The sequence below is a fragment of the Helianthus annuus genome, chromosome 11, assembly GCF_002127325.2.
Source record: "Helianthus annuus cultivar XRQ/B chromosome 11, HanXRQr2.0-SUNRISE, whole genome shotgun sequence".
In the NCBI taxonomy this organism is placed as follows: domain Eukaryota; kingdom Viridiplantae; phylum Streptophyta; class Magnoliopsida; order Asterales; family Asteraceae; genus Helianthus; species Helianthus annuus.
In genome coordinates this window covers 14,081,985-14,154,073 of record NC_035443.2, presented here as the reverse complement: position 1 = coordinate 14,154,073, position 72,089 = coordinate 14,081,985, and the positions used below count along the sequence as shown (strand labels likewise).

Below are 72,089 nucleotides of genomic sequence, written 5' to 3'. Positions count from 1 at the left end.
CAAACCAACCAATATATAAACTTATCATCTATAATTCGAGTGCATATCATACGTAACTTATCTACTTATAAATTCGATTAAATACATATAAAACATAACAAGGTTTAATAATTCTAACAGATAAAGTCTATCCAACATTAAGTAAATCCAAGCAAAAACCAAACTTTAATCTTGGCAACACCTTAATGAATATATTTGCCCCAATATTCTCTATAGTCTCAACCTCTTCAATCACAACTTCCTTTGATTTAACAATATCTCCGATGAAATGTGACTTCAGATTGATGTGCTTAGTTCTCTCATGATAAATAGGGCCAGCTTCGTAAGCTTCCTAGCCTAGGCACGGGCCTAGAGCCACCAGAAAATAAGGGCCTCGATCCAAATATTTAGAAAGTTTTTATATAGTATATGTATTAGGCCCAAATAAATACATATTTCAAAACTAAACTAGTTTTCATTGAATGAGCCCAAATAAATATTGTTCAGCAAAAGAAAAAGGTCAAGTTTCAAAGCACATTTCGCATTAATTTCCAGCTATTCAGCAAAAGAAAAAGGTCCAGTTTCAAAGCACATTTCGCATTAATTTCCAGCTATTACAAAACAACAACAACCATCGACCTAATCATTATTATTCAACGGCCTAAGGCCGGCCCCTAAAATACAACCGCAATCATCGTTCCCACTTCCCATCACAACCTGCTTTCAATTTCTAGGCTATCCGCTATTACCAGACGAAAAAAGTAACCATAATCACCCATGGCGACGGGTCCACCGAGATTGGAGGAGAGTTTATGGGCGAAATTAAGGCCCCCACTTCGTAGTTCGCTTAGGGTCTTCAAAAACGTTGGAATAGCCCTGATGATAAACTTGATTCTTAGTTAGTGGAACTTCACTTTGATCGTCACACATCACCACAGCCCTTTCTACTTGATTCCCAGAACAGTCACAAACCCTTTAAACAACAAACAATCCTTAACTGCTTTTGTGAGTGGCACATACTCAGCTTCTGTTGTAGATAACGTTATTATGTGCTGTAGTGATGCTTTCCAACTAACGCTTTCCAACTAACAAGTGAACCTAAAACCTTGAAAGCATAACCTGTCATAGACTTAGTCTTGTCAAGATCCATTGCAACACACAATGAAGCTTATCAAAACTCTTAAATAAGCCTCTGTTTGAAATATGAATAACCAGTAAAGTTTTTATATGCTTGTCAAGAAAAAAAAAACTCATAAACTAATTGGGAAAAAAAATGGAAATTATCACGTTTTCATTTAAACATAAATAATAAAAAAAAAGTTTAGTAATCCTATCACGACATAAACTAATCCACATTTAAAATTTTCAATAATTACAAAAAGAAATAAAATATACAGAAAATTAGGGGGTGTATCTTGTCTTATCTTCAGCACCCCCATATATTAATACACATTTAAAATTTCACCATAGTTATAGAATTAAACGACACTACACGGCACGCCATCAACTACTACACATTTAATAATAACTCCACAAAATTTTGGGATATCTGATCATCCAAAGAAGATGAACGTTATGGATTCCCTTCTATCCTTGACTGTAATTGAACAGTCCCAAGTGTCGCCACCACCGGCCACCATTGGCCGCAAGTCGCTGCCACTAACTTTCTCTGATATCGTATGGTTAACTTTCGCTGATCCTGTACACACACTCTTTTTTTATGAGCTCCCAATCACTAAAACACAGTTCACTGAAACTATTGTCCCCGATCTTAAACAATCTTTATCTATCACCCTTAAACATTTTTTCCCTTTTGTTGGTAAGTTGACTGTATTCCCTACTAGTACTAGAAAACCCGAAATTTGTTATGTCGAAGGTGATTCTATCGCGGTTACATTTGCAGAGTGCAATCTTGATTTCAACGATCTCACCGGGAATCATCCTAGAGACTGTGAAAAGTTCTATCATCTTATACCTCTTCTTGGACGCTCTATAAAAGTGTCCGATTACATTACAATCCCAGTTTTCGCGGTTCAAGTGACGCTTTTTCCCACCTGTGGGATTTCCATCGGAATGACAAATCATCACAGCCTTGGTGATGCTAGCACCACGTTTTGTTTCCTCAAGGCATGGACGTCAGTTGCTCAATCTAATGGTTCTGATGAGAACTTTTTGGCTAATGGAACTTTACCAATTTATGATAGGTTGGTGAACTACCCGAAACTAGATGAGATTAATCTAACGAAAGCCAAGGTTGAAGCGTTTAATGAAGAATATAAACTTCCAAGACTTTACGGACCAACAGATAAGGTTCGAGCCACGTTTATCTTGTCTCGAACCATGATCAATGGTTTGAAAAAACTGGTTTCAACCCAAATTCCGACATTAGCTTATCTATCATCGTTTACCATAGCATGTGCGTATATTTGGAACTGTGTAGCGAGTTTACACAACGATGAGATAGTACTATTTGGCTTCGCCATTGATTGTAGGTCACGAATGGATCCACCTATCCCGGCCGCTTACTTTGGCAACTTTCTGGGGCGGTGTATCAATGTAGCAAGAACGTCTATTTTAACAGGAAAGGATGGATTTTTAGCAGCTGCTGAATTGATTGGAGAGAATCTGAATAAGATTTTGACCGATAAGGATGGACTCGTGAAAGGTTTAGTGCCGATGGAGAATTTGTTTGCGGATGGGTGGCCAACAAGGATAATGGGTGTTGCTGGATCACCAAAACACAAACTTTATGATCTAGATTTCGGATTTGGGAAGCCCAAAAAGCATGAATGGGTCTCGATCGATTATAATGTTGGATCAATATCTATTAGTACCAGCAGAGAATCCAATGAAGATTTAGAGATTGGTTTGTGCCTTTCTGCTGAAATGGATCTTTTTGTCAGTAACTTCAATTCTGGTCTAAAATCATACATCTAGATTCATCGTCTTATTTTGTTGTCTTGTTAATTGAATGGTTGGTTTACTTCCTTCTAATTGGTTTTTTTTTTCCATTTTTTTACCCTCTTGCTTTCAGCTTATGCGTTTATGTTAAACTTTGTAAACCAAATCTGTTACAACTTATCTGTTACAACTTACCAAACCGTTACAAATAAGCAAATTCCAACTGGGTTCGTCGGGCGTACGTGCCTAAGTTTCCAAGAAGATCTTTTAGTAGGCGTTCGTCCTCGTACAATCCCCATATACCGTACATATCTATCCCACGTAAAGCCGAAGGTAGATACCTGAACACATACTTAAAAATAGTTTTTATCAACATAATATTGGTGTGTTCGTGAGTTTAGTTAGGTGCACCTAATAAAACATTTCGTATGGTTATAAAATATTTTGTACAAGCCACATACTCAAACCTACACCCCAGGTCAAACACTACTATGAAATTGTCGAATTGGTGACAACCAAATTTGTAGCAAATTTGTTGGAATTTAATCTTACCCATAGATTTGCTAAAAAAATCTGTGTGAAATATACTTATCGGTAGCCGGATTAGCTACAAAAACACGACAAAAATGCTGTTTTCTAGTAAACAAATGCTTCCAGTTTTCTAGTAGTGAAGTTATATACTACTAGTATAGATTCACTTGCAAAATATACGCCGCAGTCATCCGCAATCTTAGTGGACAGTTTCGCAGGCCCCTAGTCCCGAGTCCACTGTAAGTTAGTACAACTGACTGGGTGGACTCATTTCCACATGGTGCTTCAACTACATCAATAACATCACCTTCCATGAACTCATTTGGTCTTTGGTGACTACCCTAGTTTGATGAGCTTCTGATAAGCATCTCTGAACGACTGAACCTATATACATAACAAAGTCAAAGTGCATTCTCAAGATGGTAAAACTTTGTTTGTGTCGAAATGACACTCGTCACAAGTTATTAACAGTTAAAAAAAAAAAAAAAAAGCAATCCTAGGAATGTCGCTTTGTCCAAATAAACTTATAAATAAATATCAAGAGTGAAAAGAAGTATATTTATGGGCTTGTGATTATCTTCCCCTATAGGTTAGAAAAGTTTTAGGTTTGCATTACTTTAGCTGAGGCCCACTCCTATGTTACACTTTGTTGTTCAGAGAAAAGGCTCATGTCGTCTTTATAATGTATTGAATACTAATTAGTTAATCATACATCGGCAATGAGCAATCTGAACTTCGGCCAGATTTGCCAAATTTTATAAGCGTGTTATTGAAAGCTTTTGCAAGATAATTGGAGTCCCAGGTAGAGGTGTACAAAAAAACCGGTTTTAGAATCGAAACCGGAAAAAAAACGGAAATCGGTTTTTTTTTTAACCGGTTTTTTTATAACCGGTCCGGTTTTATAACCGAACCGCCGGTTGGTGACCGGTTACTATTATTGATCCCAAAAACCGGTTACTAACCGAAACCGGTTTGAAAAAAACCGTTTTTAAAAAAAAAAACCGGTTAATAACCGGTCCCAACCGGTTACACCGGTTAGTGTTTTGGACTTGAAAAACCGGTTAGTAACCGAAACTGGTTATTAAAAAAACCGGTTTTTGTTTTGAACGAAAAAAACCGGTCCGGTTAATAACCGTAACCGGTTTTCCAAAAAAACCGATTTGTACACCTCTAGTCCCAGGATCTACACTTGTTAGCATATTTTCACGTTAATGCAATTTGCTCATATATGGCGGCCCTCTGGGTGGGCGGGGAGGACTGCCAGCTAGGGTTCGATATTTCGAAGGACGCATTATTTAAAAGAAAACCCGATATATATATATGTAAAAAAAATTAATAGAGTATACCCATACAAACACCAACATAGGCCCACTTATAAAACTATTCTTATGGTTAAGATTAGTTATTAACTCATTGGCATTAGGTTTAGACCTTTAGGGAGCCTAATATCCAATTTCATTAAGGCCTAAGGGCACGTTTTTTTTTCGAGCTCGAACAGGGTACATGAATTCTCAGGGTCGGCCCTGTATAAGAACATAATTATGTAAAAGTTAACGAATGCTAGTAGAAAAAAAAATTTAATAATAAATGAAATATTATTAGAAAATATTGTATGTACAAACTACCATGTATATAAAAATTTAAGTTACTATCCATCATAGTATAGTTTTAACAATGAAAACGAATATCGATGTCGGTTTCAATAAAACCAATTAAAAAAGGGTTTTCCCTTTGTGCTACGTGGCGGGAGTTTGATCGTTTTCCCCCGTGATGCGCGGCATAACTTTGGCCGTTAGCGTCTCGACTCATCAGAAACCATAAAACCAATATCGATATGGCGGCAATATGATCGATTTCCCTCGTGTTACGCGGCGTGATTTTGATACTTATCGGCTCGACTGGTTTTTCTCACCACGTTACATGGCGAGAATTTGTTGGTTCCGATAATGCCAATGAAAAAAATACAAAAATACCACTAAAAGTCTAAACCCAAAAAAAAATACAAAACAAAATAAAAGCACTATTCATAGAGGTTGCCCAATTATATATATCTATACTATATTATAATGCATGAGAGATGGGCATTTTAAGATACCCAAAAAATAAGAACTTTTCCCCCTCTTTATTTATAGAAAGACCCCTAAAATGAGGGTAGTTTGGTCTTTTAAACATTATTTATTTTTTAGCCCCTAAAATTATTACACTTAAATCCATAAGGTTTTAACAAAATTATAGATAATTAGTTACAATTCACGCCTCCATAACAAACTTATAATTTTTTTACGTATCTTGACATATCTTATAAACTATACTGTTTAAAAAAAAAATCCAAAGATAGCATGACGACCTACACATTTTTGTCGACGTTTCGGTAGTTATCTTGTTCAATATCGACGCACGGATTAAAAGGTACAAGTTGATTATGCGTTAATATACAAGTAATTAATACTTGTGATCTAAAGTGCCTAATCTACAAAAACGGGCTCCATCTATGCAAACGAAAAACAAAAGAAATTAAAAGAACCATAACATAAAATGAAGATATTATGTGTCACATTTTATTTTATTATATCTTATAAAAACTTAAAACGAACCACAACAAACTTCCTAAATAAAGGGGTGGCAATCTAAAATTAAACCTTAATTCACTTCTATAGTTACTACTATAAATATAGCAGGAGACTCCTATATCTATTGCTAAACAAAGTTAAAAAAATGAATCCAGTTCTGAATTCAATTGTTGCAAAATGTCAGTTTTGTTATATCGCAGCAGTGAATATTTTTTTTCTTTTATTTACTTTTATGTGAATGTTAACTTATTTGATTTTTCAGATTCAGTTGCATGATGAACATGCCAATTTAAACAACACATTTGTCGAACAAGCTTCTAAGGTATTGATTTTGTTGGTTTTAAGTATTATTTTTGCGTTTATCTTTCATATTAACATATTCGTTATGTTATTATATGTGTGTTTTATTGCAGGATGATGGTGATAAAAGTATTGATATTATTTTTTTATGGTGCAATGTTTAGTTCATACAAGTCTAATCTTCAATGTGAATTTAGTGAAGATGTAATTTTAAGATTTATTTAATCTTTTTTTAACTTTTGTATTCAATTTTTGTCATTTATGGGGATCGGAAGTTTGAGACTCAAAGTAAGAGATCCAAGAGACTCTCTTAATGGAAATGGAGTGAGGTTATTAATTTAGACGATTCTGAGGACAATGACAAAGAAGAGGAATTAGAAGATACTGTCGATTCAAGCACAAACCAGAAAACCCGATTAAAAATACGTCGAGTGTCAATTCAGAAACGGACAGATTTCATGCAGTCTAATATGAAATCTATCAAGTGCTTTTATATATATTTTTTCATTTTCAGTTGTTATGTTTGACCTAGACGTATGAATAAAGTTTATTTTATATTTGAACTTTATCTTTGGTGTTAATATAATGCAGTTATTAACCATATTAATAAAGTTCAAAATAAAGTTAATATCCTAAATTTATAAGTCAACTAAACTTATATAAGTTAATATCTTAATGTTGCAATAAATAGATATTGTAGTTAGATATAGTAAAGCTGAAACTATAAAATATTGTAGTTATTCTTGGATATTAATCTAATAATTTGCATTTTTTAATAATAAACTTTAAAGCTAAACTAAAAAACTGAACTTACTACGATATAAAGTTAATAAAAAATAAATTATTTTATAAACATTTTTATAAAAAGTAATATAAATAAAATACTCCAGAATTTTACAATCTTTACTAGATAAATTCTAAACTGGGTTGCAAATTTTTAGGAATTATAAGTTCAACTATATTGTTATAGATAATATTAGTTAGTTCTAAAATAATTATTTACCAACTTGACTAGATACATAGTAGTAGATTGTGTTGCATATATGTAGGGATTATTAGTTAAAAGTAGACTCATATAGATAAGATTAGTTAGGAACTAAAAATTTAAACTTAGTATGATATAAAGTTAATAAAGATATAAACTCTTATCATCCTATTTTTTATAAAAGCAATTATTGAAATCTTATAAAAATATAAATTTTTTATATTTGTACAAAAACCAAAATTTAACAATTTAAGTTAAAGCTCTAAAACGTACTTACGAGTCAAATACTATTTTTTATTTTTATAAAAACGAAAATTTTAAACTTAAAGTTTATTAGATGGGTACTATGTGGATATTTAGAAAAAGTTATGAACTTTAAAAAATAAAATTATACTTTATAATTTAATCAATAAAATAAACAAACTTTACAGTTATAACAACTTATCTTTTATTTTTTATCTTTTGATTATTAATTTTTATACAAAAAAAAACTATAATTTGTCTTTTAATTATTAATTTTTATAAAAGAACAAAACTTTTACATATGTGTAAACTTATGACATATATTCACCACAATAATGTTATCATAAAAATTATACGAATAAGAAAACTACCAGAAACGAGTGTCGCAATGCAAAGTGCCGCCCCCACCGCATCACGCGGGCACCCTGCTAGTATATATATATATATATATATATATATATATATATATATATATATATATATATATATATATATATATATATATATATATATATATATATATATATATATATATATATATATATATATAATTATTTACCAACTTGACTAGATACATAGTAGTAGATTGTGTTGCATATATGTAGGGATTATTAGTTAAAAGTAGACTCATATAGATAAGATTAGTTAGGAACTAAAAATTTAAACTTAGTATGATATAAAGTTAATAAAGATATAAACTCTTATCATCCTATTTTTTATAAAAGCAGTTATTGAAATCTTATAAAAATATAAATTTTTTATATTTGTACAAAAACCAAAATTTAACAATTTAAGTTAAAGCTCTAAAACGTACTTACGAGTCAAATACTATTTTTTATTTTTATAAAAACGAAAATTTTAAACTTAAAGTTTATTAGATGGGTACTATGTGGATATTTAGAAAAAGTTATGAACTTTAAAAAATAAAATTATACTTTATAATTTAATCAATAAAATAAACAAACTTTACAGTTATAACAACTTATCTTTTATTTTTTATCTTTTGATTATTAATTTTTATACAAAAAAAAAACTATAATTTGTCTTTTAATTATTAATTTTTATAAAAGAACAAAACTTTTACATATGTGTAAACTTATGACATATATTCACCACAATAATGTTATCATAAAGAAAACTACCAGAAACGAGTGTCGCAATGCAAAGTGCCGCCCCCGCCGCATCGCGCGGGCACCCTGCTAGTATATATATATATATATACATATATATATATATAACAAAATGTGGTGTAAATATCTTTACCAAATGAGCACGATAAAAGTTAATAATGAATAACAAAATTATAGACGAGTACATGAACGAAGAATATAAATACACAAATATGAAACTTAAGTTTGTCTTTTAACATTTTTTTTTGTTTTTCTCTTATAATTTATTAAATTTTGAATATATCGTTACGACATACCTATTTTAATCTATGTCTCGATTTTTTTTTTCCAAACTGAGTTATGTGTAGTCTTGCACAAGTAATCAAAGCACAAACGTATATGTTATTAAATTTACCTCCACATTTTTTTTTATTTAAAGTGACGTCGTTCACCCTCTTCGTTATCCTAATAATATAATGCAATGCTTTATTAAAATTCTGAATATACTGTTGGTACGTTTTTATTTTTATCCATGTTTCGATTGAAATATTAAATGGTCAAATATAATTGTTTTTTTTTTGTTTTTTACCGTGGCTAACTAAACTGATGTCATTAGAGCAACTTCAAAACGGAACTAGATCAAGTTTAATGAAAATGGAGTTTTACTCGCTATACGCTATCTTTTTATATCGTAAACAACAACGAGGGCCAGCACGCTATACTATGTAGGATTGTTGTACGACCTAAACGAGTCAATCAGAAGAGTTTTAATCCATATCAAAGGCGGAATTCGATGATACGAACTTGATTGCAGCTTGATTCACGCTTATATTTACTTGTTTATTGATTTCAAAGCTTTACAGATCAGTTGACAATTTGGCAGCACCTCGGCTCTGAAATCCGCAACGTTACAAATGAGAAACCATGCTCTGCTATTTATAGAAGAGGCCATTTCGCACGAACCTGACACTGCCCATTTCGTGCGAATTGGGTTTGTCCCATTTCGTACGAAATGGCTTTGTCGATTTTGTGCGAACTGGTTATACATCACTAAAAAACTGATTTCTAGCCTATCAAGCACTGGTTTATCCTATCTAGTTACAAGACTCGATACAAGACAAAGTTGACAGACATTTATGCACCAAGAGACTCCCCCTTGGATGTTAACGAAGTCTTCGGCATCGAGTCTTCAGTCTTGATCAGTCTTCTCTCTCTTTCCAAAATATTTGACATTGTAAGCATCCTCAATCTCTTTGTCTTCTAATCCTCTTGATCAAATCTCTTGATTTCTTAAATTTAACAGCATCAGCATCTAGCACTCGAACCTGGCTTTTACAATCTTCCAAACTCTCCCTTGAATGATGATCCAGAATCTGTATCTGATTCTTACGTCTTCAGACTCCCCCTTTCAATAATCTAGGATCACAGTCTTGAATAGCTCTCGTTCTTGAATCGGATTCTGGTTCAAACTTTGCTCAGATTTAGCCATGGGAATCTCGCTTTGCTGCTTTCACATGTTTAAAACTGTTTCCTGCTTCTCAAAAATTTGACATTATAGCCTATTGACTTTTTGACTTCTTTTATTGTTTTTATCAGTTTTTAATAAACCACTTAAGTATCCAGATCCAAATTAATGACCATGGGTACTTAATTTGCCTACCAAGTCCAACTTAATGACCTTGGTTGACCCGAGACAAAACAAAAAAACTGACTATTGTTCAACATTTTTCAAAACATTATACTGAAAATTACAAGTTTCAACTTAATGAACTTGTGTTGACATTTCATTTTTTTTAGATTTTAACATAATAAGCTCCCAACTCATCTTCCAGTTCAGAAACTTCCTGCATCTGCTACAAACTGCGAATCTGAAGATCAGCTTTCCACTTTGGTTTATCGAAAAAATAAAGCAGAAATGTAAAATCTTTTTGGATTTTGAATAAAGTTTCTAGACTAGAATGTTATAAAATCTTTTTGGGTTTTGAATGTTAAACAGGAATGAAATGTGATGTGCTGTCGTAGGTACACGCAAATTTAATCCAAATAACAACTATAGATAGTGGTAAATGGGTATCGAACTCAGGGAGTATGTGGAAAATATGTTGATTTTATAGCTTTGCACTTTAACTAAATTAACCTAATTTGCAGAAAGTAAATATCAATAATTTGGATTAATCTAGGGTTGCCGGTGCATCAATTGGGGTTAATCTAGGGCGTTCAAATTCTCACATTGTTTTGCTTGACTTAAAAATTTTTCAAAATCTTCAAAAATTTCCCCCATCCCCACACTTGGGATACATTGACCCCAATGTATGGTTTTAGGAGGATTTGATCACTAAACCTCTTTCACATCACCCAAAAGCTCAATACTCAAACCACAAATTTCTTTTTGGTATTTTTCATTTTATATTTTTTTTATAATTTTTTTTTTAAAAAAACATCACACCGCCAACTAGCACCAACCCAAACATAACATCACAAACTAACACCACCCAACCACCCGACCATAAACAAAACAAGCAAACAAATATTCACAAAATATACAAGGAAGGAACACGGCCTGACTAGTAATAGCGTGGCTGTGGAGGCCCAAAAATGGAAGATATCATGTCGTTCCATTCTCCAAATGCAAATGAACCGCTACTACTCTCACCTTGTTGCGGAGCTCCTTCTTGTTGGTGCGGGTCGATCCATTATGAATGATGAAGCTGCGGGGTCGGATACGACACACTACCATCGTAAGGTGGTAGAGACGCATAATCCACATGTTGTGGATCCACAACCACCGGCCGCCCGGCGTGCCAATCTGCATGCAGTCTTCTTGCTTGATCATCATGGTATCGGTTGTTCATTTCCAATTCATGGGAATACGCCTGTGTGCGATTCTACGCCTCTTGACGATCAAAGTTGTGCTTCAAAGACCGCTCCATGCTTGCACTCATCATTGTTCGTTGATCAAATAATGTGCGCTCCGACCCCGACCATGATTCAAAAATAGGTGTCGGAGGACGTTGGTTCTTGATAACCTCTTGCATAGTGCCCTCATAAGCCCACCCGGGCTCATAAGAACGCTCCGTGTAATCATAGAAAGAACCACCATAACCTCCACCCGGGCCCCCTTGGCATACATTAACATTCTCACCACCATGTGGCTCGTCCGCATAATCATCATCACCACTCGGTACTTCCGCATCACTTTCGGATTCGTCCTCTTCACCCGGTAGAAGATCTCTTGCACCCACCTTTAATGCTCTCCATCTCTGCCCCTCCGACTTGAGCTTATAGTACCGTTCCGATTGCGTGTAAGTCCAACCGTGAATGATACCGTTCTGATTGCGTGTAAGTCCCTCCGACTTGAGCTTATGGTACCCCTCCGACTTGAGCTTATGGTACCGTTCGTCCTCTTCACCAGGTAGAGTGGCTGGGGTTAAGTCACGTGAATGATTATTGTTATTATTTTTTTTTATAAAAACCGCTGCCCAGGAACGACCCTTTGTCTCGCCAGGTCCACCGTAAATTACGGTGTGGACCGTAAATTACGGTGGATGCTGGCCAACAATTCCTACCATAACTCAGTAGGGTTACACCGTAAGTCCCAAAATTTTTCACCGGCCACCGTAACTTACGGTGCCACCGTAAATTACGGTGGATATTGGGCATCTCTGGTTTGCTGAAAATTGTTATTTTAAGTGTCATTTTTTATATAAAAATCACCCTACCCCCTCGAAAGTCCCGTGTTGTCCTCAACACAATGTTAGAGTAATTCGTGACCCGAATATCCCCACACTTGTTTCAAACACGGATTTCAAGGAAATACGGTAATTGTGCAAACTATACAAAACAAAACAAAATGAAAAGCTACTATTTACACTACCAAACCTGGGCCTCTCATGGTTGTTCCTCATCGACCGGGCGTAGAATGTAGCCCACTTTGTCGAGTTCCAAGTTGTTAATGTCGTTCCCTTCCAAGTACGGCTTCAACCGATGACCGTTCACCGTTTGTTGTTTGTTTGTTTGCTCATCTTGGATGTCTACATCACCAAACCTTCCAACTCGCCGAACGACATATGGGCCCATCCATTTACTTTTGAGCTTGCCCGCGAACATCTTAAGTCTTGAGTTGTACAACCAAACTTTTTGACCCACTTCAAATATTTTCTTCCTCAATTTTGCATCATGTACCTTCTTAAGTTTATCTTTATACGCCGATGCATATTCATACGTCTCGTCTCTAAGCTCTTCAATTTCGCACAATTGTAACTTCCTCATCTTTCCTGCTTCATTGTAGTCCGCATTGACCGTAGTGATCGCCCAATATGCCCGATGCGCTAACTCCATTGGCAAATGACAACCCTTCCCATAAACCATCCGGTAAGGGGTTGTGCCAATAGGAGTCTTGTAGGCCGTTCGGTATGCTCACAACGCATCATCCAATTTACTCGACCAATCCTTCCTATCCGTTCTTACCGTCTTCATGAGAATTTCCTTGATTTGACGGTTGGACACCTCGACTTGTCCACTCGTTTGCGGATGGTAAGGTGTGGCAATCCGGTGATTCACGCTATACCTCTTCAACAATTTCCCAAAATTAAAGTTCTTGAAGTGCGAACCACCGTCGCTTATGATAACCCTCGGAATGCCGAAACGGGCAAAGATATTGGATTGAACAAACTTACAAACAACCAAATGGTCGTTTGTTCTTCTTGCAATAGCTTCAATCCACTTTGAGACGTAATCCACCGCTACAAAAATATATAGGAAGCCATTCGAATTTGGGAAAGGACCCATAAAGTCAATACCCGCATACATCAAATATCTCTACTACCAAGATCGGTTGTAATGGCATCTCATCCATCTTCGAGATGCTTCCCATCTTTTGACAATTTATACAATTCCTTGCAAACTCGCACGCGTCTTTGAAAATTGTGGGCCAATAAAACCCACATGAGAGAACCCGATAGCCCGTTTTATGCCCACTAAAATGACCTCCACATGCGGATGAATGAGCATGGGTCAAAATTTCCAACACTTCTGTTTCGGGCACACACCTCCGAATAACTTGATCCGGCCCGATCTTGAAAAGATCCGGTTCATCCCAAATGTATTGCTTCACTTGGACCATAAATTGTTGTCTTCATTTCTTGGTCCAATGACTTGGAATGGCACCCGTGGCTAAGTAATTTACGTAATGAGCATACCACGGTGCAACAAAGGTGGAAACGGCTAAAAGTTGCTCGTCGGGAAAACTTTCATTTATTTCACTAACATCGTCAAGCCCTTCAACCGGAATCCGAGACAAATGATCCGCCACTACATTCTCACTTCCCTTTTTATCTCGGATCTCTAAATTGAACTCTTGTAGCAATAATACCCATCGAATCAAACGAGGCTCCGCGTCCTTTTTTTCCAACAAGTACCGAACCGCACTATGATCCGAATAGACTACAACTTTACTCCCCCAAATATACGAGCGAAACTTATCCAAAGCATACACCATCGCTAATAATTCCTTCTCGGTTGTGGTGTAATTCAGTTGCGCGTCGGATAAAGTTTTACTCGCATAATAAATCACCACCGGCTTCTTATCAACCCATTGACCCAAAACTGCTCCAATAGTAGTGTCGCTTGCGTCACACATAATCTCGAATGGCTTTGACCAATCCGGCGGTTGCAAGATGGGAGCTTTGACTAAGTGTTCCTTCAAAACAGTAAAAGCTTGCATACACTCATTAGTAAACTCAAAGGGGACATCTTTTAATAACAAGTTGCATAAAGGTTTGGTGATAACACTAAAACCTTTTATGAAACGTCTATAAAACCCCGCGTGTCCCAAAAATGATCTTACACCCTTAACATTTTTCGGAGGTGGCAAAGATGATATTACCCGTATTTTTGCCTTGTCCACCTCCATGCCCCTTTCCGATATCACATGACCAAGCACAATGCCCTCTTGCACCATGAAGTGACTTTTTTCCCAACTTAGCACTAAATTTTTCTCAACACACCTTTTTAAAACTTTTTGTAATTCGTTGAGACATGATTCAAAACTAGTGCCAAAGATTGAAAAGTCATCCATGAACACCTCAAGCGACTCTCCAACCATGTCCGAGAAGATACTCATCATACATCCTTGGAAAGTTGCCGGTGCGTTGCACAAGCCAAATGGCATTCGCCGAAAAGCGAAAGTGCCATATGGACAAGTGAAGGTGGTCTTGTGTTGGTCATCCGGGTGTATTGCTATTTGATTGTAACCTGAATACCCGTCCAAAAAGCAATAAAATTTTTGACCCGATAATTTTTCAATAATTTGGTCAATGAAAGGAAGCGGGAAGTGGTCCTTAGAAGTGGCGGCATTCAATTTCCGGTAGTCAATACATACACGCCACCCGGTGACCGGTCGGGTGGTAATTTGTTCACCGTTCTCATCTTTGACTACTTGAATACCGGCCTTCTTAGGCACAACTTGGGTGGGACTCACCCAAGCGCTATCCGAAATCGGGTAGATCTGTTGTATTCCTCTATTGCCATTAGCTTGGGCGGTTTGTTGTAGGTTCCATAGGCGTTATCAACACTCAAAGAATCAGCATTGGTTTTCCTATGGTTCGGGTTTGGTGCTGAAGTGTTCGTGTTGTCTGATGTATTCTCTCCTGTGTTGCTAGTATATGCAAAAACATCACTAAACAGATTCAGAAAATCATCACCCATCTTTAAGTACCTGAAACAATTAACAAACACTTAGACAAATTTTTGTGATTTTAAAAACAAACTTCACACTGGTACTAGTTCACTTCGTGCGAACTGAAACGAATCAACTCCTGCGAACTGATGTAGTTTCAAAGTTTCAAACGATCTAGAACACTTCTCACTTCGTGCGAACTAATTGATCCTTAAACAACCGGACTTGATGCGAATTGAACTGGTGCGAAATGACTTGGTGCGAATTGGCCACTTGATATTTAATTCGTGCGAATTGGGTCCAACAATGTCCAATTCATGCGAATTGGATGAATATCTCAAGAGAAATGACACCTTTCAGGCGAAATGAACAGATTTCAAGCGAACTGGGTCCAATCCGTGCGAAATGGAGAATTATTTCAAGCGAAATGGCAACTTTTAAGCGAACTGGGTCCAATCCGTGCGAAATGAGGTTCAAACTAATCAATCTGTGCGAAATGGGGTTCAATCTACTCAATTCGTGCGAAATGGACTGTTTCTTTCAAACGAAATGATGCTGACGTCATCCAATCGGCCATGATTTTGTCAAATTGATCACGTTTTAGGTCGAATTAAGGTCTGATTCTTTCAAGGATTGATTAATACAATGTTTTTCGCTTATTATATGTGAAAATCAAGCCATTTTAACCGTGAAATCTTAGTTAATTTTGAAAAATGTGAAGAAGAATGAGTAGAAATCAGAAATTTCGGTGAAAACAAGCTGAATCGGTAAGAACTCTTCCTCCTGAGCTCTGATACCACTTGTAGGATCGTTATATGACCTAAACGAGTCGATCAGAAGAGTTTTAATCCATATCAAAGGCGGAATTCGATGATACGAACTTGATTACAGCTTGATTCACGCTTATATTTACTTGTTTATTGATTTCAAAGCTTTACAGATCAGTTAACAATTTGGCAGCACCTCGGCTCTGAAATCCGCAACGTTACAAATGAGAAACCATGCTCTGCTATTTATATAAGAGGCCATTTCGCACGAACCTGACACTGCCCATTTCGTGCGAATTGGGTTTGTCCCATTTCGTACGAAATGGCTTTGTCCATTTCGTGCGAACTGGTCACACATCACTAAAAACCTGATTTCTAGCCTATCAAGCACTGGTTTATCCTATTTAGTTACAAGACTCGATACAAGACAAAGTTGACAGACATTTATGCACCAACAAACTACTACTACTACTACTACCATGAACGGTAGAACTTATATCGTCCAAACAATATCGGTACCAATATTCGTTTTATCTTTTTTAGTTGTTATACTGAATACCGATAATGTACTAACACCGTAATAAACCAAACTGGTACCAAACGAATTCCTGCCTTTTGTCCTCATGGTTTTGAAAAGTCTTTTTCAACCTCCCTTTGGGATGAATTACCGGCCACCACCAGGACCATACATCTCCATCTTCTTGGTGACGAAAAAGATATTAACACCATAAATTTTTGTGTAAGGACCTTCAAAAATGTCCCTAAACAACCCATAAATGAAAACCCGGACCCCTGAAACCTTAATCCATATTAAAAATCAAGAAAAATCAATTTTCTGGTTTCAGGCGGGCCGCGTAAGTCACAAGAGAAGCTTACGCGGGCCGCGTCAACTTGAAATTTGACCGGATAAGCATCCGGGACCACGTGTTGACTATCTGGTGACCCTACTCGTGACCAATCAAACCTACGCGTAGACTAGCCGGCCACGCGGGCCGCGTAAGGGTCAAGCTAAGGTTCACGCGGGCCGCGTGAACCCCATTTTTCACCTATAAATAGATTCGACCATGGCCTGTTCACTGGTGTTGAAACCAACTTTCAAAAACGAAGTTATACTGTCCAAACTCGAAATTCACTTTCATAATAGCGAGGTACTGCTATGATACCGGGTATTAACTCGATCGCTGCTACGATTCAATGTCCGATCGATTAAAACTATCCGATGAATGTTTAAGTGCTGCTCAAATTGGGTTTATACTTTGTCATTCATCGTCAATTCGATGGATGGTTAAGTATTGCACTTTGTCATTCGTCGTGAGGGTTGAATCTCGTGAGTTATCATAAATGCGGTATTAGTTACTGACCTAGTTCGTGTGCATTGTTATTTAAATTAGGTTATCAGGCTATTCAGTAGGCTAAACTCTGCCCGCATAAATCTGCAATATGAGTCATTCTCTTTTTATCAAATCATATTTTACAATACTCCATATTTTCAAAAGTTATAATTACAGGGATTAAGTCGTGGTTATCTTAAATCACTAGCTAGTGGGGTATTGTGCACATTACTAATTTCTCACGGTTAGGCTAATAAATCCTAACAGTGATAAACGTCACTACTTGGGGAAAGACCCAATAGTGGTATGACCATCGTCACTAGGTGACACGGCGCTAGATAAAAATAAGATAGAAGCCATTGTAATCGCTCTTGTGCTGTAAATTATAACTATGTGTCATTTTATCAAAATGAATGATTCACCAGTATTTCCCCGCTGACAAAAATATTTTTAAAATATGTTTCAAGCAACCTGCTGTAAATCAAAGTCAACGTGCTACGGAGCACTAACCATCTTGCAGAGGTGGCCCAGTTAAAATAAATAAACATGTTTTAATAAATCAGGGAATTTCCTAGTGAAATTCCTCTATTGTAAATTACGGGGTTTATCCCGAATTATGAAATAAAATAATCGGGCATTTCAAGTTTTAAAAAGATCTTGTTAAAATCTTCCGCTGTCGCATCAATTAAATACCACGGTTCCTGTCCCGCGGCTCCTGACCGGGTCAAACCGGGACTGGGGCCGTGACAGGAAAAGGTGGTATCAGAGCCACTGCTTTAAGCCAATTAAGTATTTAGAAAATACTTAATTTTACTGATTGCCATTTTTGTGCTTATATGTTTTATTATTTGAATATTTGTTTACAGTATGGGTAAGCAAAGACTTTCAGATATCTATCGTCAATTAGATAGTGCACCAAAAGATAAGGGATCATCATCCTCAAACCACCCAGTAAATACTGAGGAAGGAATATTTGTTCGTAAAGCACAGTTTGAAAAACCACTTTCTCCTAATAGAAGAAGTTTGATTATTAAGAAAAGTCAAGAGAAAATAAAGAAGCCATAACCAAAAGAAGTAAGGATGCCTAAGGAGACACAGGAAATAGGCAATAACCCACCATGGGAAGATGAGTTAGATGAAAAATGGGCAGATCTCTATATGTTAGCCACTGTAGCAGAAAATGCAAAATTTTAAATACCCTGACACCAGTATTAGCACCCATATCATCTACAATCCAGAAACTCTAAATTTTACCCAGTAAATAAATAAGTTTACAATAAACCCTAGTATGTTTTAATTTTTAGTTGTCCTTTGTATTAAATTAGTCACACGATATGCAATAATACTTGAATGTTTATCTATGAAATTTTATTATAAAAATTTTAACTTAGCATTTTGTGTGCATTTTGCATATATGCTAAACAACATGAATGAGCTATCTGAAGCCCTTTAGAATCTCAATCTCTATCCCGTAAAAGTAGAAGTTTCCAAAGACTTTACTAGCTACATCGCCGAGGTAGAGGAACTTATGGAATTTCGAGCTCCACCTCCGGAGAAACCAAAGCCTAAGAAAAGGAGAAGATTTGTAGGTTGGAGGAAAGTACGTAGGAGGAAACCAGCAACTAGAAAAGTTCCCAAAATTGAAAATCTCATTGATAAAGGAAAAGGAATCGAGATTAAGGAAAATGCTAAGCAAGTAGAAATGGAAATTGGGGAAAGTTCTAGGCAAGTCGAGGAATTACCACTACAGGAGGAATTAGATCGCGTACTGGCAAGCTGCGATATTCTCAGGCCTATCAATAATAACCTCTTTCCTTATCCTGCTGAAACCCAACTTCCAATCAATTTGGAACCAGCCATCCCTGAACCTTTGATCCACACCCAACCTTTAGGAGAAATGGACGAGTGGTGGACTAACGACTGGCAATTTCAAAACCTCCTCAATAACCCTTATACCTTTTTCCCTCAGTTTGATCCAGAACCTATACCAAACCCACCGATGAGTAATGAAAACTTAGCTGAACTCTGCCATTTTGGCGAGGAGCTGGTGAATGCAGGGAATAGGATCTAGGAGGTGGGAGAGCAAATCTCCTGGAAGTACGACGAGAGGGAACGTCGCTTCTAAAATGCCAGCTGACAAGGGATAGTGTGGTTGGGAGGCTGTGTTTGTATAATAACAATAGTAATAAAAATATAAATCTTGTAAAAATAACTAAAAATAAAACTTATGTAAGATAACAGCATGTACGGATGCCTAATATAATATAAAAGAAATGGAAGTCGAGAAATCGACAATTTTGGCTATACATGTGTTGTAAATTTTTGTGATTATGTGCAATTATTCTTGTTATATTTGGTTATCAATTATTTTATGCTAATAAGTTATATATATTAATTATCAGATGGAACCTGCTAATAATAAACCAGTTAATGAAGTGAACCAATCTGAGCAAAATCCGGAAAATCAATTTATGACTAGGCAAGATATCAAGAATATCGTTGCTCAAGGAATAGCCAATGCTATTCTAGCAATCCTGGCTGCTGCCCAAAAACCTGTTGAACCTCAACAAATTATTCCTAGTAAACGTACTCAAGAAGATAACTTCAGTAATAGCGTAAACGGAGGCGGCAACCATACTAATCACGATAATGATCCACGGCAGGCCCCACTCCCTAAGAAAATGAAAGTTGCAACGCCTGGTTGCACTTACAAAGAATTTCTTGCTTGTAAACCAGTTGAATTTGCAGGCAATGAAGGGGCGACTACGAAACTGCGTTGGTTGAAGAAAACTGAAGCAGTAATTATGATAAGTAAATGTGCTGATAAAGACAAGGTCATGTATGCGTCGCATCTTTTTAAAGAAGGGGCGCTAGAATGGTGGAATATGGTACTTCAAGCCAAAGGAAGAAATATGGCCTATGCCATGAATTGGGAAGAATTTAAGCAGCTAATGGAAAGAAAATACTGTCCTGAATATGAAAAGGAACAAATGGCAAATAAATTCCTGAACCATCGGATGATAGGTGTAGATTGTCGAGGGTATACTTCGACATTCTTCGAGTATGCAAGAGTGGTACCAACGCTGGCTTCGCCAGAACCGGTGCTTATTTCCCGCTATATTTGGGGATTGATTGGCGAAATCCGTAATATCGTTAAAGCTGCGAGACCTAGCACTATTGATGATGCGGTCGAATTAGCTAACACCTTAACTGACGAACTGGTACGCACAAGTGAAGAAAACCGGAAAAAGGAAGTAGCCCAAAAGATTACCCAAGGATTCCGTGTGGGTAACCGTAATAATTTTCGGAAAAAGGTAACTTGGCAATCTTCCACTGTTCCATTTTGCAATGCCTGTAAAAGAGAGCATTTTGGAAGATGCAAGGGGTATTGCAATTTCTGTAAAATTCCAGGGCATCAAGAAGAAGATTGCAGGAAGAAGAAAGCCATGGTCTACTATAATTGTGGAGAGGCTGGACATCTTAGGCCAGACTGCCCAAAGTTGGTCAAACCAGCAGACAACAAAGCCAAGACGGCCGACGGAGTTACTAAGAAGAATGCCAGAGCATTCCAGCTAACCACTCAAGAAGCAGAACTCATTCCAGATGTGATAGCTGGTACGTTCCTAGTGCACAATGTGTATGCAAAAGTATTATTTGACTCTGGTGCAAACCAAAGTTTTATAAATACTTCATTCTGTCAAGCTCTTAATCTACCCTTAACCAACCTTAGGCAGATTTTTACAGTTGAAACGGTAGATGGAAATTCTGTTAACATAGATAAGATTTTGCGAAAAGGAAAGATAGAACTCTTAGGCCATAAATTTTCTGCAAACCTGTTACCTATGAATTTAGCCGGATTCGATGTAGTATTAGGAATGGATTGGTTAGTAGCCAACCATGCTCGAATTCTCTGTGATAAAAATTCTATAGAAATCCATACACCTACAGGAGAAGTAATTTCAATTACAGGAGATAAACCTCGAAAGCCACTGAAATTCATTTCAGTAATGAAGTTGGCCAGTTATTCAAGAAAACAAGAAGTAATGTATATGATTTCAGTAATCATTAACACGAAAAGTAAGGAACTTAAGGAAATTCCAGTAGTCTCAGAATACCCCGATGTATTCCCAGAAGAACTACCTGGATTACCACCCGACAGGGAAGTAGAATTTAGGATTCATCTAATTCCTGGAATTACACCGATAGCCAAGGCACCTTATCGGTTAGCACCCACAGAAATGCTAGAACTGAAAAAGCAATTAGATGAATTACTAAGTAAAGGTTTTACACAACCTAGTTCATCCCCGTGGGGAGCACCAGTATTGTTTGTGAAAAAGAAAGATGGGTCAATGAGAATGTGTATTGATTATAGAGAATTGAATAAGGTTACAATTAAGAATCAATACCCATTACCTAGGATTGATGATCTTTTTGATCAACTCCAGGGAGCTAGGTATTTTTCTAAGATAGACTTACGCTCCGGATACCATCAGTTAAAAGTACAAGAAGAAGACATACCTAAAACTGCTTTCAGAACTAGGTATGGTCATTACGAGTTTACAGTCATGCCCTTCGGACTAACAAATGCACCTGTGGCATTCATGGACATGATGAATAGAATCTGTAAACCGTATTTGGATAAATTTGTAATTGTTTTCATCGATGATATACTTATTTATTCCAAAAGTCAGAACGAGCATTGTCAGCATCTGCATGCACTCTTAACTTTGTTAAGAAGGGAGAAGCTTTACGCCAAATTCTTGAAGTGTGAATTTTGGCTACAGGAGGTGCAATTTTTAGGACACATGGTGAACCACGAAGGTATTCACATAGATCCCGCCAAAATAGAAGCAATCACCAAATGGAAGGCCCCGCAATCAGCTACGGAAGTTAGAAGTTTTCTATGATTAGCCGGATATTATAGGCGATTCATTAAAGATTTTTCTAAGATAGCCGTGCCATTAACTAAGCTAACCTGTAAAGCAGTTAAGTTTGAATGGGGACCTAAGCAAGAAGAGGCTTTTAGGATTTTAAAGCAAAAGTTAACAAATGCCCCAATCCTAGCCTTACCAGAAGGGACTGAAGATTTTGAAGTATACTGTGATGCTTCAAAACTGGGGTTAGGATGTGTGCTAATGCAACGCAAAAAGGTAATTGCGTACGCCTCAAGACAATTGAAAAAGCACGAAGAAAATTATACGACTCATGACTTAGAATTAGGAGCCATAATTTTTGCCCTTAAGATTTGGAGACATTATCTGTATGGAAGTAAGTTTACTGTCTATACGGATCATAAAAGTTTAAGGTACATATTTGGGCAAAAAGAATTAAACATGAGACAAAGGAGATGGATCGAAATCCTAAGTGACTACGACTGTGATATTCAATATCATGAAGGAAAAGCAAATGTAGTCGCGGATGCTTTAAGTCGTAAGTATCATGAGAAACAACGACGAATTCGTGCTCTTAGATTAAATCTGCAATTGGATTTAATGGAACAATTAAAGAAAGTTCAAGAAACAGCAATCAAAGACGATGCTGAAGGAATGAAAGGACGAATAAAAGAGTTAGAGCAAGGAAAGGATGCAATTTGGAGATTCCATAAGAAAAGAATTTGGGTACCTAAGCAGGGAGAGTTAAGAAATAAGATTTTAGAAGAAGCTCATAAATCTAGGTATACCATGCATCCAGGAAATACTAAGATGTACCAAGATTTAAGAAATAATTTCTGGTGGATAGGAATGAAAAAGGATATAGCTAAATATGTATCTAAGTGTCTTACTTGTTCGCAAGTAAAGGCAGAACATCAGAAACCTTCGGGACTACTACAACAATTAGAAATGCCTATATGGAAATGGGAACTCATAACAATGGACTTTGTTACTAAGTTACCCAAAACCAGAAAAGGTAATAATGCGATTTGGGTAATTGTGGATCGATTAACCAAATCAGCTCATTTTCTACCCATGAAAGAAAACTTTAGTATGGAAAAGCTAGCCAAGTTGTATGTAGACGAAGTAGTATCCTTGCATGGAGTTCCACTCTCCATTGTATCGGATAGAGATAGTCGTTTCACTTCCCATTTCTGGACTAGTTTCCAAGAAGCAATGGGAACCCGACTAAATTTAGGTACGGCATATCATCCTCAAACAGACGGGCAAAGTGAAAGGACGATCCAAACTCTAGAAGACATGCTCCGAGCATGTGTGATCGATTTTGGTGGAAACTGGGATAATCACCTACCTTTAATCGAATTCTCCTATAACAATAGTTATCATTCAAGCATTGAAGCTGCCCCATTTGAAGAACTGTACGGACGTAAGTGTAGAACTCTAGTTTGTTGGGCAGAAATAGGAGAAAGTCAATTATCAGGTCCTGAAATCGTGCAAGAAACCACCGACAAGATCACTTAGATCAAGGAAAGACTAAAGACTGCTTGAGATCGCCAAAAGAGCTATGCTGACAATCGACGCAAGCCACTAGAATTTCAAGTTGGAGACAAGGTACTCTTGAAAGTTTCTCCTTGTAAAGGAGTAGTACGGTTCGGTAAGAAAGGAAAGCTGAGTCCAAGGTACATAGGACCATTTCCAGTGATTCAACGTATAGGACCAGTTGCCTATCGTTTACAACTACCAGAAGAGTTAGCCAGAGTACATGATGTATTTCATGTATCCAACCTTAAGAAATGTCTATCTGACGAATCATTGGTAATACCTCTTCAAGATGTAGAGGTAAATGAAAAGCTGAAATTCGTGGAGAAACCATTGCAGATAGAAGATAGAAAGATTAAGTTTCTCAAACACAAATGACTCGTGCTAGTCAAAGTCAAGTGGGATTCGAAAAGAGGACCCGAATACACCTGGGAGCTGGAATCGGAGATGAAGCGAAAATATCCTCACTTATTTCAATAAATCTCGAGGACGAGATTTTTATTAAGGTGGGGAGGATGTAAGGACCTTCAAAAATGTCCCTAAACAACCCATAAATGAAAACCCGGACCCCTGAAACCTTAATCCATATTAAAAATCAAGAAAAATCAATTTTCTGGTTTCAGGCGGGCCGCGTAAGTCACAAGAGAAGCTTATGCGGGTCGCGTAAACTTGAAATTTGACCGGATAAGCATCCGGGACCACGTGTTGACTATCTGGTGACCCTACTCGTGACCAATCAAACCTACGCATAGACTAGGCGGCCACGCGGGCCGCGTAAAGGTCAAGCTAAGGTTCACGCGGGCCGCGTGAACCCCATTTTTCACCTATAAATAGATTCGACCATGGCCTGTTCACTGGTGTCGAAACCAACTTTCAAAAACGAAGTTATACTGTCCAAACTCGAAATTCACTTTCATAATAGCGGGGTACTGCTACGATACCGGGTATTAACTCGATCGCTGCTACGATTCAATGTTCGATCAATTAAAACTATCCGATGAATGTTTAAGTGCTGCTCAAATTGGGTTTATACTTTGTCATTCGTCGTCAATTCGATGGATGTTTAAGTATTGCACTTTGTCATTCGTCGTGAGGGTTTAATCTCGTGAGTTATCATAAATGCGGTATTAGTTACTGACCTCGTTCATGTGCATTGTTATTTAAATTAGGTTATCAGGCTATTCAGTAGGCTAAACTCTGCCCGCATAAATCTGCAATGTGAGTCATTCTCTTTTTATCAAATCATATTTTACAATACTCCATATTTTCAAAAGTTATAATTACAGGGATTAAGTCGTGGTTATCTTAAATCACTGGCTAGTGGGGTATTGTGCACATTACTAATTTCTCACGGTTAGGCTAATAAATCCTAACAGTGATAAAAGTCACTACTTGGGGAAAGACCCAATAGTGGTATGACCATCGTCACCAGGTGACACGGCGCCAAATAAAAATAAGATAGAAGCCATTGTAATCGCTCTTGTGCTGTAAATTATAACTATGTGTCATTTTATCAAAATGAATGATTCACCAGTATTTCCCCGCTGATAAAAATATTTTTAAAACATGTTTCAGGCGACCTGCTGTAAATCAAAGTCAACGTGCTACGGAGCACTAACCAGCTTGAAGAGGTGGCTCAGTTAAAATAAATAAACATGTTTTAATAAATCAGGGAACTTCCTAGTGAAATTCCTCTATTGTAAATTACGGGGTTTATCCCGAATTATGAAATAAAATAATCGGGCATTTCAAGTTTTAAAAAGATCTTGTTAAAATCTTCCGATGTCGCATCAATTAAATACCACGGGTTCCTGTCCCGCGGCTCCTGACCGGGTCAAACCGGGGCTGGGGCCGTGACATTTTGGGACATCCAAAAAATATTGATCCTCTAAGGCTTGGTGTTGTGGTCCCGTAAAGGGTGCCCGCGGGAGGGTTGGTGGAGCGGGGTACACCGCACTGCCTCCTCTTCTCGTGGATTTTCGGAAGAACCGTGGGCACGGACCCCGACCTTCCCAAGCTCTCTTCCTCTCTAACTCTCTTTCTTTCTCCTCTTTAATTAATTTTTAAATAACATGGAAAAAGGTGGGTGAGGGGTAGGGGTGTGCACGGCTGGGTTCGGTTCGGTTTTTGGGCAAAATCAAAACCGAATGTCGGTTTTCGGTTTTTCAAATCCGTTCGGTTTCTGTTTTTTTGGTTTTTACACCGGTTCGATTCGTTTTCGGTTTTTTCGGTTTTTACACCGGTTCGATTCCGTTTTCGGTTATTTCGGTTTTTGAAACAAAAGTAAGTAAGATTCAAAAATAAAAAAAGTATAATTCAAAATTTAAGAATCTTTCTTATATGGTTACAGTTAAGTTATTATACTTAATCTTTTTAACTGAAAATGTTTATATAAACCTAACCTTCTAATCTATTTTTATGTTTCTTCAAGGTTTTTATTAGGACTTCTTCTTTTATAATACTTTGAAGATTGTTTAATTTTTAGGGAAAATGTCGTACTTAATATTCAAGAATAAAATTAATAATTTCTAATAGCATGGGTTAAACACTTAAAATTAAACATAAAAATATATGTTTTTTTTCGTTTCGGTTTTTTTCGGTTATTGAAAATGGTTATCCGAAAACCGAACCGAAATTTTCGGTTATTAAAAATTCGAAAACCGAACCATCAGTTTTTGTTTCGGTTCGTTTTTTTCGGTTCGATTTTGTCGGTTATTTCGGTTTTCTGCTCATCCCTAGTGAGGGATGGGAAAAGATAATGAGGCGGTAATCAGGGACCAGCGAAGGCCGTAGGGTATAGCCCATAGTCAAACCAAGTTTAAATGATTATTTAAATAGAGTTAAATGCCCGGATAGTCCCTGTGGTTTGCCTTTTTTCAACTTTAGTCCCTAACATTCTAAAATTACAACTATGGTCCCCAACTTTTCAATTTTCGTTCCCGGATAGTCCATGGGCCTAACATCAGTTAGTTATCTCAGTTAAGAGAATGTGAAATGACAAAAGTACCCTTACTATAAAAATAAAATAACAACCCCACCCCCACCTTCCTCTCTCTTTCTTCTCTCTTCCCCTACAACTCCTTCATCCCATTTTTTCCGACAACACCCTTTAACAACTGGTATCCATAAATCAAGTTCGTTCTGCAATACCTTAAATTGAATTAATTTTTTTTTAATCATCGATCAATAATAAACAAATTTCAATCATCAATCACTAATAAACAAATTTTCAATCATCGATCAATAATAAACAAATATTGTCGGTTACCTTGGGGGAAACCCGAAAGGGTCCAAACTATCTCTTCGTCTGTGCAAACCATCGGGACGCCGACCCATTCATCGCTTATCCACACATACACACTTTGAAGAGTGTTAGGCGGCAGTTTGAAAGCGTTATCGCCACTAATCCAACAGAGTTAGTGGCAGCGGGGATGGTGACCCTTAGGGATTGAGACCAACCATGAAAGTGGAGATGTCACGACATGTGTTAAAATAGTAAACTTGGGCCTTTATCATTCATGTGGGTTTAGTTGTTTTTTCTGTTGGGCTAGTTGGCCTAGTTGTTAACGGGTTGTTAAGTTGTTATTACAGGTTGTACATTTGTGAGAAGTAAAGGGGTGGAAAGTGCAATAAGTGAAGGGCTGCGATCATCAGTCATTAAAGATTTGGGCTTATGTGTAATATTGAAAGTGCAGGAATATATAAGCGCTCATCTTCAGTCATTCGTTCTTGGATTAGCCCCAATTTCTCTTCATCTTTCTCTCTGCGTAAACTAGGGTTTGAGCGATTTGTATTGTGCAGTTCAGCGTGTTGTTTGTATTCTCTCATCAGTGAAGAGAGATTGTAATAGCTGCTTGGTAGATAATCATTAGTTAATGATTATCCAGATTTGTTCCAGATTCATCTTGTATTTCTATATTGGTGGGATCTTACTTTTTAAGATCGATTGGGATCTTGGGGGTAAACGTTTTTGGTTTGGGTTAATAAGATTTTAGTCACCTTTGTTTTGTCGCTATATCTTGTTCTGTAGTTCTTATTTTGTGTTGTTTGTTTCGATTGGTCATCATACCATATATTTCAACATGGTATCAGAGCCACTGTGCTCATACTGATGATCAATTGTTCTTCCGATGTATGTTAGAGGTTGTTGACTGACTGTTCTTGTTGTTCATTGTTCTAGGGTTTCTGTGCTCGAAAATCCGTGGTGGCCAAATCTGCTTAGATCTGTTCTTGTTGGTGTTCCTTGCTTCGTGGATTGAAACCCTAACTTAGGGTTTCTGTGTATCTTCTTCTTCTGCACTCTATGTTAGTCTCTGACACCTTAGACGGTTCAGGGCAAACTAACCAGTGTTGCTATCTGAGGTTATTTTCTTCTGCATCAGATTTAGTAGTTCTTGAAGTGTGAGTTTTAGTCATGATTATAGCTGGGTTGTAGATTCAGGTGCTAATCAACACATGATTAAAAGTGATAAAAATATGTTTAACTGTGTGGATGTTTCTGAATGTGGATTAAAAGTTGGTCACCCTAATGGAACTAGTGTCAGTGTATTAAAAATTGGGGAGTTAAGGTTAATAAACAATTTTGTGTTAAAAGATGTGTTTTATGTTCCTGAATATAGTGTGAACCTGTTGTCTGTGCATAAGTTAGCCAAAGATAATGCAATAACTATCTTGTTTAATGAAAATAATTGTATGTTACAGGATTTGCAATCAAAGAAAATTCTGATGATTGGTAGGCAAGATAATGGGTTGTACTTTGTAGGTGGAGATAGTAATTTTGTTAATATGTTCTTTAATAGTGTTGTTAAGTCAAATTTATGGCACAGTAGGTTAGGCCATCCTTCGGATCAAGTTCTGGCTATTTTAAAAGACAGTCTAGGAGTTATTTCAGTTGAACATGGTCCGTGTGAAATTTGTCATAGGTCTAAACAGGTTCGTGTTCCTTTTCCTTTAAGTGAACATAAATCTAAAGAAGTAGGAGATCTAATTCATTTAGATTTATGGGGTCCTTATAAGGTGTCTAGCTATGAAGGTTACAAATATTTTTTAACTGTTGTTGATGATTTCTCTAGGTCTGTTTGGTGTTATCTTCTTAAAAATAAAATGGAAGTGTTTAAAAATCTTAAGGTTTTTTATGAAATAATCCTAACTCGGTTTAAAAGGAAGGTAAAAGTGTTTAGGAGTGACAACGGAACTGAATTTGTGAATAATCAAATGAGTCTATTTTGTAAAACAAAAGGTATTATTCATCAAACGACCTGTTCATATACCCCACAACAAAATGGGGTTGTTGAGCGGAAACATAGACGTCTTTTAAACATAGCCAGAGCATTGATGTTTCAAGGTGGTCTACCACTGAGGTTTTGGAGTGATTGTGTGCTAACTGCTGTTTATATTATTAACAGGCTACCGTCTTCTATTTTAGTTGGAAAGAGTCCGTATGAACTTGTTTTTGGTTTTAAGCCCTCTTTGCCCTTTAAGAAATTTTGGGTGTCTTTGTTTTAGTACTATTTTAAATGATCCTGACAAGTTTACTTATCTTGCTGATAAGTGTGTTTTGTTAGGATATTCAAATGTGAAAAAAGGGTATAAACTTTGGAGTTTAGATGAAAAGAAGGTTTTCTTTTCTAGAGATATAAAATTTTATGAACATGTATACCCTTTTAAGTCTGAACATATTAAAGATAATGTGGTTTTTGATAAAAACTTAAATTTACTAAATTTTTGGATCAATATGAGACAAATACACCTGAATTTTCTTCAACTCCCGATGATGAAGAGGGTATAACTGGATCTCATGACACTGTCAGTGATGATCAGCAGCCAGTTCCCTTTACATCTGCCACTCCTGGACCAAGTAATTCTGAGTCTAGTGTAGAAAGTAGTGTTAGGGAGGAGTCTGGCAGGGCAGAGGACACTGTTGTGTCAGATGCTGAGATCAGCCCATCTGAGGGAAACCTTGTTGATCTTAGAAGATCGTTAAGGAATGTTTCTATTCCAAAACAGTTTCAAGATTATGTTTTGTCTAGTAGTGTAAAATATAACATAAACAAAGTTGTTAGTTATGCTTGTCTAAATGTTGATGCTATGTGTTTTATAAGTAGTTTGAATAAAACTGTTGTGCCAAGTAGTTATAGTGAAGCATCAAAAGATCCTAAGTAGGTCGAAGCAATGAATGTTGAAATGGAAGCTTTGCTTCGAAATAAAACCTGGGAACTTGTTGATTTACCTGTTAATAGAAAACCCATAGGATGTAAATGGATTCATAAGGTTAAATATAAAGCAAATGGTGAAATAGAAAGGTATAAAGCAAGGTTGGTTGCTAAAGGGTATAATCAGCGGGAAGGGTTAGATTTTGGTGAAACATTTTCACCGGTGGTGAAAATGGTAACTGTTAGGTGTGTGTTAAGTCTAGCCATTAAAAGTGGATGGACTTTGTTTCAACTTGATGTGAATAATGCGTTCTTATATGGTTCAATTTCTGAGGATGTGTACATGTCTCTTCCTGAAGGTTATTATTCTAAAAATGAAACCAAGGTTTGCAAACTTGTTAAGTCGTTATATGGGTTAAAACAAGCGCCTATGAAATGGAATGAAAAGCTAACTGATGTTCTTGTTAATGTTGGTTTTGTGCAAAGTTGTTGTGATCATTCTCTTTATATTCTATCTAAAAATTCTGTGCTTATTATACTTCTTGTATACGTTGATGATATAGTGATTACTGGAAATAATAATGATGAAATAAGTAAAATTAAACAACTTCTTCGTGATAACTTCCAAATTAAAGATTTAGGTATTCTTAGGTACTTCCTAGGATTGAAAGTGGTTTATAATGATGAGGTTATATGTCTGAATCAAATAAAGTACTGTTTGGAGTTATTGTCTGAATTTGATTACCTGGGGTGCAAGCTTGTTAACACTCCGATCGAGTTAAGTCACGTTGTAAATAAAAAGGTTAGTGAAGAAACGAGTCATTTTGAAGATATTACAAGTTTTCAACAATTAATAGGTAAACTTATTTACTTGTCTTTAACTCGTCCTGATATCAGCTATACGGTACAGTATTTGAGTCAATTCATGCACAAGCCTTTGGTTGTTCATCTTAAATTGCTTTAAGACTTTTGAGATACTTAAAGTTAAGTCCTGGAAAGGGTATAATGTTTAAAAAAGGTGGCAATTAGAATTGACTTGTTACACTGATTCGGACTAAGCAAAATGTCCAGATTCTAGAAAGTCTGTTACCGGGTTTTGCATTTTTTAGGAGATTGTCTTGTTTCTTGGAAAAGCAAGAAACAAAGCACAGTTTCTCGATCAACAGGAGAGGCTGAGTATAGAGCAATGTGCTCAGCCACCTGTGAGTTAGTCTGGATTGTTAATGTACTTAATGAGTTACATGTAACTTGTAAGTTGCCCATTAAATTGTATTGCGACAGTAATGCTGCTATATCAATAGCAGCTAATCCTGTCTTTCATGAGAGAACCAAGCATTTTAAGATTGATCTGTATTTTTTAAGAGAAAAGATTTCTGCTGGTTTTATAAGTACAGAAAAAGTTGATTCAGTGAATCAACTTGCAAATTTATTCACAAAAGGCTTAAGTGTTACACAACTGGCATATTTCTGTGACAAACTTGGGTTAGTGAACTTATTTAAACCCTAGGAATGAAGGGGGCTGTTAAAATAGTAAAGTTGGGCCTTTATCATTCATGTGGGTTTAGTTGTTTTTTCTGTTGGGCCAGTTGGCCTAGTTGTTAACGGGTTGTTAAGTTGCTATTTACATTTGTGAGAAGTAAAGGGGTGGAAAATGCAATAAGTGAAGGGTTGCGATCATTAGTCATTAAAGATTTGGGCTTAAGTGTAATATTGAAAGTGCAGGAATATATAAGCGCTCATCTTCAGTCATTCGTTCTTGGATTAGCCCCAATTTCTCTTCATCTTTCTCTCTGCGTAAACTAGGGTTTGAACGATTTGTATTGTGCAGTTCAGCGTGTTGTTTGTATTCTCTCATCAGTGAAGAGAGATTGTCATAGTTGCTTGGTAGATAATCATCAGTTGATGATTATCCAGATTTGTTCCAGATTCATCTTGTATTTCTGTATTGGTTGGATCTTACTTTTGTAAGATCGATTGGGATCTTGGGGGGTAAACGTTTTTGGTATGGGTTAATAAGATTTTAGTCACCTTTGTTTTGTCGCTATATCTTGTTATGTCGTTCTTATTTTGTCTTGTTTGTTTCAATTGGTCATCATACCATATATTTCAACAAAATGGGTGGGTGATTGAGGGCCAAGTTGTTGTATATTTGAAAACAGAATGTGGGGAAGAAACTCTTGTGAAACCAAACATGACCTGCACATTGGAGACTTATTTAATTTGACACCTATTGTGAATAATATTCTTTCTTTTTTAATTTCTTTACTGCAGATTGAAGATGCTCCAAGCAAATATGCCGAATGCAGTTGCAGAGCTAATATTCATCAGGTTGCAAACCAGTTTGGGTTTGTTGTCGTATCGATCTTAAAAGCAATGTCAAACTGAAATCAAAATACTGATATCAATGGAAAGGTAGATGGTGGTGGTGAAAGGTGGAGATGGTGGTGGTGATGGTGGGTAGTGGGGAAGATGAAATGGGTGGGGTAGGGTGATGAAGATAAGGATGGTGGCCCCACTTGATTATATAAATAAATAATATATTTCTTTTAATGTTTTAAGGAAAGGGTATTTATGTCATTTCACACCCTTTTAACTAAGAAAACTAACTGATGTTAGGTCTAGGGACTATTCGGGAACGAAAATTGAAAAGTTGGGGAATATAGCTGTAATTTTAGAAAGTTAGGGAACAAAGGTGAAAAGGTGAAAAAATGGCAAACCACGGGCATTTAACTCATTTAAATATGAAAGTAACTTGTTGGTTGTAATTATTAAAATCATTATGGCGTTGAATTTTGATTAGCCATGCACACATATGCATTACATGGTTGCAAGACAAGGCCTCCAAGTCCGAGTAATCCTAGAGTAATTGCTTCAAGGTAAGCTGTCGAGGCAACTTTCTTCAACTGCGCCTAATTACTCGGAATCGATTAAACGCGGTCAACCTCGACCAAAATCAAATCTAGTAGGTCAATTGGGGCCGAGTTTGACTTAAAAAAAATAAAACAAAATTTCTATGCCTATTATATCAAAGATTGAATATCATTTTCACATATTTTAGTATATATATTAGTAAATTTATGGTATTTGACATATATTTAATTTCCGAAAACTAATTTTGTGACAACTCGAGTTCCGAGATTCCAATTTCGCATTTATTGCACGTTCGTTGTTCGTTCAGTTGTTTATTTGCACAATTAGTTTGCTATGAAACTGTATACGTTGCGATACAATAAAGTGTATTGTGTTTGTGCATGGTTATGTGTATGATTTGACAAATATTTAATTGTGGTGGTGAAACTGTAAATTGTATATCTTGTGCATGCAATATGTGATAGATAATTCTTTAGGGTGCTTAGTGCTAATAGTGAAACTAAAATCATTCTTAACCCTAATCCCTTTCACTAATCATCACCCAAGAAACTAAGCACGTACTTTCACATTCTTTGATCATCTCCTACAATCATTTGCTTCATCTTTGGCACAAGTCTTTTGCATCAATCTTGGTCTTTCAATTCATCTAGAATCAACCCAAGGTAATTGTTTAATCATTGTTGGTTGTAAATCGTTGATTATGTGATTCATGAAAAACCCTAGTTCTACATGTAATGTTTCTGTGTTTATTGATTCTGATTATTGAGAAACGAATATGATTAGTTGTATGCTCGATAGATTGTTCCTGTAATGATTGTTTGTTGTTAATCATCGGTTGATCGATTATGATTCTGCAGTCTATATGAATGAAATTAGGGTTTTCTTATTAGTATGCGTAACTGTTACATTGTGTTGAACGTTTGCACGATTGATGCTAACCCTTGATTACACCTTGTCCGAATTTTATAAGACTTGCATTATAGTCCGAGTATTTCACATACATGATGTCCGAATTTTATTAGCTTGTATAGGTCCGACCTTTAGTGACCATATATGTCCGACTTTTTATGATGATTGCTAATATCCGACCTTTATAATGATTGTTAGGGTCCGAATTTTATTTAAAGCAAGTATGTCCGACTTTAGGGTAAAGTGTGTAGTCCGACTTTTTAAGTAACTTGCAAGATCCGACCTTTATGTGATATAAAGGGTAGTCCGACTTTGTTTGTATTACATGTCCGAATTTTTGGCAAGAAACATAAGTATTCCGAGTTTCATGGCATGTGAATTGGTCCGAGTTTTAGGCTTTAAAGCCTTTGTCCGAGTTTTAACCCCCCACCCCTCTAGTCCGACTTTTGAACAGGGAAACCCCCCCCCACCTGTCCGAGTTTGTAAGTAAGGAAACCCCCCACTTCTTGTCCGAGTTTTGTATATGCCCCACTAGTGGTCCGAGTTTTATAGGATGGTGTGGGATCCGACCTTTTGATGCTCATCATGGTCCGAGTTTCTCTAATGCCTCCTTGGTCCGAGTTTTAAGATATAGTGGACATGGTCAGACTTTGTAAAGGATGCTTTGTCCGAGTATGTTGACTTGTTAACAGAACCAAGTTAATATTGAATGAAATATGATTATCCTGTCACCACTGTATGTGTGTTACTGAATGTTACTTATTGTATGTTGCTGTACATTACCGTATGTTACTGTAATTGCTGTATATTGCTGTATTTATGTGCAAACCATGTCAGGTCAGTATGTAATCAATTATCACACACAGTCGATTGAACACCAAGACTTGTAAACCCTACTTGAATGTAACACTTACATCGTATCGTGTGCAATATATCCTAGGTCGTGTGTAACGGACTTAGACATTTAATAAACCCTAGAAGCAATAACATACCGAGCAAACCAAGGTGAGTTCACACAGCCAAGGCATGGGATTCCTGGGTTGGGAATTGGGTTGGGAAGATTTGAATTGGATAATTACTCGTACTTACATTATTGCTAGACTATATACCATCGTCCTCAGGTTAGTCAGGACACTTACGTAAAACCTACGTAAACTAGTATCTACCACTGTCTCCCGGGTCGGGAGGACACTTACGTAAAACCTACGTAAACTCATACCTACTACTGTCTTCCGGGTCGGAAGGACACTTACGTAAAACCTACGTAAACCCCACGCGTACCACTGTCCTCGGGGAAGGGCACTCACGTAAAACCTACGTGACCTTGTACGTATTCCTGTTCTCGGATAAGAAGAACACATGGTTACAATAGTCTAGTAAGGATAAACATGGGAAGCCCCCATTAGTAATAAATATAATCATGGGAAACCCCCACTATTAGTACATACATACGTGGGAAGCCCCCACTAAATGATCATACGAATTACTGCTACGAACTTACTTTCTGTGAACTCGCTCAACTAGTTGTTGACTCTCTGCTGCATGCCTTGCAGGACCTTAGGTACATATGGAGCTTGCACAGGGAGGAGCAAGTCGTTGTGGACAAGGATCGTGAATGCTATGATTGAACGTTATGACATTACATACTTATTTACGATTGGGCTTTTACTTATTTGCTTCCGCTAAACGTTGAACTATTACTTATGTTTTAATCACCTTTCATATGGATGGGTTTGGTTTAATGACATTTACTTTTACTATATACATTGTTCTATATGATTGGTGGCTTGATCCTGGTCAGTCACGCTCCCAAGCGGTAGTACTCCGCGTGTGGATTTTGGGGGTGTGACAGATTGGTATCAGAGCCATTGGTTATAGAGAACTTGGTTTTAATATGGGAAAACGTTTTTATTAAAACCAGACTATAATCAGTACAGTGCTCAACGATCCACAACGACGCCTCGCTCCACGTGCAAGACTCAACATCCTAGGTAATAAGGTTTATGTTTATTACCTGCTTGCTAGAACTACATAGAACTTTGCTCGTAGTATGCTTAGATTACATTGCTCACTACTTGTTATTGCTTGAGAACACTTGTGTGCTTACACTCTTCTGTCATCGCACTATTCGCGAACCTTTCTCACTTATATTGCCTTTCAGGTGAAGATCAATGGCCGGACGAATTAACTTGACACAAGCCAAGTTGACGGCTCTTATCAACGAACAAGTTGCTGCGGCACTTGCAGCTGCAAACGCAGGAGGTATACCCTGCAGTCGTAACTCATCCTAGGATCTTTAGATCCTACATTCCTAAACAACTCTTATGTTTAACCTCATTCTGTTCTTACACATTAGGTCAACCCGCTCATCAGCCTGTTTGTACTTTCAAGAACTTCATGGACTGTCGTCCAAGCACATTCAGTGGCACCGAGGGGGCAGTGGGACTCCTCCATTGGTTTGAGAAGCTAGAGTCAGTATTTGAAATGTGTGAATGCCCTGAGGCTCGCAGGGTCAAGTACGCCACTGGTACTTTGGAAGGAATCGCGTTAACTTGGTGGAACGCGCAAGTACAGATCCTAGCGTTGGCAGCTGCTAACGCCACCCCTTGGAATGATTTCAAGGAACTGATCAAAAGGGAATACTGCACATGGGAAGATATTCACAAGTTGGAAGATGAGTTTTACCATTTGAAAATGACTGGGTCAGAAATTGAAGCTTATACCAAAAGGTCAAACGAGCTGGCCGTGCTGTGTCCAACTATGGTGGACCCTCCAATTAAGCGTATCGAGTTGTATCTCAAGGGATTAGCACCAGAGATTCAGAGCCATGTGACATCGGCTAATCTTGAGAACATCCAGGCTATTCAACGCCTCGCTCATCGCCTCACGGATCAGGCAGTGGAACAGAACAAGCTGCCAAAACGCATCAGTGCTACCACTACTGCTGTTACTACTTCTGCTACTCCCAGTGACAACAAGAGAAAATGGGATGGGGATTCTAGCAAGGGTTCAGCAACAGTTCAGTCTCAGGCTCAACAGTAGAAGACTGATCACTACCAGAGTCCTAGTCAGCAATCTTCTGGTGGTCACAGGCAGAAAAGGTATCAAGGATCTCACCCCAAGTGTCACAACTGTAACAGGCATCACAGCGGCCAGTGCAACAAGGGTCGTTGCCAAAGGTGTCTCAAGATGGGTCACGAGACCAAAGACTGCAGGAGTCCACGGCCTGCGAATCAGAACCAGCAACTGCAATTACCAGCTCCACAAAACCCGCAGCAGCAGCAACAACGGGGCAACAGGGGATGTTTTCAGTGTGGGGCTGAAGGTCATTTCAAGCGTGATTGCCCCCAGTTAAACCAGAAACAGAATCGCAACAACAACAACAACCAAGGCAATGGTAACAACAACGGTGGGAACAATAACGGTAATGAAGCTAGGGGTCGTGCTTTTGTGCTGGGTCGAGGTGACGCAAGGAACGATCCTAACGTAGTCATGGGTAAGTTTCTTCTCGACGACTTTTACGTTACTGTTTTGTTTGATTCGGGTGCGGATACAAGTTATGTATCTCTTAATGTCAGTCAAATGTTAAAACGTGCACCAACTCCCCTAAACACCAAACATGTCGTAGAGTTAGCTAACGGAAAAAGTCTAGAGGCCACACACATAGTTCAGGGTTGTAATCTTATCCTCGCTGGTCAGACTTTCTCCATCGACCTCATTCCTATAGTTCTGGGTAGTTTCGACATCGTCGTTGGTATGGATTGGTTATCCAAGCAGCAAGCAGAGATCATATGTAAAGAGAAGATCATCCGTATTCCTCGTTCTGGTAAAGAACCTCTCGAAGTTCAAGGCGACAAGAGTGGTGCTGTGGTTGGCATCATCTCCTTCTTGAAGGCCCAAAAGTGTTTACGAAAGGGGCACACTGCCATTTTGGCACTTGTTACTGATGCGTCGACGAAAGAGAAAAGGATAGAGGATATTCCAGTTGTACACGAATTTCCTCAAGTGTTTCCAGAAGATCTACCTGGTCTACCGCCTCATCGACAGGTCGAGTTTCAAGTCGAGCTAGCTCCAGGAGCAGCACCGATAGCTCGCGCACCGTATCGTTTAGCTCCAACTAAACTGGAAGAACTGTCTAAGCAACTACAAGAGCTCTTGGATAAGGGCTTCATTCGTCCAAGCTCTTCGCCTTGGGGAGCTCCAGTATTATTCGTGAAAAAGAAGGATGGCACTTTCAGGATGTGCATAGACTACCGTGAACTAAACAAGGTCACAGTGAAGAACCGCTATCCTCTTCCTCGTATTGACGACTTATTCGACCAGTTGCAAGGGTCGAGTTACTATTCCAAGATTGATCTGAGGTCAGGGTATCATCAGCTGAGAGTCCGCGAGGAGGACGTCTCCAAGACAGCATTCAGAACTCGCTACGGTCACTACGAGTTTCTAGTCATGCTATTTGGGCTTACGAACGCGCCTGCAGTTTTCATGGATCTTATGAACAGGGTGTGCAAACCCTATCTTGACAAGTTCGTCATCGTTTTCATCGACGACATTCTGATCTACTCCAAGAATCAGGAGGAACACGAGCAGCACTTACGTCTTATCTTGGAACTTCTTCGAAAGGAACAACTGTACGCCAAGTTTTCAAAATGCGACTTCTGGCTTCGTGAAGTCCACTTTCTAGGCCATGTGGTGAACAGGGATGGGATTCATGTCGATCCATCCAAGGTAGATTCGATTAGGAACTGGCCTGCACCGCGTACACCAACGGAAATACGCCAATTCTTGGGTTTGGCGGGGTACTACAGACGATTCATCAAAGACTTCTCAAAGATCGCACAGCCGCTTACAATGCTGACACAGAAGGGTGTCACCTACCGTTGGGGAGATTCCCAGGAAACCGCTTTCCAGTACTTAAAGGATAGGCTATGCAGCGCACCTATTCTCTCATTGCCAGAGGGCACAGATGATTTTGTGGTCTATTGTGACGCATCGATACAGGGGCTTGGTTGTGTATTGATGCAGCGTGATAAAGTTATTGCCTACACTTCGCGGCAACTCAAGGTTCATGAGCGGAACTATACGACGCACGATTTAGAGCTGGGAGCTGTTGTTTTCGCGCTCAAGATATGGCGACACTACCTGTACGGTACCAAGTGCACAATTTACACCGATCACAGGAGTCTCGAGCATATCTTCAAGCAGAAGGAATTGAACATGCGTCAACGACGATGGGTCGAGTTACTTAATGATTACGAATGCGCCATCAAGTACCATCCAGGCAAAGCCAATGTTGTGGCTGACGCTCTCAGTCGAAAAGACACTCTACCTAGGCGTGTACGAGCTTTGCAGCTTACTATTCAGTCTGATCTTCCTGCACAGATACGAAATGCTCAGGTTGAAGCATTGAAACGAGAAAACGTCAAGGCTGAAGCCTTACGCGGATCAAGGCAACGATTAGAACAGAAGGAAGACGGCGCCTACTATGTAACAGGACGTATTTGGGTTCCACTATATGGCGGTTTACGAGAACTTGTGATGGATGAAGCTCATAAGTCTCGCTACTCGGTACATCCAGGTTCGGATAAAATGTACCACGACCTCAGAACTACATACTGGTGGCCTAGCATGAAGGCCCACATAGCAACTTACGTCGGCAAATGTTTGACTTGTGCAAGAGTCAAGGCAGAGTATCAGAAACCAGCAGGCTTACTTCAGCAACCAAAGATACCATAGTGGAAATGGGAAGAAATTTCCATGGATTTCGTTACTAGCCTACCCAGATCCCAGCGTGGGAGCGATACTATTTGGGTGATCGTGGATCGACTCACCAAGTCTGCTCACTTCTTGGCAATCAAAGAGACAGACAAGTTTTCCACACTAGCAGACATATACTTGAAAGAAGTAGTCTCAAGGCACGGGGTGCCCACCTCTATCATTTCGGATCGGGATGCACGATTCACATCAGAACTATGGCAAGCAATGCACAAAGCTTTTGGCTCTCGATTAGACATGAGCACAGCTTATCACCCTCAGACGGATGGGCAGTCTGAGCGCACTATTCAAACTTTAGAAGACATGCTTCGGGCGTGTGTTATCGATTTCGGCAACAGCTGGGAAAAGCATCTCCCTTTGGTGGAGTTCTCATACAATAACAGTTATCACACCAGCATACAAGCCGCTCCATTTGAGGCATTGTACGGGCGTAAATGCCGGTCACCTCTCTGTTGGGAAGAGGTGGGGGATAGTCAGATCACGGGTCCAGAACTTATAGCGGACACCACAGAAAAGATTGCACAGATACGACAACGCATGGCGGCAACACGCGACCGTCAGAAAAGCTACGCGGATAAGCGTAGGAAGCCATTGGAATTTCAGGTCGGGGACTGGGTTTTACTTAAAGTCTCACCCTGGAAGGGTGTAGTTCGTTTTGGCAAACGGGGCAAACTCAATCTGCGGTATGTCGGACCGTTCGAAATCACTGAAAGAATAGGCAGAGTAGCCTACAGACTAAACCTACCAGCTGAACTCGGTGCAGTTCACAACGTATTCCACGTGTCGAATTTGAAGAAGTGCCTGTCAGATGAGACCCTCATAGTTCCTTTTAAAGAACTCACTATCGACGAGCGGTTGCAGTTCGTCGAGGAACCAGTTGAACTACGGACCGGGATGTTAAGGTCCTCAAGAACACGAGAATCCCTCTTGTTCGAGTTCGTTGGAATTCCCGTCACGGCCTAGAGCTCACCTGGGAGCGTGAAGATCAAATGAAACTCAAGTATCCCCAGTTATTCAAAAACCGTGCAACCACTACTAAGGCTGAAGCTACTACTACAGAATTTCGGGACGAAATTCCAAATCAACGGGGGGATGATGTGACACCCCAGGAAAATCAGTAAACGATACAACAACTTACCTAGCTTCCTCAGTAACCGCATGCTAAATTTCGGGACGAAATTTCTTTCAAGTTGGGGATAATGTGACAACTCGAGTTCCGAGATTCCAATTTCGCATTTATTGCACGTTCGTTGTTCGTTCAGTTGTTTATTTGCACAATTAGTTTGCTATGAAACTGTATACGTTGCGATACAATAAAGTGTATTGTGTTTGTGCATGGTTATGTGTATGATTTGACAAATATTTAATTGTGGTGGTGAAACTGTAAATTGTATATCTTGTACATGCAATATGTGATAGATAATTCTTTAGGGTGCTTAGTGCTAATAGTGAAACTAAAATCATTCTTAACCCTAATCCCTTTCACTAATCATCACCCAAGAAACTAAGCACGTACTTTCACATTCTTTGATCATCTCCTACAATCATTTGCTTCATCTTTGGCACAAGTCTTTTGCATCAATCTTGGTCTTTCAATTCATCTAGAATCAACCCAAGGTAATTGTTTAATCATTGCTGGTTGTAAATCGTTGATTATGTGATTCATGAAAAACCCTAGTTCTACATGTAATGTTTCTGTGTTTATTGATTCTGATTATTGAGAAACGAATATGATTAGTTGTATGCTCGACAGATTGTTCCTGTAATGATTGTTTGTTGTTAATCATCGGTTGATCGATTATGATTCTGCAGTCTATATGAATGAAATTAGGGTTTTCTTATTCGTATGCGTAACTGTTACATTGTGTTGAACGTTTGCACGATTGATGCTAACCCTTGATTACACCTTGTCCGAATTTTTATAAGACTTGCATTATAGTCCGAGTATTTCACATACATGATGTCCGAATTTTATTAGCTTGCATAGGTCCGACCTTTAGTGACCATATATGTCCGACTTTTTATGATGATTGCTAATATCCGACCTTTATAATGATTGTTAGGGTCCGAATTTTATTTAAAGCAAGTATGTCCGACTTTAGGGTAAAGTGTGTAGTCCGACTTTTTAAGTAACTTGCAAGATCCGACCTTTATGTGATATAAAGGGTAGTCCGACTTTGTTTGTATTACATGTCCGAATTTTTGGCAAGAAACATAAGTAGTCCGAGTTTCATGGCATGTGAATTGGTCCGAGTTTTAGGCTTTAAAGCCTTTGTTCGAGTTTTAACCCCCCACCCCTCTAGTCCGACTCTTGAACAGGGAAACCCCCCCCCCCCACCTGTCCGAGTTTGTAAGTAAGGAAACCCCCCACTTCTTGTCCGAGTTTTGTATATGCCCCACTAGTGGTCCGAGTTTTATAGGATGGTGTGGGATCCGACCTTTTGATGCTCATCATGGTCCGAGTTTCTCTAAAGCCTCCTTGGTCCGAGTTTTAAGATATAGTGGACATGGTCAGACTTTGTAAAGGATGCTTTGTCCGAGTATGTTGACTTGTTAACAGAACCAAGTTAATATTGAATGAAATATGATTATCCTGTCACCACTGTATGTGTGTTACTGAATGTTACTTATTGTATGTTGCTGTACATTACCGTATATTACTGTAATTGCTGTATATTGCTGTATTTATGTGCAAACCATGTCAGGTCAGTATGTAATCAATTATCACACACAGTCGATTGAACACCAAGACTTGTAAACCCTACTTGAATGTAACACTTACATCTTATCGTGTGCAATGTATCCTAGGTCGTGTGTAACGGACTTAGACATTTAATAAACCCTAGAAGCAATAACATACCGAGCAAACCAAGGTGAGTTCACACAGCCAAGGCATGGGATTCCTGGGTTGGGAATTGGGTTGGGAAGATTTGAATTGGATAATTACTCGTACTTACACTATTGCTAGACTATATACCATCGTCCTCAGGTTAGTCAGGACACTTACGTAAAACCTACGTAAACTAGTATCTACCACTGTCTCCCGGGTCGGGAGGACACTTACGTAAAACCTACATAAACTCATACCTACTACTGTCTTCCGGGTCGGAAGGACACTTACGTAAAACCTACGTAAACCCCACGCGTACCACTGTCCTCGGGGAAGGGCACTCACGTAAAACCTACGTGACCTTGTACGTATTCCTGTTCTCGGATAAGAAGAACACATGGTTACAATAGTCTAGTAAGGATAAACATGGGAAGCCCCCATTAGTAATAAATATAATCATGGGAAACCCCCACTATTAGTACATACATACGTGGGAAGCCCCCACTAAATGATCATACGAATTACTGCTACGAACTTACTTTCTGTGAACTCGCTCAACTAGTTGTTGACTCTCTGATGCATGCCTTGCAAGACCTTAGGTACATATGGAGCTTGCACAGGGAGGAGCAAGTCGTTGTGGACAAGGATCGTGAATGCTATGATTGAACGTTATGACATTATATACTTATTTATGATTGGGCTTTTACTTATTTGCTTCCGCTAAACGTTGAACTATTACTTATGTTTTAAACACCTTTCATATGGATGGGTTTGGTTTAATGACATTTACTTTTACTATATACATTGTTCTATATGATTGGTGGCTTGATCCTGGTCAGTCACGCTCCCAAGCGGTAGTACTCCGCGTGTGGATTTTGGGGGTGTGACAAATTTATTTATAATTTAACATGTCCGAGTACTCCCCGAGTACTCTCCGCCTAGACCGGAGTACTCTCAACTTCCTGATCGATCGACTAGGGAGCGCCTAGCGACTTTTGCAACCATGTACATTACACACAACATAATCATCATTTTGTACTTGTAGTCCCCCCATGTTACGTGCTGCAACACATATTCGAACTCATAAATGGTTATGACTACTTTGCAACAATATTTACTTGCTATCATAATCTCTTTTCTAGTGTGATTGTCAAACCACTATATACAACAATTAGCATTTCTTCTTATGTTCTCACCCATTTCTTGATAACTTACTAATTGACACCACTCATTTGGGGATATCGAAAAGCGATGAATTCCTTTTCTGCCTTGACTGTTCTTGAACAGTCGAAAGTATCGCCTCCACCGTGCACCATAGGCTGCAAGTCGCTGCCACTAACTTTCTCCGACGTCGCATGGTTAAGTTTCCCTGATCCGGTACACACACTCTTCTTTTATGACCTCCCCATCACTCAAACTAACTTCACTGAAACCATTGCTCCCACTCTAAAACAATCCTTATCAATCACCCTTCAACATTTTTTCCCTTTTGTTGGTAAACTGGCCATATTCCCTACTAGTACTAGAAAATCCGAAATTCGTTATGTTGAAGGTGATTCTGTTGACATCACCTTTGCCGAGTGTAATCTTGATTTCAACGATTTCATCGGGAATCATCCTCGGGAATGTGACAAGTTTTATCATCTTATACCTCTTCTTGGACGCACCACTAAAGAGTCGGATTGCATTACACTCCCGGTCTTCTCTGTTCAAGTGACGCTTTTTCCCAACTATGGTATTTCTATCGGAATGACAAATCACCATTGCCTTTGTGACGCTAGCACCAGGTTTTGTTTCCTCAAGGCGTGGACGTCGATTGCTCGATCTGGTGGTTCTGATGAGAACTTTTTGGCTAATGGAATGTTGCCGATTTATGATAGATTGTTGAAATACCCCGAGTTAGATGAAAATTATCTAAAGCACACGAAGGTGGAAACGTTTAATGAAGAATATAAAGTTCCAAGACTTTCTGGACCAACTGATAAGGTTCGAGCCACGTTTATCTTGGCCCGAACCGTGATCAATGGTTTGAAAAAATTGGTTTCAACCCAATTTCCGGCGTTACCATATGTATCATCTTTTACCGTAGCATGTGCATATATCTGGAGCTGTGTAGCGAAATTACACATCGATGAGCCAATGTTATTTCATTTCGTTATCAATTGTAGGTCGCGATTGGATCCACCGATTCCAGCTGCTTACTTTGGCAACTGCATCATGCCGTGTTTTTCTTTGGCAAGAAGCACTATTCTAAAGGAAAAGGAAGGTTTCCTTGGCCGCTAAATTGATCGGAGAGAATCTACATAAGACGTTGAACGATAAAGATGGAGTCGTGAAAGATTATTCACCGTTTGAGAATTTGTTTCCGGATGGGTGGCCAACGAATGTGATGGGGGTTGCTGGAACACCAAAACTCAAATTTTACGACTTAGATTTCGGATTTGGGAAGCCTATAAAACATGAAACAATTTCGATCGAAGCGCCCGTAGAGAATCAAGCGAAGATCTAGAAATTGGCGTGTGCGTGTCTGCTACAGAGATGGATGTTTTCGTCGATAACTTCAACTCTGGTCTAGAGTCATACATTTAGGTTCATCACATTACTTTTGGTTTACTTCTTCAAGAATAACTGGTTTATACCAGGTGTTTCGTCTTTTTTGCGGCCGATGAAATTGCAATCGAGGGATTTGGGACTTCCATTTTGCGGCCAGTTTGCGACCACTTTACGTCTAATTTTTTTACTTAAAATTAAATAATCAAACTACTGGATTGTAGTATATCCAAAATTCAACACATTTTATAATCAATATAATCTCCAAATTATACAAGCATAAAACAATGAATTGAAAACAAGCAATACTCAAAATTCGTCCTTTAAAACGAGCTATATCGAACCTGGACCAGTACTTTGAACAGTTTTTTTCAGTGTCATTGTATTCATGTACTTGAGAATTGTGTCGTTTATGAGTAAGGTTCAAATCTGGCTACAATGTAACATCTATTTGTGCACGGTAAAAGGTACAGCACAAAAGAATGGAAGTTTCATTTAACACCGCACGTCATATAGAAAGGGACGTTTACTCATAGCAGAGGTGAAGAATTTCACGCCACTTATAAACATCAGGCGGTAGCAAACAATCAAACATCACCTCCCAAAGCATCTAAGAATTGAAGAAGTGATAGCAGAGGTGAAGAATTTCACGCCAGCCGATCCTCCCGGAAAGTAGGAAATTGCATAGTATGACAATGAAATGACCTGGCAGAATTGTAAATATCATCAAATTGGTCTATTAAAAGTGTATGCATACAGTATAGGTTATGACTTATTACCTGTAACATAGAGAAGAATACAGAAAGAACGTAACTGTGAAGCACCATTGAAACGTAAATGGTGCCCACCATGCTGCCGACAAAGCCTAACGTAATAGGGAGTCTCTGCAAAGAGAAGGTATAAATATCTAACGTCAGTTAATGTGTGCCGGTGGCAATAATATGTTAACGGGTTGGGTTGAACCAACACACTTTTGTCCAGTATTATTAGAGTTAACTTCCATTTTCGTCCCTGTGGTTCAAATTTCAAATTTGTAACATTTCCGTCCCGGACATTCCTAAAACATGCCAGTTCCGTCCAAAAACTAACGTCTGTTATGCCAGTTGCGTCCCTGTGGTTTGTCCAATTATGCCAGCAGGTTTTAACAGACGTTAGTTTTTTTGGACGGAACTGGCATGTTTCAAGAATGTCAGGGATGGAAGTGGTACAAATTTAAAATTTGGCCTCGACTAGCATAATTAGAGAAACCACATGGACGAAAATGGCAGTTAACTCTATTATTTTTAAACAAAGACTAGTGTGTCAAGTAAGATTAGAAAGGTACATCATATCAATCATATTTTTTTTCTTTTTAATATAACATTTCATGTTAAACTAATTGGTCGTAGGGGCGTTTGATTTGTAACTAGGAATCACTACGCGTTTAAAACCATTTTTAACTTAAGGGTTTAAAACCATTTTGATTTTGAACGAAAGTCATACCTTCATTGTTCGTTTTCATACTCACAAACCAACCACTACCTAAGTTTTTGAACCTATAGTCAAAGAAAACATCACTCTAAACAGGGAAGGACCGAGAGATGTTTGAATTACCTCTTTAGATGTCATATGCGCGAACTGGGTTCTATATCCTTTGAGAGCAAAAAACGAAGCGATTATGAGGGCACAACCGATAGTGAAACATATAGCAAACTTCTGAGGCACGAGCACCATGACCGGTAGAAACACAGTGACGGCAATGAACACAAGGAACACCCCAATGGCAAGAAGGATTCCAAATGTCATAAGAGATTTTCCAGTTGGGACATTGCTTGTTGCAGATTGCAAGTTTCCAGGTATGTCCCTCACTCCCTTTGAAACTCTATAAAAATAGAAAAACGATAGTATATTCAATATTCACACAGTAGCATTATAACAACATACAAGAAGATGTAGAGAAGGTATAAAATATAAACCACACTTGCATATTCAACCATGGGAATAATGGTTTATATAAAAGACATCTGAAATTCAAATCAACCAACGAAAAAAGTGTAGTTATCTTGGTTTTAATAAAAGCGCCTGAGACGTGAGGTTCTAGAGGCGATCGGTAAAACTCCTCAGGGCCTTGAGGCGACACCTCATCACATCTGGGTCAAATTTGGTCAAGACTGGTTTCTGTAAAAGGGTGATACGTAGAAACAACCAAAGGGATGAAGAGATTATGAATGGTTTGCATGATAAAAAAAAAGGCCGATATATAAAAAGATGACACAGATGCAGCTTTTGGTTGTACCTCGAGGAACGCCTCGGCATTTGAGGCCTAAACCAAGGTGGTTATTAGTTATTACACAAATTAAAAGTCAAGTGAAACACGCATAACTCTCCTACGAACGAATTATACCGATGTTATTTATATTTTAGGTTGCAATGGCTTTTAACATGATCTTGGCGGCCATTCCAATCACTTGGGGTCATAATATATTGAGTTGTTAAGCCTGCGCTTAGCCTCAGCCCATTGCAGGTTCCTAATCAGGTTAATCAGCTATAATATGCGATCATGATACTTCCATAACAAGTTGAAATTCGCATACGATGAATGTATTTCATTCCTATCACAAGTAGTTTCCTAATCTACTTTTTAGCCTGCAACTCTAGCTTAAAAGTTAATCACTTGATCCTAAATCATCAACCCTAACATTACAAAGGCATGGGAACATTGTGTCATTTCAGCCCTAACAGATCCAAATTATAAATCAAAGGTATGTTTGACTACACACAAAATCAAAGGTGTAACGACCAATATTCTAGTCTGACTACACAATATTCCAATCTTGAGCATTCAAGATCCTTTCCACCATTTTTACCCTATGCAGTTAATATCGGTGATATATCGGTTATATCGGTCATATCGATCCCCTAGTAATATTTCAGTGTCAAATATCGGTACTGATATTATCAGCGATATTGACCGATATATCACCGATATTTGACTGATATAACCTATATATCACCGATATTTGACCGATATATCACCGAATTATTAGTGTTAAATTGCTATACATATAAATTCTGCGTTATATTAAAATTACCGATATCTCACTGAGATAACCTATATCTCAAATATCGGTCATTGACCCATATCCGATATTTTACCGCATTAACTGCATAGTTTTTACACTATAATTACACTAAAAACAACTTCATTTTCTCTCTCCTTTCAATTAAATAATATTTTTTATACTTTTATCATTACTTTTTCTCTCTCCTTCGCCCGCAAACACTTTCAAAATATATTAAAAAATTACAGAAAACAGTAACTTTTTCTCTCTTCTCCACTCGCAACCCCTTACGACCAGTTTTTAATGGACCGGATGTGAATGCTAGTTCACACAAATTCCCTAAACCCTAAGAACATGCAAACCTCTATGAATTTGTTTATGCATAATTCCTTATCTCACAAACCAAAACTAATGAAATAAACATCAATTATCACTTCTAGGGTTTCATATCTCAGCCTAAATTACAATATTTAGGTTTTGATGCATAGCATTGCTTGCCAGGATCAGATAAAGCTACAAATTCAAACACAAAACAAAATGTGAATCCGAATATACAAAATCAAATAACAACTTACACGTTAAAGGTGCCGGAAACCTTATCTCGAACAGCAGCTTCGAGATCGAAACCGAGACCAGAAGAATCTAGATCTTGATTAGACTGTGAAGATGCAGCGTAAGCGTTCCAATCAGCAAGAAGAGAAGGTGGTTGGTTTGTCAGATCGCTGTTCTTCTGGCTCGGACCACCGGTGAACCATGCTTGCGCCGTTTTGTGCATATTTGTCAGATCGCTGTTGAATTCCCGATTACTTTCGGTTATTCACAGCAGAGGCTTTGGTTGAGATTTATGGTACCGACGATTTGCTGTTTTAGTTCGATTTCACGATCGGTGATTTAAGAATAATTATTATGTTGACAACTAGGATAAATACCGGCATTAAGAGGTCGGTTATACCGGTTAAACTGTATATCATGCACGGGTTGGGTATAATAAAGGCCCAATGTTATGAATACCGGTATGAACCTATCGGATAAATCGGATATCGCGTATGAGTCCAGTATAATAAAGGCCGGTAAAACTCAAATATAGTATGTCTTATGTACCGGCGGTAAACCTGGTTCTATCAGTTCAAACCGTTGAACCGGTTTGCATTATCTTAAAATTTGATTTTCTAATTTAAATATAACAAGATATTAATGTTATATTGACATTTCATATTTTCAATAATTAACCTTGTGTCTTTCATTCTAATATTTCATCGTTGTTGAAATTGTTACCGACCTTCTCCAATGTAATAATGTTTATAATAATAAAGATGTTCTTAAAATGCTTAATATTTTACAAGAAAATAGTTGTTTTTAGTTAAAACCATGTTCAATAACATAATTCCCAATTGAGATTGGATTGTTTTATGAGATGGCTTTGTATTTTATGGAATTGTAGGGTTAACTAGTAACTCGATTGAACCACTAGGTACAACCCGGTTGAACCATTTCAGAGTTCAACCCGGTATGATTTAAAAACCGGTTTTAAAACATTGAGTGAATTCGTGATTTAACGAAGACGGGAATGTTTGGGCGGACAGTTATGTAACCACCTTGCGTATTAGCTATATTAGGCTAACCGGTGTGGACTAACGCCTTTAGCCATTTCAATTGGGTGGCGCTTCCAACACCATCCATGTTCCGCCAAGAGGAGGGCGCTATGGCTGCTACGCCAAGATGATGTCGAGCGCTAAATGGGGAGAGGTGGGGAGCAGCCAATCACAAATGTTTTTTTTTTTTTTTTTGCAAATTCTTTTTCTTTTTTTATATAATTAATGGGGCTTTAAATGAGTTTTATTCCACATTGTGCAAGTTAACGATAAAACTTCCCGTTTATGTGTCGCCTAAGTGGCGTAAGCCCCTAGGGGTTTTATTCCACGCCCTATAGCCTTACTGAGGTGATACATACAAGTGTTTTTTTGCGGTTTCTGTAGTTCTCATTTAAAATCTCGCTTATTCGTGAATCAAGATTATTTTAAGAACCAATTTTATTGTGGTTTCAAACTTGAAAGTTGAAACAGTATTTTTTTACATGTGTTCAGTCATACATGGCAAGTCGTTGTTTAACATGTATTCGTATTTACACGGATAGTCTATCCGGCTTTGTCCAGGTTACAGCTTTTGTTCATATGACTTAAAAGTTAGGTGTGTAGTTTCCAACTACTTTTTCTCTTTCTTTCTTAGAAATACAATAGAGGTTTGTATTTCTAAGCAAAAGTTTTAGCATAAGTTTGGTTTTGGTTATTAGTCGAATCGAACCAAAAACCGACAATCTAACAAAATAAATCGAATTGATTAACCGAAATTCGATTGGTTAATAAAATAAATTAACCAGTGACTTCAGTTTCAGCTGAGGCTAATAACCAAACCAAATCATACATACTTTGACAACGTCTGTGTACATAGATCGCCATTCACCCGGGCACTATTCATGCGACTTGTTGAAAAGAAAAGAAAAGAAAAAGAGTAAACTGCCAAAATGGTACCTGAGGTTTGGTCACTTTTGCCACTTTAGTCCAAAACTCAAACTTTTTGAATTTGGTTCCCTGTGGTTTCTATTTTGTTGTCATTTTCATCCAAAAGCAAAATCTGATCAGATTTTTTAGTTAACATACAACTTTTTTGTTTTTTCCCCTTTTAACGAAGGGCAAAATGGTTATATTTTTTATTTTGTTATAATAAAACGTTAAAAGACCATTTCGCCTTTCATTAAAAGGGAGGGAAAAGGCAAAAAAAAAAAAAAAAACTGGATTTTAACTGAAAAAATCTGACCAAATTTTGATTTTGGATGAAAATGAAAACAAAATTGAAACCAAAAAAACCCAGATTTAAAAGGTTTTAGTTTTGAACTAAAGTGTTAAAAATGACCGAACCTTGAAGACTATTTTAGTAGTTTACTCAAAGAAATAATTTAGAAGTATACTCTATTTACATCCTTGGGCCAGGCTTCGCCCTTGGCGGCCCATAGTATGAGTACAAATATTTCAAATTGTTCTCTAGATGAAAACGAAAACCTAATCCTATTTCTTGCCTCCATAGGTCGCCGACTAGTTCTTATTGTGAAATGACGACGGTAACAACTCCACTAACCAGATGTACCACTCTATGTAGGTTTTTATCAAATCTGTAGCTATTCACGTGCATATACATAGTTTAATTTCAGCATTATTATGATTTTTTTAGATAAGTGGATTTGAAATTTGCCTATTTACGGTATCTTTTTTTTTATTTGCGGCTGGCCGAGCTGCTGGCTTAAGTATTGCCAGACAGTAAGTTATTACAGCCGCCACATGAAATTGTGGCACAAAACCAGCTCTTGACTGTCAAAGTAACACAGGACAAGATTGATGGTGTTGCACATTGCTAAATAAGTAAATAGGTATCTACCGACATATTGTTAAGTTGATGTGATCGTTTGACAAATGAATTGGAATCTACCGACCTCTACCCGCTGATAGGGTGAGCTGGTTTGGGTCGTTAACAGGACGATTTGGGTCGAGGCGTTTCGGGTCCTTAACGGGTCGGGTTGGGTTGAGATGTTTCAGGTCGTTAATGAGACATATTCGGCCGAGACGTTTTGAGCCGTTAACGGACCGGGTCAGTTCGATACATTTTGGGTCGTTAACGGGTCGAGTCGAGATGTTTCGGATCGGGTCTAGACGTGTTTGGTCGATGCTAGGTCGTGTTGCATCGAGACGTTGTGATTTTCGGATAGTAAAATAAATGTTAATTTTTAGGAAACTTAACAAGCGAAAGCTTCTTTGTAGCGAAAGCTTCTTTGTGATAGATGACTTATGCGATTTTCGCATGATTTCTGATGCAGCTTGAATTGTGACCTAATAATCTTCATAGCGAACATAAAAGAAAACATTTCATTAAGATTGGCCACTGATATTTTCTGTCTCGCCACTCACTCATAAAAAATATATGAGTTTTAACTAAAATAATAAATCAAGCATTCAGCATAAGGGGACTCGAGGCGGGCACGTTATAGGGAAGTTCCACGCGTTTTCAACATGTTGCACACCGCCGCCGCCCCTTTATTAACGCGTGATATAATAAACGCGTGCTGCACATAACGCGTTGAACAATTGAAATTCGAACGTTTTTTTTTTTACCGTTGTAATTTTTTTTTGACCGTTTAATTGTTTAATTGATTAAACTTTTTATATAAATCCCAAACAAACTCAAAAACCTCTCAACAATTCACACTCACTACAAAAAATTCAAAAAACTCTCAACTATTTTCACACTCATTTTCACAAGAAATATGGAAGGTTCAAGCAAGAGAGGTGGTGGATCGAAAAAAAGAGGTGGCGGTTCGGGTACGAAGAAAATAAGGCCCAAGGTTCGAGCGAATCTTGGTGAGCCCGATCGATTTAGGTTGCAAGACGAACCCGACCAAGTCCCACCCTTTCAAACCCAACAATATCCACCCTTTCAAACCCAACAATATCCACCCTTTCAATCGCAAACGTACCATAACCAACCGTTCGTTCCACCGTTTCAACCTCACCAATTTCAATCGCAAACGTATCAAACCCAACCCAACACACTCGACCCTCTACTAGAAGACAACACCCTCATTCATCTTTTAGCCAACGCGTGGAATGGACCACGTGAACCACAACCAAGTCTTGACGAGGACGAGGAAGAGGAAGAGGAAGAAGAAGCGGAGGAAGAGGAAGAGGAAGAGGAAGAAGAACAAAATGTTGAGGTTCAAGAAATCGTTCCAATCGGCCGACAACCTTGGACGAGCGAGGAGGAGGTCTCGTTGACGAAGGCGTATTTGCACATCTCGGAGAGTAGGAAACACGGGAACGAGCAACGAAGGGATGCGTTTTGGAGACGGGTTATTAATCATTTTATGAAACTTCCCGGTGCAAGGGTCCGAAACATGGACAAAATGACGTCGAAGTGGACGGATTTGAACAAGAAAATTAGCAAGTTCAACGCTTGTTTCATTCAAAATGTATGTTTTTTTATTAACAAAAAAGTTAAAAAAAACAGTTTTTATAAAAAAAAACATTTTTATAAAAAAAACAGTTTATAAAAACAAAACAGTTTTATAAAAAAAACAGTTTATAAAAAAAACAGTTTTATAAAAAAAACAGTTTTTTATAAAAAAAACAGTTTTTAATAAAAAAAACAGTTTTTTATAAATAACAGTTTATAAAAACAGTTTTATAAAAAAAACAGTTTTATATAAAGAACAGTTTATAAAAACAGTTTATTAAAAAAAACAGTTTTTTATAAAAAAAACAGTTTTTTATAAAAAACAGTTTATAAAAAAAACAGTTTATAAAAAAACAACAGTTTTTTTTAAAAAAACAGTTTATACAAAAAAAACAGTTTTATAACATTTTATTTTTTTTGTAGAGCCGAAACCCACAAAGTGGAGCGAGCGAGGCGACGATCATGCAACAAGCCATCGAATTGTATTGCACAACGTACCATAAGAGAACTTTTCCACACGTGGCGGCATGGGAAGTTGCGAGACATCACCCGAAGTGGGTCCCCGTTGAGTTGGTTGACACGAGTGGTCCTACGGCTCCAAAAAATCGAGGCGGTTCAAAAAGAACAAAGACATCCGATTCGGGGAACTACACGACTTCCGCGTCGGATAACTTGCCCCAAATGAACTTAAACGACGAGCCTCTAGACGAACCCCTTGACGAGCCCGTTGAGGAAGATACACCCACAAGGCCACGACGCAGACGAGGTGGTGATTCGTCAAGCAAAGGGAAGGAGGCGGTGGCGGAGTCGATTTTTAGAATCGAAGAGGAGAAAATGACCCAATACAAGATGGCCGAACAAAGAAAAGAAACAATGATGACCCTAAAAGTTGAACGGGAGCAGGCGTACAAGGAACACTTGAAAACGATCGAAAGACAAAATGATTTAAAAATCTTGTGTGAAAAACACGCCCATCTCGACGAACCGTTCAAGTCAATTGTCATCGAACAAAAGCGCGCGATTTGCGCAAAGTGGGGTTGGGAGATGCCATCGGTTTAGTTGTTTTTTTTTATTTGGTTATGTAATTTTTTTTAAAGTTTAATGAAATTTATAATTTAGTGTTTTATTTTTATTTTCTAATTTTAAAATGAAAATTAAAAAAAAATGGGAGTGATAGAATCCATCACTAGTGATTCCACCCCTAGTCCATTTCTATCACTAGTGATAGAAATATGGTTGATGACATGTCATGCTTTGATTGGAGAGTGGGAGTGATAGAATCCATCACTAGTGATTCCACCCCTAGTCCCCTAAGACGTAGGTATATTTTGTGTAGAATGACAAGAATATGTAAGTTATAAGCGTTTGTTATATATTAAATGACAAAAACATTTACATATATAGTTAAAACGAAATAGAATTAAGCTAAGTCAATTATAACTTTTTTTTGACTGGCAAAAGACACTCTCTACTTTACACCTACTTTATTCTTAAAATCATCACACGTGCACTTGGCGTGATTTAATCTCACAGCCACTTAGTCGGAGAGCACACAACTTGATTAGATAGTCGAATCCAAATGTTAAAACTACTTGACTTGTAATGTCAATTATCACTTTGAGGTTATGTAATTTTACATGAGAGTATATGTATGTTTACATGATTATCCTTTTGAGTATATATCTAATGTACTTGAAATGAATCAAACTCAAAAGTATCAACTAAGCACAAACTTCATTGACGAAACTAACAAGGGCTCGGGGTCCGTTGACCCAATGACCTTAGCTAGGCATGCCTAGGTTGGAGGTATGGGGTGTGGTCTATCCCTTGATTTTTTTCAAAAGATATGTGATATAATCTCGAGTGATTCTTAAGAAATTTTGACAGCAAACCCCAAAATATTTGAAAACAACCCCATAAAACTTGGAAACCGACCCCATAATTTTTTCTGGTCATCCACTTACATAATAACAATTATATTATAGCCCCGTTAAAAAAATTATTGTGTATCCCTAATTTATGTTATTAACTAGTATTAAACCCCTGCGTTGCAGCGGTTGTTGTAAAACTGTGTCAAGTAGTACCAATGCTATACCACTGTCAGCGACCACCAACACCGGAAAAGCTCGTAAAAACAAATTAAATAAAAGCGAAAAAAGTAACGCCGAGCGAAAACCAGACATAAAATCTTTGAATCACTAAAGCACGTTGCAGAGAAATTAAACCGAAACGTAAAACATAGAAAAAAATAACTAAGTCAATCCAGGACCCGCGCGTTGGTCGAACTTGTTAAACGGAGAAAAATAGATGTGTTGCGACAGGCCAATCAAACGGGAAAAATATACAAAAAAAATGTTGAACCTCACACGCACGTTGCGGTGCATTAACTCAAAAAATTTAAAACGAAACAAAAACTTGATAAAGATAATAAGTATGGTGGACCAAAATTGAAAATAAAAAAGAGTTGGGATTTAATTGCAAAAGATGAAAACCTTTGGGTTAGAAATAAAAAAAAACAAAGGGTCTAAATTGCCAAATTGAAGTTATTTATTAATCTTAGATAAAGATAATAATAAAAAAAAAATGATATATATATATTAGTTATTAATATTAACTAGAATAAACCCCCGCCGCGTTACGGGCGGGGCTCGTTAGAAACATCTCCTAAAGCACGTCTACTTAACCTTGAAGCCTGGACTGTTTCTTACGTATATGTTACGTATATGTTGAGGACTACTCGACAAATTCACCAAGTATTTTGTTCACACTATTATGGTTGCTAACTTTCGACGGTACGAAGCACCCAGCATGAATCGTATCACACCCAGATGTAACTGCCACTCTCTACAATACAAACACTAAAGAAAATTGTCAAATAATCTGAATTTGCCAAACACTACAACCTTAAAAAGATGATAATTTGATTCTTATAAATAAATAAGGTATACACCGTATTAAGATTGTTTTTCGAATGCTTAACTTTATCCAAACTTTGATCAAACTATTTGTCAAATTTAAAATAACAGTCTAAAAGTAGTTTCTAATCAAAGGTCCGATACCATTTGCTGAACGAATTGAAGATTTAAAGCAGCTTTGCATATTCATCTCTTCACAATGTTGCATCCTTTGTGGTGACCTTACATATTCTTCAATTTTCTGCTTCAGTTGTGTGTCTGGAATCAGCATGTCTGGTGTAAGATGTTAACAAAAATCGTTAAGAAATCAAATGTAATAATCAATGATTAAATGTTGGGCGAATTGGATGCCCAACTGAGCCCAGAACCTTCAAATGTCACATCTATGATGTCATCTTGTTCGAGCTTACACAAAAAATATATATAATCGAAAGAATGCCATAGTTTGTGCTAAGGTTTGGTTCCATGTTATTTCATATACTCTATATCCCAGGGGCGGATTTAGCATTGTGGCAGGGTTGCCCGTGCTACCCCTCAACTTTATCTTCGAAGTATAATTTCTTTTTCGGTTTCATGTGTTTTATGTATGGGATACCCCAGTGTTGTAAAAATCGCGACTAGGCGACGATTAGTCGGCGATTAATCGCTAGTCGTCCAGTTACTGAGTAATTTTTCTTAAATCGGTCCATTAACCGACTAGGTCCGACTAGGCACGACTAGGTCCGACTAGGCCAGCCAAAAGTCGACGATTCCAGCAAAAAAACTGTATATTCCGGCCAAAACCTCTAAATTCCGGTCAGTTTCCAACCAAATCATTTGAATTCCAACAATTAATCATGTATACTTAAATAAATGAGTTGAGTAAGATTTAAAACCTAGCTACTTAAAATATTTACCTATAAAAATGTATATATTTATACATAAAACTGAAAATTACATATAAAAAACCCGATCCGATTAATCCTGATTAATCCCGAGTAATCCCGAGTAGTCGCTAGTCCCCACTTCACCGGCCGACTAGCGACTAGCGAGTTCTCCAACCTTGGGATACCCCTAAACAAATATTAGGATACCCCCTTAATGTTCTTGTTGAACTGGATGAAAAAAGAACAATGGTGGAGCTGAAATAAAAGAGGATAGTGAGGTGTAGCGATCTCTGATTTTTTTTATATTGGCAAGTCGATCGAGGTGGTGTGTACAGGAAAGTAAGTATGATGAAGATGAAGATGGTTTATAGTATTTAATATCTTTGAGAAGAGTACCCTTCTTTTAATACCTCATAATTTACTGAGAAAGCAACTTCTTTTAATAGATAATTAATATTTCTACAATTTTATCATATATTTTATACCTTTTACTTTTACATATAGTAATTTAGTTTTAAGTATTCTATTAATTAAGAGCCAAGTACTATTTTTCCTAAAATTTAAAATATTATATTTGGAGGTTTCATTTTATTTGATATGTATATGTGAATTTGATTTTGGATTTGTTTTATATAATTAAATTATTTAAATATTATTTATTCAAGTACTATTTTTCCTAAAATTTAAAATATTATATTTAAAGGTTTCATTTTATTTGATACGTATATTAGATATTAAGTTATTTCTTCGAAACATACCCACTTTCTTATCACTTGTACTTGAACTGGTTCTTCGTTGTCTCCTTTTGTTATTTTTGAAACCTTTTTACATGCTATTTTTATGTATATATAACCTTTTTCACATGACAACAACCCATTAGCCAACCCACCCAATATGTGATGATCTTACTTCTATTTGAAGCAATTAGTAATTTTCTTAAAGGCTTTGTCCTAGAATATTTTTTTCATTCAGATGCTGGAGTATAAAAGCAGACAAAATATCAACTATAATTTAATGGATGTTCTATCTTTTTAACCCAGATGCAAGATACCAATAGTTATTTTATATGCTTGTCGTTTGTCAGTTAAGGGATACATGAAGGCATACCGTATTGATTCAATTGTTTAATTATTAGTTCATGAAGTTTAGTCCCTTAGATAGGTGTCAAATATTGAAGATAACGAAGGCCCATATGCATTTAAAATACTTCCCAGGTATTTAACTTTGGGCATCATGAGATATTGTTGTACTCCATGGTTCCCCTAAGACAACAACTCAAATGCTAATTTTCAAATCAAATGCAACTCTTTCTACATTCTGTTGACCCACAAAATTAGAGCAAACCCATGATCAATAATCAGCATAACACCATTCAATGTGCAAAACAGTCATACAAAAAAGTCAACACAACCAGCAAGGTAAAGAGATCTCACAGTTCAAATGAACAGAGCAGCAGGAATGAGCAGATCAACCATCTTTTGCAAACGCCTAATCTCATGTAGCACCTGAGTCCCAGGCTTAAACCGATGTAGCTTCCTGTTTTCTCCACCTGTTGAACCTACATCCCAAAAACACTCCAACTTAAGCAAGATTCCTTTTGGTGTACATTCCATTGTCATATTTTGTACGTGCTGGGAGTTTAAATCCTAGAGTGCATATGTGTACATTCATCTTTTAAATCAAATAGAGTGACATGATTTTCAATATATGCATACAATCAACTTAAATAAAACTTCCTAGTTCATCTCTTAAGTGGGTACTAAAATCTTAACCACTTGCAGCTTCTGAAACTTCAAAACCAAGCATGAAGCTAGTAACCATCCATTCCATCACCTACAAAACCTCATTTGCAATAAACAATACAATCATCCACAACAACTTCACTAAACATAACATCACAACACAAATTTCAACAAAATATCCTCCATACAAACACAGAAACAGTATCACAACATCATAAACACACAAATATCAAAAGTTAACATACAAACAAACACACTTTTCAAGCTAATTTAAGTAATAAGTAAACACATGAGCAGTAATTACCGTGTAATTAAGGAAGCATGGTCTCCAAAAACCCTCATATCAGGGAAGAAGCATCTGAAACAAAATTTGGGGATTTAACACAATGAATGCAATGGCGATCGAACGGTAGTGAAAGGGAACATGGGTAATATTTATGAGTGTAGTCGTTGGAACCCCAGGCGCGGAAAAAAGGACCACTGAATCACACTACCGGCGTGGCATCTCGGTCGTTCGCCAGAGCTGAATGATCGGCCGAAGGCAATGGCCAACCCACCTTCATCATCAAACTTCTAAATCCCTATCTCTCTAACTCTGTCTTTATCTCTCGCTAGGGTTTTGAGTTGTGTGGGTAAAATGAAAACAAAACCAAGAAAAAGGGCGGTGCCTTGTAAGGCACAACGAAACGTGGCACCAATTGGCAAAAAGTTGCATAAATGATTTGTAAACTGCAACAGGCTTGGTACAAGATTACAAATCACATAACATCAAATAAGCTAAAGTTGCAACTCCTTACGCCCACAAATATTACAAATTGATAATATATAATATTAAAAGAAATTTATTAAATAATTATAAATAAAATTTATGAGGTTAAAGAAGAGAATACCATGTGACATTATTTAGAGTCTTTTTATTATAAGTTATATATGTATTTAAAGCTAAGCTTGATTAAAATGAAATATTTGAATACCAATAATCATGATTATCCGATTAGATCTTAAAAACATTGATTAACTAATTTAAATCAAACGCCGTTAAAAAAACAAATAATAATAATTTAAAGAGTAAACTGCCAAAATGGTCTCTGAGGTTCGGTCACTTTTGCCACTTGAGTTCAAAACTCAAACTTTTTGAATCTGAGTACCTGTGATTTCAATTTTGTTGTCATTTTCATCCAAAATCAAAATCTGGTCAGATATTTTAGTCAACATCTAGTTTTTGTCTTTTTCCTCTCTTTTAATAAAGAGTAAAATGTTTTTTTAACGTTTCATTATAACAAATTAAAAAAATCTGACCATTTTGCCCATTATTAAAAGGGAGGAAAAGGATTAAAAAAAATGTTAAATGCCATTTTAGTTCCTGTGGTTTGGGTCATTTTTCCAGTTTAGTCCAAAGGTTTCATTTTTAACCTATGGGTCCAAAAAGGTTTCACAGTTGCCATTTTAGTCCACTGGGTTAACTTCATCCATTTTTTTTGTTAACGAGAAGGCCAATTCGGTCATTTTGTATGTAATTCTGTTAACTAAAAGGGCAATTCATCCATATAAAATGACCGAAATTGGCCTTCTTGTTAACAGAAAAAATGGATGAAGTTAACCCAGTGGACTATAATGGCAACTGTGAAACATTTTTGGACCCACAGGTTAAAAATGAAACCTTTGGACTAAATTGGCAAAATGACCCAAACCACAGGGACTAAAATGGCATTTAACTCAAAAAAAAAAAACTGAATGTTATCTGAAAAATTTGACAAGATTTTGATTTTAGATAAAAATGACAATAAAATTAAAACAACAAGGACCCAGATTCAAAAAATTTGAATTTTTAACTAAAGTGAAAAAAATGAACAAAACTCATGGACCATTTTTGTTCTTTACTCTAATTTAAATCAAACCCCATTTTAAACCATTTCGACCCTTTTTATAGGGCTGCAAACGAACCAAACGTTCGGCGAACAGTTCGTGAACCGTTTGGCGGGAAGTTCGTTTGTGTTCGTTCGGTTATTAAATAAACGTACACGAACAAAAAATTTCGTTCGTTTAGTTAAATGAACAAACATGAACCGAAGTCGTGTTCGTTCGTTTATGTTCGTGAACGTTCGGTAATGTGTTCGTTTGTGTTCGATAGTTCATTAGTGTTTTTAGTTTTTATATTTATTTAAATACTTTAAAATTTCGACAAATTAAATATCTAATAAGTGTTAGTGTATTATATATTTTGTTCATGAGCGATCGTTTGTGTTCGTTTGTTTCCTTTTTTTGTTCATGAACATTAGTTTGTGCTCATTTGTGTTCATCAACGTTCGTTTTTGTTCGTTGCCTAAAATTAACAAACAAACACAAACGAACACGAACAAGTTTCTTTTCTTAACAAACGAACACGAACATAAAATCTCGTTCGATAAGTGTTCGTGAACGGTTCGCGAACACATATATTTCTTAACAAACGAACACGAACAAGGTCTTGTTCGTGTTCGTTCGGTTCGTTTGCAGCCCTACTTTTTAATTTTAAAAGTTTATTTTTTCTTCTTCAAATATTTCGAGACATTTTAAAATCTCCCGCCAAACACCCACCGAAAATTTCCCAAAAATTTTTTTCAGTTACCTCCATCATTTTCATTTCACTATTTCAGAATTTTTCAGTTCGTCCCTCTGTAATTTCAACCTCCAGCTCCGCCAGCCAGAAGGTAAATCGAATGTCTGATGATCAATTGTTAAACGAATCAATCTTGATATTGCACTGATTTGTTACTAGCTTAAATCGCTCTGTAATTTCAAGTTCTAATTTGATTTACATATTTAGCTACAAGATTACTTTGATTCGTTCATTATAAATCCCCCAAATTGCTGCTGTTCTAATACTATTTGTGTAAATTAGGGCTTGATATATCTTATCTATCCATTTTCTATATACGCTACTGTTTGACAATTTATATGATTTTGTGGTTTCACTATGTTAAGTTCATAGTTTTAAAGGGATTATACACATTTAAACGTTTGTATTGATTTACAAAACAAACAGTCTTGAATGATTCTGCTTTTCAGCTTAGCGATTAACCGCGTAAAAGTATAAAAAAGATTGGCCAGGATGAGTCACTGCGATACGCCTGCGAGTTTCGGGGAATCAGGTATGTGGTTTTTTTCACTTGATTAAGGTTCAAGTTTATGCTTTTACAAGGCAATCATGTATAGGGCTGTAAACGAACTGAACGTTCACCGAACAGTTCGTGAATCGTTCAGCGGGAAATTCGTTTATGTTCGTTCAATTAGCTTAACGAACGAACACGAACACAGGTCTTGCTCGTTCGACTGCGTTCGTGAACGTTCGGTAATATGTTCGTTTACATTCGTTCGTGTTCGTTTGATTATATTAAAAACAATAATAAATAATAAACCATTTATCTAAACATATTGAAAACTTGAAACTCTGTTTTTTTCTAAGTTAACTAAAATTTGGACATTCTAATACATTTTTAGGGATAATTATGTCTAAGTTAGTTAAACTTGATTTATCGTTTGGTAGTATAGTAGACTTTTTGTGTTTTGATTTATCATTTGATAGTTGTATTTAACTACTTATATCCAATGTTTAAGGATAACAATGTTTTTATTTTATTATTTTCAAGTTAAATGTTCGTTTGCGTTCGTTTTTATTTGCTTGTGTTCATTTGTGTTTGAGACCAGTGTTCACGAACTGTTCGTGAACAGTTCGTGAACATGTTAATTTCCTTAATGAACGAACACGAACATGGCCTTGTTCGTGTTCGTTCGGTTCGTTTACAGCCCTAATCATGTATGAAAAATATGTAACATTTATTGTTTTTTTTTTTTTTTTTTTTGCTTTATTAGAACCTCCTCACATCAAGAATTGGTTCTCGAGCTATGAATATGAATCTTTTGTGCTTGAAACCAATGATAATTTTGGATTTTCCGAGCATCAAGGAAGCGAAGATTTTGAAAATGAGTGTAGTACCGGAAACACAATAAAACAAACCGAAAATTCAAGGGAGTTGGTTACAAATGGGAAAAACGAAGGTGTGTTGATCAAATGTAACCAATCTGAGGAACATAACAAGTGCCAAAAACAGGTAGCATTCTTGATTTTTATATATTTTTAACTAGTTACAGATTTTTTTATCTTTTTTTTTTTTTTTTTGAAAATTATAGTTGATGTTACTTGTGTTCTTTTTTTGAAAAATTATTGATATTTATGAAAACTTTTCCTGATCTTTTCTAGGTTCTTGAATCTCAAGATTCGCCTTTGCTCACCCCCGGTATGCATAACTTCCTTCGAAACTTGAAAGTACAAAGTTTCGACTATATGGTTACGTTCCAAATAACGAAGATTTGATTTTTTGTGTGTTTTATTACTTCAAACAGAACCTCCTAGCATTGAGAATTGGTTCTCAAGCTATGCATACGAATCTCCGGTAATGGATACTATAGGTGATGATCATAAAGAGTGTATGGTTGATTGTAATGAAAAGGTACGCAAAACGATTTATTTATCGTCCTAAAATAACAATAAGCTTTTACGAGATGATCCCATATGTTAGTTAAAAGGCACATTAACATGCATGTATTTTGTCTTGTAGATGGAATTTAAAAAAGAAGAAAACTTGTGTGTTACTCCTGATGATTTGGTTTGCGAGCAAACCTCCAAATGCGATAACGTTTCAACAAAAGATGACAAAAACTCAACCGATTTACCTACCAACGCTGCAAATGTGAATTCATTTGAAAACAGAAGCGAAAAGCTTGAAGAACCCGGGGATGATTTTGTAAGCTGTTTAACGAAAGATGACAAAAAGTCAACCGATTTACCTAACAACGGCGCCCATGTAAAATCCTTTGAAACTGAAAGCAGAAAGTTTGAAGATTCTGGGAATGGTTTTGTATCAACCAAAAGCAAAAAAGAAAACTATGAAAAGTCAAAGCGGGTCAAAGGTGTGGGTCAAAAGAGATGTGTAGATTCACCTGTTAATAAGATGAAGAAAAGTGATGAAAGGGTGACGCTTGGAGATGTGACAAACATACTTGATGAGCATTCAAATGTGACTGGAAAATGGAAGTGTCCAAGGAAGAGGAAACCGGATGTTGGCCCGCCATTAAAGCAGCTTCGGCTTGGACAATGGTTTCATCATGTATAATAACTGTTTGTTTTAATGCGTGTTATGAGGTTATTGTAGTTGTTGGACAACGGTTTCGGTTAAATGACATTATGCATGATTTAAATGGAGTGATGATAATGTTGTTAGTTTCTTGTTTGTAAGTAAAAGGTTAAAATAAGATTATTGTTGCTACAAAATTAACTCGGACGGGCTTAGATCTTTGTGGTGTGAGAGGATGACAACTCCTCCTTTGAAACTGATAAAAACCGAATCAAACAGCTAAAAATCCAAAACTGACCGATCATTTTCCAGATAGAAATTGGGTTGGAACCGAAAAGATTTAGGAATAAACTAGGTTTGTGCACCTCTAACTCCGAGTACAGGGGATGATGTGGGCCACCCCCCTTAATTGGCTTATCTAGGGTGGGTTGATGCGTATTGGTCCACGCTAGAGGTGCCTATAATAACCGGTTTATTAACTAGAATCGGTTATTAATTGAAACCGGAACTGGCTAATAACCGTTCAACTAGTAACTGGTTTGAAGTTATTTTTAACCGCCGGTTTTTAACTAGTTAATATTTTTTTGGAGCGTGATTGGTTATTAACAGGAATTACCGATTAATCGAAAAAAAGGAAGAAAAAACTGGTCAAACTAGTAAAAAGTAATAACCGGTTAAAGTATAAAAAATTAATAAATAACCGACATTTAGATTAACCGAATTGATTAAGAAAAATAACCATTTTGTGCACCTCTAGTCCCACACCCGAAATACATAGCTTAAGAGTTTAGACACAAGATCAAATGGGCAAATGGCTTAAAAAGTGAAACACAAAAGTTTATTAGTAATGGCTTGAAAAATGAAATTTTGGTATGTAAGTTGATCAAGGAGTAGTACTTATTATTATTATTTTTTTTGTGTTTACTAAATCACATTAAATTTCAGGGTTTTTTCATTTTTTCAACAAAACTTTGGTCCTTTATAATTTTATCACGAAAGTTAAATGAGTTTAGCTTTTTTTTAATTAAGGTTTAAGGTAACTGATATTATTGAAATAAGTACCAATATTCACTTTTATGGTTTTCAACGAACCGAGCCGTTAATGTCCAAACTCCCGCCTCGTAGCGTGTGCGAACACCTAGTTATAAATAAAAGGAGAACAAGGGTCAAACAAACAAGTGAAAACTCAAAGAAGAAACCTTTTTTTACCCGTTAGTTTACCTTACTCACATGAGAGTCTAAAGTCTGGAGAAATGATATGTTTTTAAATGAACTAGTATTACCCCCCTCCCCTCTCCAGTGTTGTCGTGAGGGAATAAAACTGTGAGAAATAGCACCAATGTCACACCACCGACAACGATCATCGACACTGAAGTTGCGGCGTGTTAATACGAATAAATTAGACTGAAACGTAAAACATAGAAAATTAGACCGAAACAACCACCCACACTGAAGTTGCGGCATGTTAATACGAATAAATTAGACCGAAACGTAAAACATAGAAAATAATAAGTCGATTTAGGATCCGCGCGTTTCGACGAACCTGTCAAACAGAAAAAAAAAAAAATAGACGACATAAAAACGTGAACCGCACATGCACGTTACATCGTATTAACACGCAAAATTTAGAACAAAACGTAAAAACGTTGAACCATATACACATGTTGCGTCATTGTTAACTCGCAAAACATAAAATGAAAAATTATCGAAATATGAAAATGAGGAGACCAAAGTTGAAAGTACTTGTGATATTAAATCCCAAAGTTGAAAGTACAAAAGATTTAGGTGGTGTTTGTTTTTTGGCCAGAAGCACTTCTGGCCACTTATGTCTGCGCCGCGCAGACGGCGCACAGGTTTGGAGTCCGCAGCTTGTTTGTTTTCTCGCAGACCTTTCATTAAAAAAGGTCTGCGAGACCTCTTCACCACACAGACATGATTCCATGTCTTCTTGGAACCTCTTCTTGGCAGACCTCTTCTTCCACCACCTCCACCACCACATCCCTGCCACCACCTCCACCACCACCTCCGCCACCACATCCCTGCCCAAACCTCCACCACCACATCCCTGCCCAAAAACCCCAAATCGAACCAAAACCCCCAAATCAATATCGGTGAGAGAGATACCGTAGAGAGAGAGAATGAGAGAGATACCGTAGAGAGAGAGAGAGAAAGATATCGGTGGTGGTGGTGGTGCTACCCCAAATCGACCGGAATCACCGACTCGCCGGAGAATCGCTGCAGCGGCAATAATAAACGAGTAGGTTCAAATCTGTCTGGAACGGCTATTAGATCGGAGGTGTGACATGGCGGAGGAATCATGACTGGAGAGAGTGAGGTGCCGGAGGGAGAGAGGTCGGATAACGGAGCAGATGAGGTGGACGATGGTGGACTTTGGGGTCGATGACGGTGCGCGGACTTTGGGGTCGATGGTGGGGCTAGGGTTTAGGGTGGAGAAGAAGGTGGGGGACAGATTGTAGAGAGAGAGCAAAGAGAAGAGTTGAGGTGTGAAAAGTGGTTTTGTAGTAAAAAAAAAAAAACAAACCCTCTTCTCCTTGCAGACTGCAGACATTTGGTCCACCTCTTCTCCTGCAGATGTCTGCAGATGTGGTCCGCAGACTGCAGACCTTTTCCTACAGAAAAAACAAACAGCACCTTAGAGTGTGGAAATATGAGGCTAGAGGGTACGGTGACATCCCATCCTTGGAGGACCATCCGCTACGTAGGCGCCACGTCATAGTCCTCTCAAGGATGCTCCATCACCCAAAACTAGAAGGTATGGGAGGATGGTCATAGTCATAGTCCTCCCCACCATTTCTATATATATTTTTTTAATCTTCTATATTTTTTTTTAATCTTCTATTTTTTCAACATTTAAAAAATAAACTAACAAAATATTTTCATTAATATTAAAACCACATTACATAAATTTAAAACAAAACATAAACTTAAAAAAAAACAAACATAGACTTAAATAATATTATGCTTCTTCATGATGTCGTTTTGAAGTTTTTTCAACATCGAACGTTTCGGCTCGGGATACTGATCGACATCCATCGTTATCCTTTCTCATTCCTTGAGCCGAATTTCTTCATCCGAAATTCTGATTTTCTCATTCGACAATAGGACCTTCTCGCGTAACTTTTCTTCCACTACACGAGCTTTTTCTTCGACGGCCCGCTCCTTCGCCTTCGTCTTTTGGGCCGAGACTTCGTTGTACATTTTTAAGTTTTCCATAAACTCTTCCATCTTCGGGTCCAACTTTTCCTTTTCTTTCCCCTTGGCCCGCTTCTTCTTTGATTTGTCTCGGCCCGGTGGACGCTCCTCTTCATGTACGGCGTACTCCTATTCGTCAAAGTCGGCGTCATCATTTAAGTTTATGTGACACCTCGCGTCCGATCCACTGGCGCTAAAACTACCCGTTTCCGATGTTTTTTGGCGTTTCGCCATCTCCACCTCGTTAGGAATCGGCGACCATTTCGGTTCCTTTTTCATAATTTCCTACGCGCGAACGTGAGCAAAGTTGGTATTACCATTGTTCGACTTATACTTGTCCAAAGCTTGTTTGAAAACATCGTCGTCGCTCATGCCGCTACAACCTCCACATCGTCGTCGGGTTCGGATTGTTGAAAGGGTTGCGTCGGGATCGGTTGGGGTTGAACGGGTGGTGTCGGGTTCGGTGGGAAATTATAATCACCCCGCAACATCATTTGTTGAAGGGCTTGATTTTGAGAGAATTGAGCGAATTGGTTTGGCGAGTGTTGGAATGATGCAAACGCATTTGATGAATATTGCGAGAATTGGTTCGGTTCTACCGTCGGATAATATGCCGGAACCGAGAAAACATTAGGTTGGGTCGGGTTGTTGGGATTGTTCGGGTTCTTCGGATTGTTCGGGTTGTTGAAGGGTTCCATGATAGAGTATGAGGTTTATAAAAGTGGGAAGAAATTTTATAAAAAAAAAAGTGAGAGAGATGAAATTTTAGGGTTAGATTTGTGAATGGAGGTAAAAATGGAAAGGAAATATATATATATATTTGAATATATGACCGTTTGTTTTTTTTTGGAAAAAGGAAATTTATTATTATTATTTTTTTTAAAACGGTAACTTTTTGAACCGGGGCCCACAATTCGTTCCGTCGCCAACGTCCAAAAAGCGACGAAAGGAACGAGAACTGGGGGGCGGTATGGTGTAGCTGGCGTCGCCGGGTGGGAACGGGAGGGAGGACGGGACCATACCGCAAAGCCTGATGCCACTACCATGTTCCAGACTTCCAGTAACATTAACGGAAGAAAAAGAAAAAAACAAAAAAAATGAAAATATTTTGTGTCACAGTTTCATTAAAGGAAAATAAAGAGTAAACTGTAATTTTACACCCTGAGGTTAGGGGTCATTGGCATGTCTACCCCCCTAAGGAAATAATTGCAATTTTACCCCCCACTGTTTGACCTTATGTCGCACTTTTACCCCCCGGCGGCAAAATGGGTAACCAGTCAACATAATAACCTGACGGTCAAAGGGTATAAATGTCATTTTGCTCTTATGTCAAGCTTATTTGATACACCACCCCCTATAAGAATCATACCACCGCATAATTACCCCCCCAACCTTCCCACATCGACCTTACCTTCTTCTCCGGCGATTCGTGTCTCTCCGGCGACGGTGACGGCGACATCTCCTCTTCCGATCATTCTGCTCCTCGTCCGATCATTCTTCTCCTCGTCGGATCACAACAACCACAGCCGCTAGCTTCATTCTCAGTGGAAATGCCGGTCTTTTAGATAATCCGCTATATCATCCGCCACACCAAAGGTATAATCGGCCAATGTTAGTTAATCAGTGTCAGATTTAGTCATTATCATGTTATAAAACAGGGTTTAGGGTTTGATTTGGTTCACTGTTGGTTTTTCTACAGTTGACCTGACGATGAGCTTATCAAGCTCATCTTTGGTGCTCCACCTGGTGGTCTCCGTGTTTGGGAGGCATGTCCTCAACTTTCATCTACCACCGGAGAGTTGAGCGGATGGATGTTATTTAGCTTATGTGTAATATGTAGGTTAACTTAACTTAATCGAACCTTTTGTGTAATATGTAGGTTAACCTAACTTAACTTATTTAGCTTTTGATGACATTATGTTTGATAAAAATTAGGAGCACACTCATGTGCATTTGCAGGTTGTAGGCATAAGTTGGTCACAGTTTGGGCATAACACACACTGGTTGTAGGTTGGTCACAGTTTGGGCATAATCATGTGCTTAATCAGTATGCTTAATCATGTGCATTTGCAGGGTGTGCTTAATCAGTGTGAATGAAATAGCAGCACACTCATTATGTTTTGCAGCTTGTTTGATTGTATGCATTTGCAGCTTGTTTGATTGTATGCATTTGCAGCTTGTTTACACTCATTATGTTGACATTAGCAGCATACTCAACAGTGCCATAAGTTCACATTAGCAGTACACTTATGTGCTGCAAATTGTACCGGCCATAGAACACACCCTGGTTGATCATGTATACACTCATTATGTTGACCTGGTTGATGATGTATACACTTATGTGCTGCAAATTGTGCAGCACACTCAACAGTGGCTTAATCAGATTCTGGATGTATACACTTATGTACTGCAATTATGATTCTGGATGTATACACTCATTATGTTGACATTGCAGGTATGATTGTTTTGTTCCCACTGGTTGAACAGGTATTTGCTTGTTGGTTTGAACACCTTATAGAAATAACTGATTGCATATAAATGTAAAATTGTTAGAACAGGTTCAGAATTAGTAATTTACCAGTTTTGGAGTCATTGCTTGTTAGGTTTCAGATTTTTAACAGGTATGATTGTTACGTTTCAGATTACGTGTTCAAAGAACAGGTATTTGCTTGTTAGGTTTTAGATCAAAGAACAGGTATTTGATTTTGGCAGGAAGGGTTTTGTAAATTTCAGGGGGTAATGTTGTTTCTTAACACAAAGTACAGGGGGTAATAGAAAAGGACAAATTAGTAATTTACTAGTGGGGGGTAATTGTGCGACTTAACAGGAATGTTGGGGGGTAAAATGTAAGGGTAATATAGTCATTTCAACTTAGACTTAACAGTTCTGTTACCCATTTTGACGCCGGGGGTAAAAGTGCGACATAAGGTCAAACAGTGGAGGGTAAAATTGCAATTATTTTCTTAGGGGTAGACATGTCAATGACCTCTAACCTCAGGGTGTAAAATTGCAGTCTACTCGAAAATAAAACATGTTTCCCGAGTTTCATTTTCGTTGTACCTGAATACAAATCGTTACTGTCGATTGTTAAAATGGCCTTACCCGACGACTCGAAGACGAAATCGGAGGGAGGAACAACGAAGATCGACAAGAAGCGAAAACAGCGAGTTAGTTATGACGAGGACTCAATAAGCCCTAACCCCACATCTGAAGATAATAATATGGAATCGTTCCACAAGAACAGAGCTCGGCGACGGCGAGTTAGTTTTGCTGACAACAATTCTGGAACTTCGTTAAGCCCTAATCCTCAACGCAACAATGAAGCCAACATTGCTTCTGCAAACTCCAACCATGGTATAAACAAAAGTTTTTTTTTTTTTTTTGATGGTATGATGTTCATCGGGTTTCGGGTTGGGTTGTTCAGGTTTTTGTGTGGGAAAAACTGATCCGATCGATCCATTTAAAGTTGGGGTTTGGGTTTATTTGGGTTCGGGTTAGTTCGGGTCGGATTGTTTTCGGGTTTTGGATAAAAAATGAACAACCCTAATTCTTGCTTAGTTGGGAGATTTATGTTGGGCTTTAAACAAGCCAAGCCCGATCTTGTCTCGTTTAGAGTTAGACTACGAGAGTTCAAATTTGGTTTGTGGGTAGTTTTTCAAGTTCGAGCTCGACTCTTTATAATTTTACACTTCTTTAAAAAAATTTAGTTATATATAATGTTTATAGTTATAATTATTTTATAATTTTTGTCGTAGTTTTATATGTAATTGTTATTATCATCTATTTATTTATTTAATATATTAAATTTAAATTATATAATTAGCAAGTTCGTTAAGACTCGCACCGATTAGTGAAGCTTGGGCTTAGGCTCGTTTATCAGATGAGCTATGGTAGAGGCTCTTAAGCCTGGTCCGGTTCAAGCTTTTAACGAGCAGATCTCCAATAGCTCACGAGCTACTCGACTCGATTATAGTATACCTCTAGATTTAATCCTCTGATTTGTCCGATAGACTATATTCCTCTCTTAAAATAAGAATAAGAATTAACTACACTTGTAAAGAAAGAATCTGATTTGTCCGATAGACTATATCCAAATCAACAAAACGACAAAGAATCTCACGTGTAAACCCACCCTGCTCGGGCTATGTCCAAAAACAAACAAATTGAAGATGTGTAGAATCAGGCTCATAACTCATAAGCACACAAATATAATGGTATATTTATATTTTTTAAATATTAATTGTATACACAAAAATTGTGTTTACATGAAAATCTAAAGGTCTTGCTGCAATGCTTAATCCAAAAACTTATTATGGTTTATTTGTTGGCAGAAAAGGGTCTTCTCCAGACTCCAGTTTATTCAGACACCTGACTGGTCAGATGTGAATTTTACCGCAACACAAATTGGTCCGGAAGAAAGACCAAATCTGGAAAATACTGCTCATTTTAAAGGAAAAGTTGCCCCCAGATCATCGTCTCGATTCAAAGTTGGGGAGTCTGCCACAAAGCCCATTACAGGTATTAATACTGAAGGCACACACGTTGATGGGTCAAGCTATCCGCGAGATAAAAGACCTTCGCTTTCAGACTCCAAGGCCTCAAAGTCAAGTGATTTACCGGACCTGAATAAGAAACACCAGCCGCAACAGTCAAGTCCGAGTGTATTAAACGACCCAAAGTGGTGCAGGGACTTCTCTGAGCGTTTAGCGGATGTCGTGGACCCTGCTGACAAAAAATGTCACGAGGCAATGACCGCCGATGAGTTAGAGGACAGTTTGTTCATACATTTGAAAATTCATTTTGTATTACTCAGGAGATATACCGTAGGTTGATTGTTTCTGAAAATACTATTGAGCAACAGGAAAAATGTCTGAAATCCTACAAGGATAAACTATCTTCTGCAGATGCTCGTAACCGCGAGTTAGAGACATCGGTCCTCTCCCTTAAGAAAAAGTTAGCCTCTTATGAGAAAGAACATACGGAACTCAACGTGAAGCTTGACGTTTCTTCAGCGGAACTTAATAAGTGTACCCAAGATGTAACCGAGTTGAATACGAAAGTCGATAGTCAGCCAACTACTTTGCAAGCCTTGAACGAATACAAACTAAAATTATTGAAGTCTAAAAATACAATACAAACTACCAATACATAAAAAGATCAATGATGGAAATTTATCCAAGCAAGCCAGCGAGCAAAGTACCTTCGGTTATAATCGGCTCCAAAGGAGCCACGTCGGGTTGAATTACTTAGTGAGTTTTAACCGATCTAATTATGAGTGAGTTACGAGGCA

At 37.6% G+C, this 72,089-nt stretch overlaps 6 protein-coding genes, 1 long non-coding RNA gene and 1 pseudogene across 7 annotated transcripts; 5 read left to right on the top strand and 3 right to left on the bottom strand.

Moving 5' to 3' along the window:
- Nucleotides 1–1,543: 1,543 nt before the first annotated feature.
- LOC110889724 (malonyl-coenzyme A:anthocyanin 3-O-glucoside-6''-O-malonyltransferase) lies at nt 1,544–2,967 on the top strand. The gene has a single exon (XM_022137283.2). It carries the CDS (start codon nt 1,546–1,548, stop codon nt 2,914–2,916), a length of 1,371 nt encoding a protein of 456 aa, XP_021992975.1. The 5' UTR covers nt 1,544–1,545; the 3' UTR covers nt 2,917–2,967.
- A 9,539-nt stretch (nt 2,968–12,506) lies between these two features.
- Nucleotides 12,507–12,956, bottom strand: LOC110887844. Its single transcript, XM_035979796.1, has one exon. It carries the CDS (start codon nt 12,954–12,956, stop codon nt 12,507–12,509), a length of 450 nt encoding a protein of 149 aa, XP_035835689.1.
- A 30,613-nt stretch (nt 12,957–43,569) lies between these two features.
- LOC110889722 lies at nt 43,570–45,378 on the top strand (annotated as a pseudogene).
- On the bottom strand, nt 45,137–48,895 carry LOC110889723 (protein transport protein SFT2). Its single transcript, XM_022137282.2, has 4 exons — nt 48,527–48,895; nt 46,504–46,771; nt 45,690–45,794; nt 45,137–45,615 (listed from the first exon to the last, which is right to left on the bottom strand). Exons 1-4 carry the CDS (start codon nt 48,724–48,726, stop codon nt 45,505–45,507), a joined length of 684 nt encoding a protein of 227 aa, XP_021992974.1. The 5' UTR covers nt 48,727–48,895; the 3' UTR covers nt 45,137–45,504.
- A 4,004-nt stretch (nt 48,896–52,899) lies between these two features.
- On the top strand, nt 52,900–54,008 carry LOC110887842. The gene is made up of 2 exons (XM_022135409.1): nt 52,900–52,965; nt 53,373–54,008. The coding sequence occupies exons 1-2, from the start codon at nt 52,900–52,902 to the stop codon at nt 54,006–54,008; spliced, it is 702 nt and encodes a 233-aa protein (XP_021991101.1).
- Nucleotides 54,009–55,848: 1,840 nt separating this feature from the next.
- LOC110889720 lies at nt 55,849–59,260 on the bottom strand. Its single transcript, XR_002563875.2, has 3 exons — nt 58,777–59,260; nt 58,164–58,288; nt 55,849–56,137 (listed from the first exon to the last, which is right to left on the bottom strand). It is a non-coding gene; the product is annotated as an uncharacterized LOC110889720 (long non-coding RNA).
- A 1,778-nt stretch (nt 59,261–61,038) lies between these two features.
- Nucleotides 61,039–63,735, top strand: LOC110889719. The gene is made up of 6 exons (XM_022137280.2): nt 61,039–61,162; nt 61,521–61,603; nt 62,325–62,563; nt 62,713–62,749; nt 62,856–62,962; nt 63,071–63,735. The coding sequence occupies exons 2-6, from the start codon at nt 61,564–61,566 to the stop codon at nt 63,623–63,625; spliced, it is 978 nt and encodes a 325-aa protein (XP_021992972.1). The 5' UTR covers nt 61,039–61,162; nt 61,521–61,563; the 3' UTR covers nt 63,626–63,735.
- A 6,018-nt stretch (nt 63,736–69,753) lies between these two features.
- LOC110891809 lies at nt 69,754–71,889 on the top strand. Its single transcript, XM_022139361.2, has 2 exons — nt 69,754–70,153; nt 71,131–71,889. Exons 1-2 carry the CDS (start codon nt 70,118–70,120, stop codon nt 71,629–71,631), a joined length of 537 nt encoding a protein of 178 aa, XP_021995053.1. The 5' UTR covers nt 69,754–70,117; the 3' UTR covers nt 71,632–71,889.
- Nucleotides 71,890–72,089: the final 200 nt, after the last annotated feature.

Bases quoted from the DNA above. Each gene is read 5' to 3' on its own strand.
- LOC110889724 (XM_022137283.2), top strand. From the start codon at position 1,546: ATGAACGTTATGGATTCCCTTCTATCCTTGACTGTAATTGAACAGTCC.
- LOC110887844 (XM_035979796.1), bottom strand. From the start codon at position 12,956: ATGGAGTTAGCGCATCGGGCATATTGGGCGATCACTACGGTCAATGCG.
- LOC110889723 (XM_022137282.2), bottom strand. From the start codon at position 48,726: ATGCACAAAACGGCGCAAGCATGGTTCACCGGTGGTCCGAGCCAGAAG. The intron at 46,772-48,526 runs GTAAGTTGTTAT...CTATTTTTATAG, and splicing joins GTTTCCGGCACCTTTAACGT to AGTTTCAAAGGGAGTGAGGG. The intron at 45,795-46,503 runs GTAATTCAAACA...TTCTCTTTGCAG, and splicing joins CGCATATGACATCTAAAGAG to AGACTCCCTATTACGTTAGG.
- LOC110887842 (XM_022135409.1), top strand. From the start codon at position 52,900: ATGACGTCGAAGTGGACGGATTTGAACAAGAAAATTAGCAAGTTCAAC. The intron at 52,966-53,372 runs GTATGTTTTTTT...TTTTTTTTGTAG, and splicing joins ACGCTTGTTTCATTCAAAAT to AGCCGAAACCCACAAAGTGG.
- LOC110889719 (XM_022137280.2), top strand. From the start codon at position 61,564: ATGAGTCACTGCGATACGCCTGCGAGTTTCGGGGAATCAG. The intron at 62,750-62,855 runs GTATGCATAACT...TACTTCAAACAG, and splicing joins TTCGCCTTTGCTCACCCCCG to AACCTCCTAGCATTGAGAAT. The intron at 62,963-63,070 runs GTACGCAAAACG...TTTGTCTTGTAG, and splicing joins TGGTTGATTGTAATGAAAAG to ATGGAATTTAAAAAAGAAGA.
- LOC110891809 (XM_022139361.2), top strand. From the start codon at position 70,118: ATGAAGCCAACATTGCTTCTGCAAACTCCAACCATG. The intron at 70,154-71,130 runs GTATAAACAAAA...ATTTGTTGGCAG, and splicing joins TTCTGCAAACTCCAACCATG to AAAAGGGTCTTCTCCAGACT.